This window comes from Gossypium arboreum, chromosome 2 (genome assembly GCF_025698485.1).
Source record: "Gossypium arboreum isolate Shixiya-1 chromosome 2, ASM2569848v2, whole genome shotgun sequence".
NCBI lineage: Eukaryota > Viridiplantae > Streptophyta > Magnoliopsida > Malvales > Malvaceae > Gossypium > Gossypium arboreum.
In genome coordinates, this window is record NC_069071.1 from 105,947,475 (window position 1) to 106,019,563 (window position 72,089).

At 32.5% G+C, this 72,089-nt stretch overlaps 2 protein-coding genes and 1 non-coding gene across 3 annotated transcripts in view; all 3 read right to left on the bottom strand.

The window, feature by feature from the left end:
• Positions 1-12,495: 12,495 nt before the first annotated feature.
• On the bottom strand, positions 12,496-14,600 carry LOC108487726 (uncharacterized). The gene is made up of 2 exons (XM_017792095.2): positions 14,224-14,600; positions 12,496-14,120 (listed from the first exon to the last, which is right to left on the bottom strand). The coding sequence occupies exons 1-2, from the start codon at positions 14,536-14,538 to the stop codon at positions 12,705-12,707; spliced, it is 1,731 nt and encodes a 576-aa protein (XP_017647584.1). The 5' UTR covers positions 14,539-14,600; the 3' UTR covers positions 12,496-12,704.
• Positions 14,601-38,099: 23,499 nt separating this feature from the next.
• LOC128289963 (small nucleolar RNA R71) lies at positions 38,100-38,206 on the bottom strand. The gene has a single exon (XR_008279603.1). It is a non-coding gene; the product is annotated as a small nucleolar RNA R71 (small nucleolar RNA).
• Positions 38,207-69,758: 31,552 nt separating this feature from the next.
• Positions 69,759-72,089, bottom strand: part of LOC108489649 (aspartate--tRNA ligase, chloroplastic/mitochondrial) — a 5,673-nt gene continuing 3,342 nt past the window's right edge. The window contains exons 9-15 of the mRNA XM_017794329.2: positions 71,936-72,089; positions 71,646-71,833; positions 71,475-71,546; positions 70,746-70,844; positions 70,557-70,637; positions 70,243-70,300; positions 69,759-70,159 (exon numbers count right to left, since the gene is read on the bottom strand). The exon at positions 71,936-72,089 is cut by the window's right edge and continues 42 nt beyond it. Coding sequence (XP_017649818.1) covers positions 69,987-70,159; positions 70,243-70,300; positions 70,557-70,637; positions 70,746-70,844; positions 71,475-71,546; positions 71,646-71,833; positions 71,936-72,089 — 825 coding nt within the window. The 3' untranslated portion in view covers positions 69,759-69,986. The remainder of the gene's footprint in view (positions 70,160-70,242; positions 70,301-70,556; positions 70,638-70,745; positions 70,845-71,474; positions 71,547-71,645; positions 71,834-71,935) is intronic.

The window sequence follows — 72,089 nt, forward strand, 5'->3', positions numbered from 1 at the left end:
TTCTTTTCGTTTTGATCAATGAATCTCTGGCTGATATACTTTTTTCGAAACTCGGTTTGGAAAAACTCCCAAGTTACTTGCTCTTTGGGCACAACAGAAATCAACGTATTCCACCAATAGTAGGCAGAATCACGTAGCAAGGAGATCATACACTTTAGGCATTCATCGGGTGTGCAAGATAGTTCATCAAGTACCGAATAGTGTTGTCCAACCAAAATTCACTTGCTCGGCATCGTCATTGTCTGTAGCTTTAAATTCAGAGCCCGTGTTTTGGATTCTATCAACTGGGGCTTATTTAACCTTATCTCGTCGATTCACGGAGGTATTGCGAGTCTGAGGGTTGTATTAGTTGGAAATGGGGTTGTGGAACAGTAGTATTAGTTCGAATGTATTGGTTGAACCAATCATTCATTACGCTATAAAAAGCCTGTCTAGCTTCGTCATTCTGATTACTAGCAATAGGTTGAGAGTCCACCGGCGCTGTCCCTTATGCGGGAGCAGGCGCTACACTCTCAAGATCATCAGCTACCGCTCGGTTGGGATCGGGATCCATTACTATAAACAAACACATTTTTAACTGTCAGAAATCACCACACTATCAAATAGACACATAATGGCATGTATAGCTAGACCCGAACGTATTACGGTAGTCCTAGAATCGACTAAACCGTAGCTCTGATTCCAATTAAATTGTAACGCCCCGCACCTGAGACCGTTTCCGGAGTCGAACACGAGGTGTTAACGAACTTAATTCATTTATTTACACAGTTCATTTTAAAATTTCCAGACAAGCTGGCTAACTGCGTCACTGTGACCTTAAAAATCATATCTCGAGTTCCAAAACTCAAAAACTGATTCCGTAAATTTTATCTGAAACTAGACTCATATATCCATCTACATATTTTTTTCTAGAATTTTTGGTCAGGCCAATTAGTACATTTTATTATTTAAAGTCTCCCCTGTTTCAGGATTCGACTACTCTGACCTTCATGCATTACGACTTATATATCTCCCTGTACAGGGCTTCAATACATATGTAGTTTGTTTCTAATGAAACTAGACTCAAAAACGAATCTGTACATATAAAGTATGACTTCTAATTATTTCTGGTTAATTTATGGTAAATTTCCAAAGTCAGAACAGGGGATCCAGTAACTGTTCTAGTCCTATTTCACGAAAACTTAAACATCTCACAAAATACGGCTCATATGGTCATTTCACTTCTTCCATATGAAAATAGACTCATCAAGGTTCGATTAAATAATTTATTCATTATTTAATTACATTCCTACTATTTTTAGTGAATTTTCAAACTCACATCACTGCTACTGTCAGCATCTATTTTAAGGTAAATTTCACCTATTTCATAGTTTCCATGATTCAACTAGCCATTTGACATACATAGCACCAAATATGATCGTGATTAACCATTCCAATGGCTAATTATTGCCAAGCATTTCCACACCTCTCAATAACCATATATATACAAAATGATTTTAATACTATGCTCAAAATATTTAAGCCATTTTCGCATGGCTATCCGAATATATACACATTACCAAAGGTACTTGATTAACAACAAAGGTTAGTCCTATACATGCCATTATCAACGTTTAACTAAAAGAGTACCAAAAGGGCTTAGATAGTGTGGACGACTTCGACTTCGACAATCCCGAGTCCGATAGCTGACGAACAAAAATCTATAAAATAGAGAATTAAAGAAACGGAATAAGCATTTAATGCTTAGTAAGTTTTGAGTATTTACGACTAAAGTATAGCGTTCATATGACTAAATGAATAATTTCATATATGCACATTCTCAAATTCATAATTTCTTCACGCTTCAACCAATATATTCATACACAGGTATCAAACCTAACTAGAGGCCTAAGCTCGTTAATCAATTGAGCGAGTACTATTTGAAAGGAATCAACCTTTCGATGTATATCTGAAACATACCTTATCGTTTGTATTTTATGAGCGTATTAATTGAAATTATTACAGCAAGATCGCCGCTTCCAAACCCAAGTATCTTGAATTTAGCGGGATATAGCAACTTCGCACAAATGCCTTGGTCTTAGCCGGATATAGTCACTAGCATGAATGCCTTCGGGACTTAGCCCGGATATAGTCACTAGCACAAATGCCTTCGGGACTTAGCCCGGGTATAGCAACTACTTGCACAAATGCCTTCGGGACTTAGCCCGGATATCATCCGAATAATCAAGCACATATAACAATAAATCATGACACATCCATATTTCATTATCATAACTAGAATTCAAACACAAGACGCTTATCAACCATTACCATTTTCGGCTCAATAGCCACATAAAAAGAGCATGATTTTGATTTGCTTTATAACATGATCTCTATACACATTCGGCTACCCATCATAGGTATAAACTAATCACCTCAATAGACAATTCAAGTAGAATCATTATATCACCGTTTATTTGTTATGCTTATATATCATGACTTAATCAAATCATAAACTAAGTTTCATTACTCGAAAACTTACCTCGGATGTTGTCAAACGATTTCAACGGCTATTCGATCACTTTTTCCTTTCCCTTATCCAACTTTGATCCTCTAAGCACTTGAGCTAAATCAAACAATTTACTTCCCAATCAAACACAATCACACGGCATCCATATACATTTTAGAACCATTCATATTTACTACTCATTTACAAACAAAATACTCATATCACATTTATAAAACTACAAGCCGAATATACCTATGTGTGACCATCCCAATTTAATCGATTTCTTGTTTTATGCACTACCACATATTCACACACACACACACACACATATATATATATATATATATATTATGCCATTTACTCATAAACCCCATTATGCCGAATATTCATTAACCAATAGTCACACACACTACTTATGTACAAAAATTTATCCACCCTAGCCTATAGTTCATTCGGCCATTCATCACTCAACCAAACAAAATTTCATAGCAAACTCCTATGACCAAGCACACACATATACTTACATCCCAATACTCATAACATTCAAAATCACATTTTAAGTAAATTATCTTAAACAATGCCGAATCCTTAAGTGATTAAACATCAAATTTTTACTCAATTCCCAAACATATAAACAACATTTATTCATGACATCAAGCATCTTCATTTCGGCTATTACACATATATACACTAGCAATCAAATACTAACATTTGCACTTCACCTTAATAGCTAGCTTAGCAAACCTTAATTTAACATATAATTGTTCATAACACAATTAAAGCATCCTCTCCATTCCATCAATTCAAAACACATACATTGCCCAATAATATCCAAAATCATATTCGGCCTTAGTACTCAACTTGCTAGCCGATTTTTCTCCATCTAGCAACTAATGCACATATGTGCTCATTTGTTAGACTCTACTTCACCTAACTACCAATTTTTTCTTTTCATCAAAATAACATGAACAACAACCATTTCTTGAACATTTTCTCTTAACCGATTACTCATGTTACCAACAAGATTCAAAATTTGGACATGGGCTAAGCAAGGAGCTTAATGACTAACTCAAAAAAATGCTACAAAAACAAGAATCATCCTTGAACTTACCTTGATTTAGCTAACCACCATAGCTGAATTTTTCCAAGCTTGTTCTCTCCTAGTCACGGCAATGAGGAGCAAAGAGGAGAACTTTGGTTTCTCGTCCCATTTACCACATGTTTTATTATTCTTAATTCCTTATTTTATTTTGTAAACTAATAATGCTAATAGAAAATACATATTATCATCAATGACCCATACCATGGCCGACCACTACTTATTATAAATGGAAATTTGACATGCAAACCCATCATTTTTATAACATGCATTAATAGGTCCTTATAGATTAACCTATCACCTTTTAAAAGTGTCACACATAAGTCCTATTAATTAAATTCACATGCAATCGACTAAATCGAAGCTTAAAACTTTCACACATTCATATTCCCATATTTTAGACAATAAATATCATATTCAAATACTTCGGTGACTCGGTTTAGCGGTCTCGAAACCACTTTCCGACTAGGGTCAATTTAGGGCTGTCACAAGTCACACCTATGTCTTTATCTTCTAAGAGTCATTCACTCTGATGCCCAAGGCAAGACATTTCCCCAATTTGACTTGATAGACAATATATTTGTCTTTCAATTGATGCTCATTTTCGATTAGACTAAGAAGATGTTTAGGTTTGTCAACTAATACAAGTTGTCTTTTCGTACTATGATTCGACCTTGTAATACTGCTTAGTATTAGTTTATAAATTAGACAACCAATGAATAACATTTGCTTCTATTTTGCTTTATGTGCAAAAACTATTTGAGGATAATAATACAAAGTATATTAATTAATGAATAATTTTATTAATCAATTTATTCGACAAATTACAAGTGTACTTAGACGAAAATACTACACTTAGGGCACTAGATCCAACATCATAGTTGTCTTACACAAGGCTAGAATGAAAGATTTTTGGCACCATTTAACTTGGTAGAATTTCACACGACAATAATGGATATGCATCCTAACAAGGCATTGGGTCCTGATAAGTTGAATTCGACTTTTTATCGGACGTGTTAGCTTCTTATTGGTGCAAACATTTTGTAACACCCCTCACCCGTATCCAACGCCGGGATAGAGTTCAAGGCGTTACTGGACTTAAACATTCACAACATGCAAAACCGGGCCACAAAATTATCACCAAAAATTAAAACATCTCGAACACATGCATATTGTCCCTTATATAGGTCTTCAAAACCTATAACATACATTGAGGTGGTTCGGGACTAAACCAAGAACTTTGAAAATCTTTGGGCAACTTAACTAAATTTTCTTGCTTCAAAGAGTCACACGCCCGTGTGGATTGGGCCGTGTGGTCACACACGTCCGTGTGGCTTGGGACACGCCCGTATCCTGTGCCCATGGAGCTCTTTGTCCATTTGGTCATGAACAAGTTAGGGTCACACGGCCAAGGCACACGCCTGTGTGCTTAAGCCGTGTGTCACACACGGCCTAGACACACGCCCGTGTATCTATCCATGTGGACAATTTCAAGGCTATTTTCTAAGCCAATTGTCACCCTTAATTACCTACACACACTTATACATTTCAAGCAATTGACATGGCATATTTGAGTAATTATATATATCCACAATCAAGACACAAGCAATGCATTCTCATAACAACACATAACATATTACCAACCATGCATGGTAAACAAGCATATGCACATCACCAATATCAGACATAACATGAATAGCTAGATTTATAAGTCAGAGTCATTAGCTCACTAAAGACCAATATATTTGGCCAAATTATAATAACACATGTTATAAAACCAGGTCCCTATACATGCCACTCACTTGATAATTCTAGCATATTTGTTTATACCCTCAAGGTGTTGGCTTGATAGTGTGATGCTGCCTCTGACGATCTCCAACCCCGAGCTAACCTGAAAACACTAAAAGAAATGAAAATGAGGAGGTAAGTTTTACGCTTAGTAAGATCACATGAAAATAATAAGCAATTTACTAACATGCTTTCCATAGTAAAACTATCCCAATTGTACATTTACACATGTTCTGGTTAAGCTATTTTCTTGAGTCATAGTCACTAAATCATTTATATCTGGAGCTACGAAACTTCAAATTAAGATCTGTAAATTTTTCCAGAAACTAGACTCTATATCTTTTCACCATAAAATTTTTAGAATTTTTGATCTAGCCAATAAGTACAGTTTATTATTTAAAGTATCCCCTATTTTGCTATTTGACAGCTTCGACCTTTCTTCACTAAAATTTAATTATCTCATAGTATGAGACTCGGATAATGTTCCTATCGCTTTCTCCTGAAATTAGACTCATTTAGTATTTCACTAATATGAATTTTAACTAATAATTATTTTTGTACAATTTCTAGTGGTTTTCCAAAGTTGAGACAGGGGAGTCTGGAATCACTCCGACTCTATCTCACAAGAATTCAAATATTTCATGATACAGAATTGTTTTGTTTCACCATTTCCTTTATGTGATTAAGATTTAATTTCATATTTTATTAAGCTTCTAAATAAATTTCTACTATTTTTAGTGGATTTTCAAAGTTGGACAAATGCTGCTATCCAAATCTATTTTGGTACATATAATGATCACTATCATAAGATCATTTCCAACTATCATGAACTTACCATTTCATGGATCCCTTACTCATTTTTCACAATGAAGCTCAATAATAATAATGATAACATTACTTAAATTTATTTTTCCACATTACGACTTACCAACTTGTTCATTCAAGGAACGACTTACGGATTTGAGTACATCATGATCTGAAGCCCGAAGTTTAGCTGAAGCACATAAGTGCTAAACGGAAGCCCGAAGGCTAACTAAAGCTCATCAGAGCTGAACTGAAACCCCAAAAGGGTTAACTGAAACTCATATGAGTTAACGAAAGCTCGTAAGAGCTAAACGGAAAGCAAACATGAGAATTCAAAAGAAATGCTGAATCTCGGTTTACTTGGGTAATTTACCGTCAATTGATCTTTTTCACTGAACGATCGTACTCATTTCCTGCGTTTCGTTCTTCCAAAATACTCAGTTCAATTTCGTAACTTTTGTATATAATTTACTTATTTTCAAAAATTAACATACATAAATATTAATCACTATTCATAAAATAATATTGAAATTTAAAAATTTAACCATACGAACTTACCTCGGATCTAGAAATGGCAATTTACCATTCTAGTCCAAAACCTTGTATTTTCCCGATTTAAGCCCAAATCTCGATTTCCTTGATCTATAATATCACATTTAGCCTACTAATGAGTCACACTATTCATATGGGTCTAAAAATCATATTTTTACAAATTTTCATTTTGACCCCTAAACTTTTGCATATTTGCACTTTTTCCCCAAGGTTCGGAAATTAAACTTCTTCCTATTTTCTTATGATAACATACTGATAATTTTTACCTTCTATGGAAACATCAAATTCTCACTCTAACATGTACTTATGAACATTAGGTATTTGTATCGATTATGTCGTTTTACTCGTTTTCACGCAAAATCGCTTAGCAAAAGTTGTTTAACACAATTTCAAGCTTCATATTCTACCATTAAACATCAAAATACATGCATATCATTCATGGGTAAATTTTTAAACATAAATCCTAATTCAAAATAATGGTAGAAATGAGCAAATCATGTTACCGGGATTTCAAAAATACATAGAACATTAAAAACGGAGCTCAGAATCACTTACTATTAAGCTTGAAAGCTTGGCCAAACCCTAACCATGGCTACTCTTGGTACATTCTGTTGTAGCAAGAAGAAAGCGACACATTTGGGGTTTAAAATTTGTCTTTTAATTCATTTTACCCCTAAATGACCAAAATGCCCTTTTTACTATTCTTTCAAATTTTACCCAACCAAGGCCATTTTTGTCCAACAAGTTATAAAATGGTTTAATTATCATTTAAAGACCTCCCATTTAAAATTTCATGACAATTAGACACCTCTAACATATAAAACTCAACTTTTACACTTTTTACAATTTAGTCCTTTTTACTAAATTGCATGCCCAAACATCGAAATTTTCGAATGAAATTTTCAAAAAATCATTCTTTGAAATCGTAGACCATAAAAGTACAATAAAAATGAAATTTTTCTCATCGGATTTGTGGTCCCGAAACCACTGTTCCGATGAAGCCCAAAATCGGAATGTTACACATTTTTTCACAGTGTTGTGGGTGGCATGAATGAGGTGAGTTCTCTGTAGAGCTTAATGATAATATAAATTTTCTTATATTGAAGAAAGACAAGCCTAATAGTATGAATGAGGATATATTGCTCATTGCAATATCTTATACAAGATTACGTCATGATCTAGTGTCATTTAATGCCTTTAGTGTAGTGATATTGTTTATGTACTTTATGTATATGTAATTTTCCAAAAAAATTGATTTAATAGATTCTATCATTATCATTAATATCTTTTCTATAATGTCCTCAAATGGTTTTTGCACACAAAAAATGAAAGCAAATATTAGCTTATTGATTATCTAGCATTTAACTAATACTAAGTTGTATTATGTGGTCGGATTGTAATACGAGAAGGCAACTTGTATTAGTAGATAATCTAGACAAGTTCGTAGTCTAATAGAAATTGAGCAAGTAAATTGAAATACTATTACACCATCTATCAAGTCGCAATTGGGAGATATCTTGTCTTGGGTATCGAAGTGGATGACTTTCAGAAGATAAAGACATGGATGTGACTGACTGCACTAATAATACATAGGACATGACTCGATGAGGATATATCCTAGATTAGTTTATTGATTTATTCACTTATGGTGTTCATAGTGTGATTTACATTAATCCTGAGTAAGTGATGGACTATGTGTATGTGACTCGTATACTTTGATGTATAAAAGTTTGAGTTCGATTGGTAATAGAGTCGAACGTTGGTACATTGGATATACGGCTTTTACATGACATAGGTTCACTTACAATAGTGGAATTCATAGTCCAATAAAGGGTAAATAATATCCTCTCATTGGTATTTCATGATATATGAAAAGTAACGTGACCGTGGGTCATTTGTCCAAAGACGAATAATTTAATTACTAATCGTTGGTAATTGACTTTTTATGTAGGAAGATGTAGTGATTACCATGATATAAAATATGATCATATTAGGATAATGAATTTTATCCCAAATAGATTAAGGATATCTTATGAGGGTAACACACATATGATAAGGTCCTCGGACAAGCACTTAATGTAGTAGTTTTCGTAATGATATATAATGGGGACAATTTAGTCATGGTACTTTAGTGGTATGACTCCATGACTAAATAATGTTGTAATTAATAGATGAAAAGATGAATCTTAATTACAAATTATTTGATCCCTAATTATATGTATCCAGTTGGTCCCTTCGCTAGCTTGGTACAACCTTGATTATTTACACTAATCAATGATATAAAAAATGTGAAATGATGAACTAGAGAAATAGACCGCATGTATCACTATCTGCGATGAATGTATTTTCTCGCTATGAAAAAGAGATGACTAGATAATTAAATTAATATCTTTGAATTATTATTTAATTAATTTGCAAGTAAATAATTGAAGTTTGGAGTTGAAATTAAATTAATTTTAGTGATCATAATTCCATGAGAGCAAGTTAATTAAATTAATATAATATATTCTAGTATGGTATAGTTATCATGACTTTAACGAAATTAGAATTGGGTTGGAAAAATAATATATTTAAGTTAACTAATTAATTAATTGAAATAAATAAATGATATTTTGGGTACAAGAAATATATACCCAAACTTCATTTATAAGGTTAGATAAATTATATGAGTTGGTTTAAACATGCTTCTTTGCCTGCGCTAGTTTATGCTAATTTTGAGATGCTTTTTGTTGAGATTGTTGGACAATAGGTTCAATGGTATGGGATAAGCCAATCAGATCGAGTCTTAGAGGTCTATATCTCGGTTGGTTATTATGTTTGTTGGCTTTTTGTCGCTTTAATTTAATTATGTTTCCTTAAAAAAATATGTTATTCTTTTGAACATTTATTTCATTATAGGTTTTTATCATATTTTCTCTTTTTGATACAATGATTAGAACTACCTATAACCCCTCTCCAGCCCTTAAATAGGAGGATAATGTGTTTCAACGCACTCGAACCTATGTTCTCCTGCACTGGCAACAATGCCGATGTCAATTGATAATGTTTGGTTTATGTTTATTATTATTGATTGAAATCGGCAAAAAAATTTACGCTAATTATTAAGTAATAAAGTTAAACTTTTGTACCAACAAGTGTTGGGTGCAATGGTAAGGCAGTTTGCATTTCCAAGGGAAGATGCAAGTTTGAACCTTGGAGACGACATTGTTGGGAGAGACAACTACAAACTCTAAACATGGAGTATAAAATAGACGTGGAGAATGCAAAAAAAGTTCAAAATTTGTTTTTTTATATAGAATATTGGGGGTGGGGGTGACAGGGTTTAAACTCGTGTCAAACAAATGTGTGACAAAAGTTTTAACCATCACTCTATACAAGTTAAACTTTAGTGTTTAATAATAAAAACTTAAAACGTATCTTTAGAATTTCGTGTATTCGTCTTGGTTTTGTGTTACATCATCATGTTGTGGTAGAGTTCAAAGGGATATTTCCATTAAGGTAATAAATATGGTACCTGTAAGCATATCATTTTTATCTTGGAACTAGTACATACCATTACCGGCATGTTTAGATGTACCGTTTTGAGTTTGTAGATGTTTTAAATATTTTTCATAGACAAGCAATCACTTGTAGTTTAATTTTTAATTTCTTGACAAATTATATACACATTTAAATATTTTTGATAGAAATATTTAGAGTATAATTTATAATTCATTAATAAATTATATATTATATATACATGCAAATATATCTTAATTGCATTCATATAAATATATTTATCATATTTATATATTGTTAATTAAATTGAATAATTAAATTTAGCTATTAATTTTAAATGTGATTATAGAAAATTAAAATGGTTAAGATAAAAAATTAAAATTAATTAAAAATATCAAAATTTTAAGCTAATTAGCATAAATTGATACCTATTGATACAAGTCGATATTAATGGAGACGAGTTGAAATGCACCAAAATATTAATAAATAAACTATTTAATACTAATTTAAGAACGAAATTACAATGTGCACTATTATGGTTTCGAAAGTTAATACATTTACAGGCTCACACTATGTTCCACCATATTATTAATAATGAAACGAAATTAGGTAAAAGAAAATTATGTATGGCACCATGTAAAAGTTAAAATTTAATAATAAACTACCTAATAATAATAAATTACCTTATCATTAAATATAAAATTTAAAATTAGTAATAACAAACTTTATTGTTAGTTTAGTGTTTCTATAAATTAAGTAACAACATTTAAATATCGTTATAATTAATAAATAGATAATTAAATTTGTTACTACTATTAAAATATTTAATAACAATTTATTTTATTATTATGTGCAAAATTCAAAATTTACATTTGTCATTGAAATTAGCACTTTAAAAATTAAACTTAGCTAATTATCTCTAAGTTTTTATATATGTTTCAATTTTAGTCAACAATATCTAATGTATTTGCAATATGGTTGCTAAAACCCATTTCACTTGTTGTGTACTACTAACATGGCATCTTAGAAGAACAATAATACAGGAGAAAATATATTTTGTGTTTGAATCAATTATGTCATCACATCTGAAACTGTTATTAATTTATGTGTGTAATTTTAATATCTAAAATATAATTTATATATTGATTAAATTTTATAAATAATTTATATTAATTTCTTAAAATATTAAAATTGATATTTCATATATTATAATATTAATGTATTTAATGTTGTCTTTACTTTACAATTTTATGTTTAAAATAAATATTTTTAACAGCACCGTAAACAATACATTTCGAAAAAATTTTAAAATTATTTGTTCATTTAAAGTATTTTTAAGGTTTTTGACAAAATTTTCTTTGTAGTAAACTATAAGATGAGGGCAAAAGATGGAAATTTCCACTAATTTTTGGAATATCCGCGGAAAGAATAGGCAAGCTAATTAATAGAGAAAATATTAAGTAATTATAAGGAAACTAAGAGTTAGATTTCAACTGTCTGACCTGTCAAAATTCCTATGTTTGGTATTTTGTTTGAATTAAATTATATACTAGTTTAGGATATGATGTTTTGGAAATCGTTATATTTTTGGAATTTTAATTTTATAAAAAATTATTTTAATTTTTATTAAATTTTTAGCCTTAAATTTGTATTATTTATCAAATCACTCTAAAATAAATAGAAAAATTAACGTTTCTTAACTTTGCTGACATGACATCCACATAGTAATTCACGTGTATGTTACGTCAATAAAATTAACAAACATTAATTTTTTTATCTATTTTGGGATGATTTGACAAATTACGTATTTTTAAAAGGCTAAAAATGCACAAAATTAACTGATTTTTATTATATAAAGTTGGAGGGATAAATAAATAAATTAGTATGCATTTTATTTATATGGAATTAGTCGGTACACATTGAAATATACAAGTAGATAGCCTTCCAAGAGATCATAATTAAGCTTTTGTATAGAAAGTATAGAAGATAGTTAAAAAACTTTCTGTTAATTTTTGAAAGGCGAAGAATTGTTAGAAGTCAACGGCTACTTTTGTATTTTAATAGCGCCATTTGTTTCCCGCTCTTTTTTTATTTTTCTTTATTATAAAGAATGGAAAAAAAGTAGGAAAGAAATTGGTGGAATTATAATACAAATATAAGTTTTATTCCGTTTTAAAAAGAAACTTGAAATTAATTTTGAAAGCCGAAGAACCATTGGAAGCCAACTGCTATTTCGTTATTTCTTTGCTTCTCCTTTTTCTTTCTTATTATTTTTAGCAGACAATTAACAGGCCTTATATTTATCATCATAAGTATCCGAATCTAACAGAAATAGGAACAGTCTTTGAACCAAATTCAAAAGATTACACATCAAGAACCAACTCAAAAGCCAAAATACATTATAATAGAGCCATAAAGAGAACTTAAACTGTGCCTACCATTCTTTCTTTTATTCAACACAAATAAATTAATTAACTAGAAAAGCCCACGACCAAATCCAGGAGAAGTTGGAGAAGTTGGAGCAAGAATATCGGATCCCTCAGGGTTCGGATTGATGTGTCCTTCAGCAGGAGGATTAGGATTGTAATTTGGAGTTGGAGCTATCATATTCGGATCAATGTATTCCCCACCCATCATGTTTGCATTGAATGCCATATTGTTGTTCATTGTCTCATAATTAGGAGTCCCTCCTTGGCTTGAACTCCCAATGAAAAACAATGATGGACTTCTATCCATCCCTTGGATTGAACTTCCAGTGAAAAACTGTTGTGGATTTGTATCCATTCCTTGGCTTGACTTCTCAGGGAAAAGCTGTCGTGGATTTCTATCCATCCCTTGGATTGAAGTCCTAGTGAAAAACTGTTGTGGATTTGTATCCATCCCTTGGATTGACCTCCCAGTGAAAAACCGTTGCGGATTTGTATCCATTCCTTGGCTTGACTTCTCAGGGAAAAGCTGTCGTGGATTTCTATCCATCCCTTGGATTGAGCTCTCGGTGAAAAATTGTTGCGGATTTGTATCCATTCCTTGGCTTGACTTCTCAGGGAAAAGCTGTTGTGGATTTGTATCCATCCTTTGGATTGAACTCCTAGTGAAAAACTGTTGTGGATTTGTATCCGTCCCTTGGATTGAACTCCCAGTGAAGAACTGTGGTGGGTGTTGTGGATTTGTATCCATTCCTTGGCTTGAACTCCTAGTGAAAAAATGTTGTGGATTTGTATCCATCCCTTGGATTGAACTCCCAGTGAAGAACTGTGGTGGATGTTGTGGATTCGTATCCATTCCTTGGCTTGACTTCTCATTGAAAAGTTGTGGATTTGTATCCATCCCTTGGATTGAACTCCCAGTGAATAACTGTGGTGGATGTTGTAGATTTGTATCCATCCCTTGGATTGAACTCCCAGTGAAGGGATTTGTATCCATCCCTTGGCTTGAACTTCTAGTGAAGAACTGTGGTGGATGTTGTGCGGGAGTGAAGAACTGTGGTGGATGTTGTGGATTTGTATCCATCCCTTGGCTTGAACTCCCAGTGAAAAACTGTTGTGGATTTGTATCCATTCCTTGACTTGAACTCCCAGGAAAAAACTGTTGTCGATTTGTATCCATTTCTTGACTTGAACTCCCAATGAAAAACTGTTTTGAATTTGTGTTCGTTCCTTGGCTTGAACTCCCAGGGAAAAGCTGCTGGCAATTTGTATTCTGAATGATAAGTTGCTCAGCTTCCCTTTGCACGATCTTTTTCAACTCTGCCATGGCTGATCTCAGAAACTGGAGTTGTGGGAGGCTAAGTTCTTCAATGGGGGACTCCCACCAGTTTTGCTCTTGGCTTGCTTTCCTCATTTTGTCAAGCTCTTCGCCACGCTTTTTCTGGGCTTCTATTTGGCTCATCATCTGATAGAAATGACTCATGCACACATAATATTTATGTAATATTGTTCATTCTACAATAGAAAAAAAAAAAAAAGGAAGAAGAAAAAGAAAATGGGTACCAAACCTCAGTAAGCTGCGCGTTGAGCCGAAGGATAATAGCATTACGATGAGCCTCAATGAGCTGCCAAGTTGGAGAAGTATCCTTTGTGTTGTGGACGTAACGGTTGAGAATGTTTTCAACATCAGGGTGGCCAAAAGAGAATACCTTATTGCCAGGTGAAAATACTATAATGGCGATTTCAACACCACAAAGAGTACAAAGTTCACTAGCCTTTTTGAAAAGACCAGACCGACGTTTTGAGAAGGTTACTTGGAGATTGCTCTCATCTTTTATTTTCGCCATCTCAATCTTTTGGCGGCCTAAGGTTTTCTTCACCATCTCTAAAACCAACAAACAACAAAAGACAAAAGGGGAGGGAGGAGGGAGGGGGATATTTTGGAATGGGCAAGATAATTAATAGAGGAAAAATTTCAGTATTTATAAGGAAACTAGGAATTAGTTCTTTAAAAAATTTGAGCTGTCCAGAATCACTAAATTAAGTTAATATTGTATTGTATTTTTAAAAATTAAATTATATACTAAATAGGATGTTTGGCAACGAAAAATCATTTTTATTTATAAGATTTAATCCTGCAAACACTACATATTTCTTTTTCTAAATATTTCATATTTTAATTAAATATTTACACAACCAAAACTTTTATTTTGTTATAATTATAATATTAGGGAAGAAGATGGTGGATATTTAGTGTTCGCATTGGACAATTTTATCACTTCAATAGACCAAAACTAATTAATTTAAAATTTTGAAATTGTCCTTGCATTTAGTAAATTTAAGTTAAAAATTTATTATTACTATTATCTTGAAACTACAATATTCCATCTAACTATAAACTCAATATGGAGATACCAAATGATGCATCAATGCCTCTTTCGTTCATAATTAATCTTTTATATAGAAAGTGTTTAAGATAGTTAAAACATTGCTGTTTCAAAAAGAAACTTTTAACTAATTTTTGAAAGGCCAAAAACCGTTGGAAGCCAACGGCTACTTATGAATTTTGGCGGCACTATTTCTTTCTCTCTCTCTCTTTAAAGTTTTCGAAAGGTTTTTCGCGCTCTTTTTAATATATATATATATATATATATTCTTTCTTATCATAAAGTTATAAATACATATGAAAGAAATTGTTTGAGATTTTATATGAGACTTGTATGTAAAAACCAATTAATTTATTAATGCCTTCTCCCATAGCTGATAATTAACCTTTCATATAGAAAGTTTACAGGATATATAGCTAAACCTTTCCATTTGAAGTGAAACTTCTATTTAATTTTTGAAGAAGAGCAGGATATAATGGTTTCATGCTACAATGAGCAGGCGGTAGTTGCTAATTAGTGTATTAGGAATCTAATTCAAGAGTAGAATACCAAAGTTAACCATTTTCTTATATTGAAGGGGCACTTACATAAATTATAAATGAGCTGTAAACTTTGTAGGAATGGATGGAGCAAATGAACTCAACAGGATTTAATTCAGAAGCCGACACAAGAACAGTAAGTTGAAGATTTGGGCAGTTTGGAATTGAAGTTAATAAGGTTTCCTCTCCTGTTTAACCTTAATGAATTAACATGAAAATAGAATGATTAAATATACCGGTTTGCTATAAATTGCTTAACAACATTTGGATATGTTTCTGAATCATTTCCAAGGAGGCATATGGTAAAATGAAGTTCTAGATTTGCCTCCAAAGGGGAGGATTTGGAGCATCCAGGAAACATGAACCGTTTAAGAAATTAAGAGAGGCGTTTTCGCAAATATATGTGGTAAAAAATGGAAGCTTTGTTGGATCAAATGTATACAAATCATCGGCTGGCACTTTCCTTTTTCTGAATAAATGATTTCTAATCTGCCTCCTTTTAACAGTTGATGATAAGGAGAAAAGAGGTTTTTATCTTATTTTCATATATGTCAAAAGTAAAAAGAAAAATAGTAAAATAGGTTAACTGGTCAATTATTTAATTAAACAAATATACAGTATGTTAGAATCGACCCGATTAAGTAACAAGTAAAAAAAATTAGCAGAATAAATTAAGAAATTGAACATACAAATTTAACGTGAAAAAATTCCCTCCAAAGAGGATAAAAATTATCACGGGCAAAGATAATTTTACTATAATGGCAAAAGAACGAAGAGTACAAAAGATGGTGATAAAAACTAATTCTCGAAAACCCAAAAACAAAGAACCCTCAAAACGTAAACGCAAAATTCTCTAAATGTGTTATGAGTTCTAATCTCTAATGGATGTCTTTTTTAAGGTTGTAAAAGAACATATTTATAGGCTAAATTAGTAGGTCAAATAAACTACGCTAATAAATGCTAAATATATTATACTAATAAATACTAAATCTTCTAGAAAGAAAATATATTTTGTTTAACTTGACTTGCAAACAATCTCTTAGAATTTGGATCACACAACTCTAACAATCTACACCTTGACACAAATTCTTACAATGCCATCTTTGTCAAAGCCCGCCACGGGCCTATCTTGAACTATGCAGAGAATTAATTGAGTCGAATCTATGCTTAGAAGCTGGAAGACTTCTAGCCTTCAACTTGTGCATTGCCTGGGTTTGATTTTCACTAACACAGTGCCCTAACTTTTCAAAACCTGTATCCAAAAGAGAAGCTCTCTTCAACGAAACGGTCATACCTTTTTCCCTCCTATGACCAAGTTGCCTCCACTCTAAACGAGTTGACTTCGACTCCGTAACGGATGAGGGACATCCGATTTCACCTGTCACTATAAAACCTTTCAGAATATAAAAACTACTGGTTCTTTTACCTTTTAACAAAACAAGAGCTCCACGAGATACTTTAATGTTTCTCGACTCGATGTTGATTTTGTATCCTTTCAAGTCTAAAATACTCAAGGAGATGAGATTCTTTCGTAAATCAGGTACATACATGACATTTGAGAGTGTCCTAATCGTCCCATCTGGTATCTTAATTTTAACAGTGCCAATACCAATTACCTTACTAGATGAATTGTTTCCTATGTGCACAACTTCACCTTCAACCGAACAGTATGTGGAGAACCATTCTCTATTGGGACACATGTGGAAAGAACATCCCGAATCTAGAATCCACTCAGACGTGAGCTTAGATTTATCGCTCGTTGACACTAATAAGAAATCATCACCGCTTTCATTGGCCAAATTAGCACCAACTACATCTTATTCGTTACTCTCAGCTGCTCTTTTATTTCGCAGTTTATAACAATCTGCTTTGACGTGACCTAACTTTTTACAATATCGACACCTTTTGTCTCGTTTCTTTGATGCTTCCAAAACGGAAGCTTGCCTATCTGCCTTGTTATCCAAACCAAACTCATTGTCGAGTTTGTCTATACTCAACAAATGACCCTTCACATATTCGAACAAGAGTTTGTCTCTGCCATAAATTAGGGTCTCCTTGAAAGACTTGTATGGATGGGGTAAATAGCACAATAATAGTATAGCCTGATCTTCATCATCAATATGAACCTCAACGTTCTTTAAATCATTTAAAATAGTAATGAATTGACTGATGTGATATCTAAGAAGCTCATATTTGTTCATGTAAAACGTAAATAGACGTTGTTTCAACACTAAATGGTTAGCCAGAGACTTAGTCACATAAAGAGTTTCTAACATTTTCCACAAGGTAGATGAGACCTTCTCCATCAATACCTCCTGCAATATCGTATTTGCGAGACACAACTGGATTGCAGACAAGGCCTTTTCATCAAGCTCTTCCTATTCTGTTTGATTTAGATTCTCAGGCTTTTTCTCGGTAACAACCTTTTTCAATCCAGTTTGAACGAGAATTGCCATCATCCGAACTTGCCACAGATTGAAATTTGTCTCACCATCGAACTTCTCAATTTCAAACCTTGTTGCTGCCATATATGAATGGGCTGATCTATGAAAATTAAACTAGTTCTGATACCACTTGTTAGGATTGACTTGATTAAGCAATAAGTAAAAAAAATAACGGAATAAATTAAGAAATTGAACACACAAATTTAACATGGAAAAATCCCTCCAAAGAGGATAAAAAACCACGGGCAAAGATAATTTTACGGTAATGGCAAAAGAATAAAGAGTACAAAAAATGGAGATAAAAACTAAACCCCGAAAACCCAAAAACAAAGAACCCTCAAAATGTAAACACGAAATTCTCTAAATGTGTTATTAGTTCTAATATCTAATGGGTGTCTTTTCTAAGGTTGTAAAAGAACCTATTTATAGGCTAAATTAGTAGGTCAAATAAACTATGCTAATAAATGCTAAATATCTTATACTAATAAATACTAAATCTTCTAGAAAGAAAATATATTTTGTTTAACTTGACTTGCAAGCAATCTCTTAAAATTTGGGTCACACAACTCTAACATAGTACTTGGAAAAAGTTGAAGGCATGAGATGGAGTCCTCAGAAGATGTTGGTAAAATACAATGATTTTAGAGGATGTCGCCAGCAACGACTAACCATTTTAGATGTTGCCGTCATGTGCTGGCGACTTTAGTCAGTAGGTAGCAACTTTGATACAGAGATTTCGAGTTCCACTGGTTATTAGAAGTTTCACTAGCTAATTGGTTGATTGGAAAATTTGGGGCAAAATTCGGTACAAAGATTAAACATAGATATTCCTGAGTGATTGGGAAATTCATAGCAGGATTCTCACATTTGAAATGAAAATTGTCTTTGTAAAGTTTGAAGATTTAATTTGCTTAGATAACAGTTTCATTCAACTTCGGAAGGAATTATCATAACTTTTTTGAAAAGAAAAACCACTTTGTAGTAAAAATTTAGATACAATTGGCATACCAATAGGATTATATGTATGTTTGAATAGAGATTTTACATGTTATATAACGAGATCTAGCATTTGTTATAGATTCTCTGGTTATTTAACAAGATCTAGCTTTGTTGCTGATTCTCAGGTTATATGTAACATAGGTTTAGCTCGGACGAGAAACTTAATTCACCCGTGTATCCAAGTCCATTTTACTAGAGTTTCATTGAACAATATTCATTTTAATTGAAATGAGTAACTTGAAAAGGTATTGACAATGAAATGATATATATATTTATAATTTGATATGTGGCATGTGATTATCTTAATGTTAGTGATATTATTCATGATATGTAAGCATGTCTAACCTATTTTATTATTAATGTTGTCAAGTGCTTAGTTATACCAATATATGCCAAGGATAGACAAATTGAATGCCTAAATGATTGGTAGTTATTATAATTTAAATGATCAAGGTAAACATAGTAATTTCAATTGAACTTATTAAGTATTGTTATGCTTAGTTTAGTTGTTTTCCTTCCCTTATAGATCATCAGCTTGTGAAACTTGTCGACTGGATCAGTGTGAAGCACACACTATCAAAATATAATAGAATTACTTTCTTTTGAGTCCAAATTTTGTGGCATGTATATAGGGGCACCTTAGTGTGCAAATGGTCATTTCAGATAGTTGGTTATGTGGCAATTATGGTATGGTTGAACTTGTGTAGTACAATTTCCTTGTAACTTGGTAGATGTATGGAATTGTTAGTATGAGTGATGATATAATCTTGTATGATTTTGTATGTGAAAGATTAAAAAAATGAGGTAATTAGTGTAACTAAGTTGATGAATGGTTGGTATTGGTATAATTGAATGTTATGCTTGAAGCATAATTGGTGTATGTTTTTGGTTTTGGCTTATACGAAGGTCATATAGGTTCTTGGTGTTCAAAAATGTATAGGTAAGCATGTGTTGAACTTGAATGACATAGTCGATATGTTTAGGTTAGCAAATGGATTGATTGAACCTAAATGATGATCATGTATTGAATGTCATGTTAAATGGTTGAATTCAAATGTTATGAACTTGTTTTAGCTTTTTTTTTATATATGTTTTGGTATAGGTGGTGTAACGCCCTAAATAATTTATCTCTATTTCTGTAAATATTTAACACAAATATGTATCTTCTTCAGTGGTTAAATGTTCAGGTGTGTGTATGAGGTCCTGGGTTCAAGTCCCAGATTGATTAATTTTGTGATTTTTGGAATCAAGCCTTATCTTATTCAGTGGGTTTATATTAAATTATCTGTAAATTCACATTAGAATGAGCCTTCTGGTTCGAGTGGTAAGGGAATCAATGTGTTGGAGGTCTTGTGTTCAAGTCCCTGCGTTAGTGAGGGTGTTAATTTTTTCTCTGTTATCTGATAGAATTTCGGTTGAACTAAAAGTCTGAGGAGGTTGAGTAGTGGATTAGTGGAAGATAATTAAGGGATTATGAGCATATCTTCTTTTCTTTTCTTTTTTCAAATTTTAATTGTTTTCTTCCTCTTCCAAAGAATTAACGTCATTTTTGCTCTCTCTACTTTTCTGTCAATTTTATTTCTGTTCTTCCTTTCTCTAGTGTAAGTCCTGTTCCCTTTGTTCCCTTCAACTTTCTTGTTCGTTAAATATTGTTCTTCACGTAATTTCAGTTAGCCTCTCAATCCTCTTTGTTGTAGTATAGTATGATTAATGTAGAATCTAAACTCTGTGATCTGTTGTGTAGGTGAAGGTGGCGAATCTGTAGTTTTCGCTCCTTTGGGTTAACTTTCGTCTATGGTCGTTTTACGGTGGTAAGTGTGGAACGTCGCTCAACTTAGTATTGATTGTTTTTGTAAATCGATTGTTAATAGGACTTTGAAATGTTATCTTTAGGTTTTGGTCTGCTCGAGATTGCTGTAGCATTTAAACCGAAATAGGTGTGTTTTCAAAACGTGAAAAACTGAGTTTCGACGAAAGCTGAAAAACTACACTGTCGATACCACACGGGCGTATGGTCACCCGTGTGGTGGCTTGAGTGTGGCCATGTGGACCACACGGGCTAGGCCAAGTTGGGCGTGTAGGCTATACGGGCGAGGCCAATCTAGGTGTGTTGGCTACATGGGCAAACCATAAAGGCAAATCACACGGGCATATGGGCCAATTTTTCTAAAATTCTCCCTAGGGTCGCACGGTTGCTTCGATCTACTGTGGGCCTACTGTAGGGTCGGTAAGGGCTAATTAAACCTTAATTTGTATGCTATGATATTCTGATAGACTAATCTAAGTAGGATACTAAATGTATGCCTGACTGTACTGCTATACGTATATATGATATCTGTATATATGCATGTTGAGTATGTTAAATCTGTTATATCTATATTTGATTTCTACATCTGTTATTGGGGGTGAGATTTGTATATGAGGAGGAAGTATTTTGTTCGGCGTTAATCACTTATATTCTAGCAGCTTGGCTGCTTATATTCTGATATGTCTCTTAATGGCACAATGTGGTGTGTAGGGATGGGTGGGTGTTTTAAACCCCACATGGTGTGATGGGATGGTCGAAGATGGTGTGTAGAGGATGGAGGTAGGATTTATGCATATCTGCTTCTATAATCTAAATTTGAATCTGGATCTAAATTTGAATCTGAAACTGTATCTGTTTCTGACTGTGTATATAATTCTGTATGTTTGTATGCTTAATCTTGATGGGTTACACACTGGGTTTTCGTAAACTCACATCTGTTAACTATTTTGCAAGGTAATCCACAGGCTTAGGTGGAACGATGCCGCAGAGACTCAACGGTGACTACATATCCGTAAACTATTTAAACTTAGCAATCTATGGTTTTATTCTTGATTTTTGGTTTTCATTTGAGAGTTTGTAATTTTTGGGACTCTTTGGATTCTATGGTTTTAAACTGTTGATTTTTGGTTTGTTGATATTCTGCATGCTTGATAAAATTATTTTATGAAATTGACAGTTTTTACGTAAAAAGAGGTTTTCCTAAGAACACGAGTCTAACTTTTAAAATGTATCGATTTTGTTAGACTTCCGCTAAAAAGGAAGTTTTGGCAAATAAACTAATTAATCAACGTTTTCAAAAATGGATATGAAGTAATGAGTTCAATAACAAAAATGATTTTACATAAGTAAACCCATTCTCTGTGACATCTCCGGATTAGGCCATAACGTCTAAGTCGGGTTTGGGGTGTTATAGGTGGAATTGATATATGAATGAATGCAATGAAATGTTTTGGTTGGAAATGATTTAATAGGTACCAAATGTGCATTTTGTCAAAAACAAGGGCAACGTTGCAACCACAAACCCCCAATGTTGTGGCATAGGCTAATAGTAAGTGATGTAGTGACATCATGATGCCTGAACTTGCAAGGTGACTTACTGAGTTGGCGATATCACGATGAAAAAAACCATGAAGTCACGATGTCAGACCAAGATTTTGAAAACTTTACAATTTGGTCCTAAATCATCCTCAGGTCAAAAAAAGAGCTTTTTGCTCATATGGGACTTAGAAATGATTATTTAGCTTAACATGAATGTGGTTTACACTTAATTACATGTATGAATGATCAAATAGTGTATAATTATTTGTAGTTGCTCTGACAAAAAATGTAGCATATTGTAGCTTGGACTCGATGATCAGGTTGGGCAAAAGGTGTTACAGAGAGAGAGAGAGAGTGGAGGGGTGAGTGAGCGAGTGAGCAAGTGACTGAAAGTGAGAGATATTTTGGAGCAGGAAAGGTAAATAATAGTAGAGAATATTAAGACTTTCTAAGTAACTAAGAATTAGCTTTTTAATAGTTTTAGTTATCCCAAGTTACTATGCTAGGTTACTTTTGTATTGTATTTTGCTTTAATTAAATAAGGTTAAATCGCTATTTGGGGCTTGACATTATTCTCACATAGGGGCCCAAATGTGGGAACAATTGCCAAATTTAGCGCCTAACTTTGTGGTTTTAATTTCTTTGGAATTAACTGTGCAAAAATTAAAAATTGTAATGCTGCTTAGTACTCATTGATAAGTTACGCATTCGATTTTCCAATGATTTCATATTTTGAATAAATATGTAAAAGACAAATAATTGAACCAAAAGTTTTATTTTTTATAGTTACAAATTTAGGGGAGATGATTGGATTTTTAGGGAACATTAGTGTTAGCATTGAACAACTTTATCACTTCAACTGTGACTATATCACTCAAAATAAATTAATTTAATTACTTGAAATCGTCCTTTCAATTAGTAAACTTTTGTTATATATCTTAACATATGCAAAAATAAAATTTCTTATCTTGAGACTATAACATCCTATCTAAAGATAAACATTGCATGTAAAATACCTATTATTGATGCATAAATGCATCTTCCGAGAAGTCATAATTAATATTTTGAATAGAATGTTTACATAATAAAAAAACTTTCCCTTTTTAAAAGAAATCACACTTAAATTTGAAAGGAAAATAATTGTTAATAGAGAACAATTACTTACGAATATTGGCAACACCATTTTATCTTGCCCAATTAATTTTTTTCCTTTTACCTTTCTTATTATGAAGTTTTAAATACAAAAAGAAAAAAGCATGAAAGAAATTACTTGAATGGATTAAATGAAATTCTAATGTAAAGCATATATATATAATACAAATTTATGCATAAATGAAGCCTCCGAGTGCTCAAAATTAACCTTTCATAGTGTAGAACATATTAAATACTTTCAGTTTTGAATTGGGGACTTGTATTCTAAATTATATGCTACTCAACTTCCTTTTCAACGTTCTTTTACAACTCTCCCTTGGTAGATCTTTGTTTCTTGAGTTGTAGGAGGCTAAGATAGCCTCCTTCAACGAGGGGCTCTTACTAGTTTGCTCTTGACTTCCATTTTTCTTTTTGTCAAGCTTTCACCATTCCTTTTTGAGAATTCTATTTGGCGAGTCATCTGAAACAAATGTGACATAGTACTAATATAATATTGTTTATTCTAAAATAAAATAAAAATAAAAATAAAATGGCTACCAAACCTTAGTAAGTTGCATGTTGAGCTGTAGGAAAATAACATCACAGAGAGCCAAATTGAGTTTCCAAGTGGAAAAAATATCATGTGTATTGTCAATATGGTAATGATTTTTAATGTCTTCTACATCAAGGTGGCCAAAAGAGAATACATTTTTGGCAAGTGAGAAGACTACAATGGTTATATCACCAACACAAAGAGTAGATAATTCACTAGCCTTTTTGAAAAGACTGCACCGACATTATGAAAAGATTAATATGAGGTTTCTATCATTATGGACACCCTTTTTCGCCTAAGTCCAATTGGAGGCTCATTTGTTCTCTTTAAATTTTTGTTTTCTCTTGGGCCTGCTCGAAGCCCACCCGATTTTGGTAAATTGGAGACATTTGTTTTTCTTTTCTTTTCATTCATTTTTAGGCGTATCAAGGGCCCAAATTATTATTATTATCATTACTACTACTATTAAATATTATTATTATCTTTTGTTACAAATAAACAAGACTGGAAAACAATATATATACATGAAATGAAATGAAATGAAAGAAAAAAAGAGAGGCTTTTCAATTTTTTTTTTGAAAAAACAACAAGCAGCATGCTATTTCTTTTTCTTTTATTTTTTCCATAGACATGTCATGAGGGATTAGGTTTTGGGCTTCGATGAAGGGGACGTCACCGGACCGTCTGTCCTCCGCCCCTAGGAGCCCCAAAAATTCCATTTTTTTCCTTTCTCCTTTCTAAAATAAAGGTTTTTTTTTTAATATCTTGATCTTGGGAAAAGTTTTGGTTTTTTTAAAAAAAGAAAAATTTTAGATTTTTAAAAATAAAAAAATATTTTTAGTCATTTTAAAGGAAAGTTTTGTTATGAATATCTTACTAAGTGGATGTCCATCATGATCAAGATAAAGTTTTAATGTACTTTAAATTCTAATAGTTATTAGAATTAGATCTCTACTTATTTTATACTTCTTATGCCTATAAATAGAGACTCTGATGAAGCATTGTAACCACCCTTTTTGATCAATAAAGTACATTCTCTATTGCTTTCATATTTTCTTTGTTCTTTATTTTCTTCATCTCTCATTATTTTATAACACGCTATCAGCACGATTTTGCTTAAAGTGATAGTTCCTTTTATCAACGATCAAATTTATCTTTCATGATTTTCAATATCCTTGATGACAAGATGCAAAGTTTTTACAGGAAGTTTCTTTTACTTACTATTTCATATTTGATTATTATTTTTCATTCTTCTTTCATTATACGTTATCATTATTTTTAATAACTTATTTTACTTTTTGTTCTTAAGGATGGTGAAAGATTTTATACCATTATCTATATGAAATCGAGAAGATGTTTATAATCACTACTTCTCATCCATGGTAACGATGTTGAAAGATTCAATCTCATAATGAATCATGGTGATGACGATGGTGTTAAAGATCTTCAAGTATATTTTACTATATTTTATTTATTATATCATGTTTATTATAATTGGAGACTAATCATGACAACATTAATAGATAGATTATGATTTAAAATCCATGCATGTTTGCGATGGTGATTATGAAATAAAGAATCTATTGGGATGTTTATAAGTTCGTCATACTAGATTTGTTGCATTCCCCAAAGTGAATGTAAACATGAAGAAAATAAAAGATATACTAATGGACCACTAAAAGTGGGAACATAGTAATAAATAATAGAACAATAAGAGTTATCAAGATAACTCTTCAAAGGGTAAAGATAACTTATGTTATCAATGTGATATGAAATATTATTGGTCACATATGATATTCTGCTTTTGTTAATATTCTTTGAGGAATGATATGAGAATGTAGTAATAAATTCTATCATTATAGATAGAAAATATTTATCTTATTGGTACTAAAACAAATAAATATTATTTCAATATTTGATAGTACAAAATTAGTCGAAAGCTCTAGAAGAGCTAATATATTAATATCTTGTGATGATTAATCCATTGGTTTTAAAATATATTTATAAAGGATCTTATATTGAGATTTTGAATGAGGAAAATATTATATTTCATATGAATCACTATTGCTATAAATATCTATTTTGAAAGGATGAAAAAGTGAGGATTGAGTTATTTATTACTCTTGTTATTAAATTGAATTGATTGTGATTATCTTTGTGATCTTCTTTTATTATCATCCCCATTAAGGGGTTGAAAGCAAAATATTTGACTGTGAAAGATCTCTTTATAAGCAATGAAATATGATAATTCTATCTAAAGCTCGTTATGGTTGGATGCACCTGAAGTTGCAAATTTTTTTAGATATTTGAAGATTTTGGCATATTCCATGAAGCAAATATTGCATATAATTATTTGGAAATTATATTTATTGGCTTGGTGGCATTTTAGACTTCACATTAATTTAGACATTTTTAGTAGTAAATGTCACAATAGTTCTTATATGTGGATACAAATTAAAAGGAATAATAATAATAAAATTATCAATTTGTTACAATTTAGTACAATTAAAACACATGTTAAAGTAAACTAGAAGTTTACTAATACAAACGCGTTTACTGCTTGGGGTGACCAGTTAGACTATCCTAGATCGTATATGGTGCGAAAATTAATTGAGATATCTTATGGACATACATTAAAGAACCAGAAGATTCTTTAATTTAAAAGAATTCTCATATGTTGCTTGTTCTCAATGAAAATTGATTATTAGAAACTCACTAGTTAAAGTTTAGACTTAATGTCTTGCATTTCTGAAACAAATATGGGCCCATTCATCCACCATGTGGATAGTTTTGATATTATATGATTTTGGTAGATGCATCTACAAAATAATCACATATGTGTTATCAACTCGCAACCTGTCGTTTGCGAGATTTCTTGTTTAAATGATTAATTTCAGATTATGCAGTTAAAACAATTCATCTTGCTAATGTTGGTGAGTTTACATTCCAAGTTTTCAATGATTATTGCATGTCAATTGGGATAAAAGTTGAACATCCTATAACTCATGTCCACACACAAAATGATTTAGCTGAATTGTGTATCAAATGCCTCCAACTAATAGCTAAACCATTACTTATAAGAACAAAACTTTCTATTTCAGCATGACATTCATGCTTGTATTGATTTACATGTTGTACGCATCAAGCCAATAAATTATAAATACTCCCTATTACAATTGATTTTTGGTCAAGAGCCAAATATTTCCCATCTTACAATTTTTAGATGTGTGGTATATGTTCCAACTGCTCCACCACAACGCACAGGTCATAATAAGAGATTAGGAATGTATATTTATATGAGTCTCCTTATAATATTTTTGAACAATTAATTCGAGATTTAATTGTAACATGAGTTTTCAGTTTTCCCAACATTAGAGGGAGAGAAACAATAACTTGTAATGAGTTAGAGGGAGAGTAATTGAACTAGAATGAGAATAACTTGTAAGGATAACTCGTTACAAGTTAGCTGTTAGATGTATTTACAACCTTAATGAGAATAACCAAGTGTTATATACCATCTAATACTTTAATTTGAATCAAAGTCCCAGTAGGACAACCAGTTAGAATAAATAATAGATTGATCGGTTCTAAAGATGAAAATTATTCTAGATGGTCATATAGTGGAAGCGGGTGCTCCAGAAGAGATTCAATTACCTGAAACTAAATTTTAAAATAATAAAAATAAGAGATCTCGATAAGTTATGTCAATTCAAGAAAATGTGAAACTAAATAATAAAAATGGTCGACAATGATTTTGCATGCAATGTTATTATTGAAATAATGAAATAAAAGGAGGATCTTGAATAAATCTATTGAGAAATATAGATATGGAATAAATTGATCAAAATAGAAAGATGCAACTCAAGTACAATTAAATTTGTGGAGTTTTTAGACCAGTAGTCCAAATATCTAAAGGTATAAAGCCGGTGAGGGTGCAATTGAAGTAGTTTTGCAAAAGCAGAATAAAAATATGAAGTTTTTCACTGAGTCCTAGCATTGATTATGAAAAGTTATAATATTCTTTTGTGGTGGACGCAATAACCTTTAGATATATTAGTAAATTGACAATTCGTAAAATATTTAACTTGCGTTTAATGGTTATTGTTACAACCTTTTATGAATCACTATATAGTAAAGCTTATATTACAATCCTTGAAGGATTTAGGATGCTAGAAGCATATTGAAATTCTCGAGAAATTATTCATTTATATGAATTGAAATAATTTGAATATATGTGGTAAATTTGATTTAGTGAATAATAGTTGAATGAGGATTATAAAATGATTCAATACTTATTTGTGTTTTTTTAAAAGAATCATGATTAAAGTTTGTTATGATTATTATTGAATCTCCTGAAGAGATCAAAATATATTTCCCCAAAATTTCCTCACTCATGACTTTTAAAAGAATGATAATATAAATGCTTAGCAAATACATTCAAATAGTCATTTGAAAAACTAGTATTCAAGATTGAATACGTAGAATGTGAGAAAGTATGTGATGTTTTCATGAGGGGAGTAAATACGCATTGCACTCATTTTCCCTTAATCGAGATTTTGTCCCATTAGGTTTTCCTAGTAAGGTTTTTAATAAGGCAGCATATTATGCATATTATAGATTGTGTACTCTTTTTCCTTCATTAGGTTTTTATCTGACAGGACTTTTCCTAATAAGGTTTTAACGAGGCACATTATCTATCAATGAATATCTAAGGGGGAGTGCTATGAATATCTTATTAAGTTGATATCCATCATAATCAAGATAAAGTTTTAATGTACTTTAAATTCTAATAGTTATGAGAATTAGATCTCTACTTCTTTTATATTTCTTATGCCCATAAATAAAGACTCTGATGAAGCATTGTAACCACCCTTTTGAGCAATAAAGTACATTCTCTATTATTTTCATATTTTCTTTATTCTTTATTCTCTTCATCTCTCATTATTTTATAACAAGTTTAAAATTTTAAAATAAAGTTTTGATTTCTTTTCAAATATTTCAAAATAAAACCTTTGATCTTTAAGAAAAGTAGTGATTTTTAAAGAAAAAAAGGGAAAGTTTAGGTTTTTAAAAAGAAAAATTAGTCCTTTTAAAGGAAAATTTTAAAATTTTAAAACAAAGTTTTGATCTTTTTCAACTATTTTAAAATAAAGCTTTGATTTTTAAGAAGTGATATTTTTAAAGAAAACTTTGATTTTGTAAAAAAAAAAAAATCTGGCCACCGTATGCAACGGCTCCACTGCCGGAAGCCGGAGAGCCATTGGACTCGAGCCACAGCCAATATAGAAGGATGAAGAGGAGGAAGAGTTTTTTTTTTTTAATAAGGTTAAAATGAAAGAATGAATAGATTTCTCCTACTTATAGGTGTCAAAATGGATAATTTATTCTCATCCCCTTACATTTTAATTTTACAAAAAAATATCCTATTTTTTGCAGTGCCACCCTCACTCTCTGTCCTATTTACACTGGTAACCCTTTTGTTTATTCAAACCTTTGATTTAATCCGAAATTTCAAAATTAAAAGCAAATTAATTGTTACATCAGTTCCCTATCTTCTACATTTTTTATCTTTTAGTCCTAAAATCAAATTATATCATTTTATTTCCATCTTTAATAAATTATTTACACTTATATCTTCTCTTTCATTTGCATTTATACCTTATATATTTAATGTCAATTATGCACTTTATTTTAATGTTTTATATTTATTCACACTTGTATAATTTTTACTTATTCTTATTTCATCTTTATTTATTTTCATGTCTATTTATATTTATGTTTTTTACACATTCTCCTTACTTACATTTTAATATTATTTATTTATGTTACTTTGATTCTTTTATTGTATTGCTAATAAGGTGTATTATTGTTATTATTATCATCATCATGTCAAGGTCTTATTTATTTCATTTATTTAAGTTTTCTTTTATTATTACCCTTTTTGAAAGAGTTTTAACTTTTCATTAATTTTAGCCAATTTAATTAATTTTCCTATTTTGTTACTATTCGCTTTTAAAAGAGAGAACTTTAGGTCATTTTTCATCCTATAAATGTTGACATGAAGTTAGTTAAGTAGGTGTTACATTTTAATGAAACCATAATGTTTTTTACATGTGAATTTAGGTTAGTCTTTAAGATCTTATCTACCATTTCTCCTAGAAAATTATAAATAATATGTAGGATTTTTTAGGTTTTAAACTAATTTTAAATATTGTATAGGATTCCTCTTTAGAATATTAAATTAATGTGTAAATATTCTTTATAACTTTGTTCAAGATTAAAATTAATGATTTTTGTAGGTGAATTGTAAATCATGAGTAGGTCTTTCTAAGTATTTTATTTTAGAAACTTTTAAGAAAACTAATAAATGTTATTTAAGATATATTATTTTAGGATTTAGGAATTTAAACCTTAAATCAAGAATTTTAAAGTAAGATAAATCCTAAATCCGACATAGGATACTTTCATAAGATTTTGATAGGTTCAACGTTATTAATTAAATCTTTTAAAAATATATAATAGATTGAATAAGTTGTAGATGGATTTTAATATTTCTCTTAATTCATTGATAATTTCTAGGTTTTTTTTTTTAGAATTCTAAGATAGAATTAATTTTAGGAATTGAAGGTATTTTACTAGAATTATTTAGGTATCCTTTAGGGTTCCCGTTAAAAGTAAAATCTCTAATTTAAGTTTCAAATTAGATAAGTTTGATGAGCACATCTTAATTGAGTAACAAGTAAACCGGAGGCATTTTCTTTTGATATTTTATTTAAGATTTCTATAGGATTTTAGCCTAGGTTAAGACATTAATATGCTTAACTAAAAAAAACCTAGTTCCCAAGACCCCGTAGGACTATCCCCGGATAGGCGTTGTAAGGGTGTTATAACCTTCCCCACACATAATCGTACACCCAAACTCGAAATCTGGTGATGAGATCGTGTCTAGACTTTTTGGATTTTTCGTAATATTAATTTTAGACTTTTAGACGATAGGTGGCTAACCAACCTAGCCCTAATTGGTTAGTGGCAACTTTACGTTAATTTAGGCCCTCCGTGTCTAGCTTTGCTTACTAAGCCCCTGTACTCTTATGTAGGCAACATTATGACAATCATCTTTTATTTTTACTATTTTAATCTATTGGCATCCTAAGCTTTTCCTCACCACCTCTAAAACTAACAAACAATAAGAGAGAGAAAGAGGAGTGAGAGAGAGAGGTATCTTGGAATCGGCAAGATTATTAAGAGGAGAAAATATTAGATTTTATGGGTTGCTAAGAATTAGCTTGGATCGTGTTATGGTAGGGCCTTGTATGGTTTTGTTTTGTTAATTGGATTGTGGTTGACTTGTTTAGTGTGATGAATAAAGCTCAGTTTGAATTTTTTTTTTTTTGAAAAAGGGAATTAGCTTTTTAACAAATTGAGTTATCCAAATTCACTATGTTAGGTTATGTAACACCCTACACCCAGCCTGGTCGCCAAACCCGAATATCAAGATTCCACACCACCGTCTCATGTCATAACCAAAAAGTAAAAGCTCAGTCCAGCAAAATATTCATTAGTTTGCTATTCGCATCGGTCTTAAGTCAATTATACTAGCTAGTTATCATTATCACGTGCTAAACTTACATTAAATAGTCTTATGAACATATTAAAACATGCATAAGGTCCATTCAGTAAAATTCTCAAACTAGATCCGTAGGTATCGATACTGACATTAATGTATCAATATTTTCTTTAAGTGGTATCAATACCACCTGGTAAAACGATACCAAATTTGCATTCTATTTCTCGATTAAAAATCGAAGTCTCAAAAATTATTAGTACCTGTCGTAAAGTATCAATAAATTTACCCCGAGTATCAATACTCGAGAAAGTGTATCAATACCAAATCTCTATTCTGACTTCCTACATATTTCAAAACATAGATGTATCAATTTTAAAACCCGATTATCAATACCTCTGCTCCAGACCTAAAAAATGCAGCGTACATATGCAATTAATCCATACTAGTTTCTAAACATTATACATCAATTACTTCAACAAATAATAATTCAACGACCCAATTAATAGTTCAAGATTGAAAATTTGTGTTCAAACAGGTAACGTTAATCCGTCCTCATGTTCATGAACTCGAGTATAATAATAACATGTAATCCTGATAAACTGAACCAAAAACCAACAAAATGTCTAGAAGTTAACATGGCTCTAAACAAGTCTACCACATTGCATTTTTCCCCAAAACATAAATAAATATATAACACCTACAAAGTAATGCAAAAGTCCTGCTTGGATCACCTTCCGAAACCATATCACTTACACTGACGCACAATTAATCTACAATGGTTAAAGAAAGGGGTGGGTGAACTTAACAAGCTCAGTGAATGCCTAGAACAACTACCATGCAAAATGTTCATCAACCAATAAGGGAAACAACCATATAGCATAACCTTAACGGGTCAAAATTTAATGTCATAATATACTTACTCGTGCATTATTATTAGTTCTTTTATATGGTAAACATATTCACTTTTAAGCATATATCCTGTTACACATATAATCACCTAACAATTGGTGTAAGTACTGTAGTTTTTTAGTTGTTAAGGTTTAGTTAGGTCTTCGCTCACAAATCATGTTTTATCGTGCTACAACCTTGTTATTAATCGTATTGGTTTTCTAGGTGAAGTTCGCGAAACGTCTAATACCCTGACAATTTAGAATCTATTGGTAGGCTGTTGTTTCTCGAGGGTTAGTGCTCGATTTGATGTTTAAGATCAAATCTTGGTGTAGGATTGTGTTGATAGTGTTTTTGACCGGGTTAAGGACTTGGAATCTTAGTTTCATTAAATCTCACGTTTTAAGTGTCGATTTTAGGTAGTGGAATTCGCGTTGTTGGATTCGCATAAAAACGATCAGGTGTGTAAGGAAAAACCCAAAAAAACAGAGAATGACGTAATGCTAAAAAGTGTACTATCGACACCATACAACTGTGTGACAGATCGTGTGGGGCATATAGGCTGGGCCAGTTAGGCTGTTTAGGCCAAACGAGCATGTGTTAGGCTATGTGGACCGCATAAGCTGGGCTAATTGGGCCATGTGAGCCAAATTTTTGAAACTTTTTACATAAGGTCGTAATTATTTATGATTCGTATCCAGCCATAGTGTAGGGTCCGTTCTATATAAAAATGACTATAAAACATGAAATTTGCTATACTGATTTTCTATGTGATATGATTGTTGTATGTGTTTTAATTATTAGCATGTCTAACATGCGAAATTCGTAAATTCTGAAATCTGGTAATTCTGATAGCATGTTTGATGTGAAAGGCATGCATGACATATATGCATTTATTATCTGTCTGTATTTGCATGAGCATTGGGGTAGGAAAGTGATTTGATGAAGGAAGTGTTGGTAGTTTATTGATCTGCCTTCTATAGTGGTTTAAACCACATATATATGTTTTGGTGGCTTGATCACACGTATCTGATATGGCAATTTCACTGCATTATTTTGAAAAGTAACATACGCTCACTTCTAGGTGTGTGGGGTTGGATGGGTACTCGTTACCCTATTTGGTGTGTAGGCATGAAAGAAGATGGTGTGTAGTGAATGGGGGTAGGATCTTTATTTTTTTCTGAATCTGAATATGTATTTAAAATTGCATCTGTTTTTATATACAAAAGTGCTTCTAATTATGTATCTGAACTACAACTATATATATTTCTGTATTTTGTATGTAATTGATTTGTTTGTTAGGTTGAGTTATACACTAAGCTCGTAAGCTCATCCTTTTGTTTTTCACTTCCCAAGTAATCAACAAACCTAGGAGTGGACGGCGCGTGTAAACTCGGAATATTCTGGTTTAAAATGGTTAAACTAAGGACTTTTTGTTAAGTTTAGACTGTTTAAGACTTTTGGACTGTGTTTTGTTTTTGGACTCTATTTTTTGTTTTTAAATTGCTTTATGGGGTTTAGTAATTATTATATTTCTAGCTGCAAAATTATTTGTTTAATAAATCAAGTCATAGTTTTCAAAATAATGCAACTTAGAAAATTCCATTATAAAATGAGACGTTCAAATAATTTTTTTCCATAAAAAATGAATGGTTTTAACAGGAATTTTCCTTATAAACTGGAAGATGAATTATCGAAGTTAACATAGTTTTCTACACAAATTCTATTTAAATTTTTGGGTTTTGAAATAAGTTAATGAATTCCTCAAATTTGATCATAACGTCTACATCAGGTATGGGGGTTTTACAATATCGCTAAAAAATTAATTTAATTTTTGAAATATTCATTGCAATTAGTAATTTTTTATAGATATTAAAATATGCAAAAAAAAAAAACCTTATCTTGAGACTACAACATCCTATCTAAAGATAAAAATTATATGTAAAATAACTATTATTGATGCATAAATGTGTCTTTCGTGACATCATAATTAATCTTTTGTAGAGAATGTTTGCATAATTGTTATAACCTTTCCCTTTTGAAAAAAATCTTTAGCAAATTTTTAAAGGGAAAGAATTGTTGGTAGTGAACAATTACTTAAAAAAATTTTAAGCTCCATTTTTCTCTTGCTCATTTTAATCTTCCCCATTTTCTCCTATTTACTATAAATTTATAAATACAAGAGAAAAATAGTATGAAACAAATTTCTTGACTAATTGAGTTGAGTCGTTAGTTGAGCCGAAGGGCAATAGCATTATGGTTACCTAATTGAGCTTTCAAGTGGCAAAAATACCGTGTGTATTGTCACTAAGGTAATGTTTTTTAATGTATCCAACATGAGGGTGGCTAAAACAAATTACATTATTGGCAAGTGAGAAGGCTACAATGGATATATGAACTACACAAAGATGGGACAATTCACTTGACTTTTTGAAAAGACCATACCGATGTTTTAAAAATATTAGTGTAAGATTACTATCGTCTTTTATTTTCACAATCTTAATCTTTTGGCAACTTGAGTATTTCCTCACCGTATGTAAAACAAAAAAACAACAAGAGAGAGAGAGGTATTAGGGTTTAGAAATAGTGATTGAAAATAAGAGGTATTTTGCAATAGGTAAGGTTAATAAAAGAAGAAAATATTAAGACTTTCTAAGTAACTAAGATCTCACTTTTTAACAGTTTTAGTTATTCCGATTCACTATGCTAGGTTAATTTTGTATTGTTTTTTGTTTGAATTAAACAATGTTAAATTGCTATTTGGAGCCTGGAATTGTTCCCACGTCGGAGCCTAAATTTTAAACTTCTCAGGGAAATATTAGGACAAACTAGAAAAGAAAGTTAAGGGCCAAATGTGGGAAAAATTGCCAAATTTAGCATCAACCTTTGTGGTTTTTATTTATTTGGAATTAACAGTGCAAAAACTAAGAAAATGTAATGTTGCTTAGTACTGATTGATACGTTACACTTTTCCAATAATTTCATATTTCAAATAAATATGTACAAGTCAGATAATTGAATCAAAACATTTATTTTTTATAGTTACAAATTTAGGGGAGAACATTGGATACATGAGACTTCCTACTACTGAAGCATAAGGAACTTTTCTAATGTTCTCTCTTTCTACCGTTGTCTTAGGATAGTCCTCTAAATAGAGATGAAATCTCGATACAGAGGGTTGATTTCCCACCTTCAAATCGGTCATTACATAACACCCCAATACCTTGTCTATGTATGAAGCCTAAGACAATGCTATCACTTTGTTCTTTCAATCCTTTAATATTCGAATACCTAGAACAAAATTAGCTTCTCTCTAGTCCTTGATGCTAAACTGTTGGATTAACCACAGTTTAAGCGATGAAAATATCCCAACATCATTCCCAATAAGTAGAATATCATTGACATATAGATTGAGAAAGACCACCTCTCCATCCCCTAAACGTTTATAAACACAAGGTTCATGTACATTTTGCTCAAATCCAAAAGTCTTGATTGCTTGATCAAATCATTAATTCCATGAGTGGGTGATAAACCTCAAAAGTAACATATTTTAATCCAATGCTTGGCATATTTTTGGATGATTATCATAAGATTTAGTGGATTTGATGCTCCTAATCCTTTAATTTCATGTTTTATATCCAGATGAGCTTAGGAAAGCGAAAAGTGCAAGAAAAAGGCCAAAAACAGACAAAATAGGTTTCTTTCAGTGCTTCACACGCCTGTGTAAGACACACGGGTAGTCCACACGCCCGCGTAAGACAAACAGGTAGGCCACATGCCCGTGTGTCATGGCCGTGTCCACTTAAAACCATGTTAGAATTACACACAGCTTGAGCACCATCATACGGGCGTGCCACACGGCCGTGTCCCTGTCGAGACCTATTTTAATTCTACTCGAAAAAAGATAATTTTGGGCTATTTTGGGCATTCCAAAGTCTATTTAAACACACGAGAAAAGGATCAAAGGGGAGACGGAGAGTAAAAGGTAGAAAATACTCGAAGACAGCCATTGGAATCAGCTCGAAAGTAGGATTTACCTCAAGACTGAAGATCTCCATTCAATTTCTACCGAAGTTTTTGGGTTTCTTTATGTTTTGTTGTTTTCCCAATTTTGAGATGTTTTCCCCCATCGTTATGAACTAAATTCACTAAATACCTAGGGAAGATGAAACCTAAGATGAATCTTATTATCTTTTGAATTATATGATAAATGCTTGTTCTTATTCTTAATTATGAGTTTTAATCATTGCTTTAATATTTCAAGATATTAATTCAAGTTTTGATGTACTTATTCAGTGGAGCAAAAGTCCCTGTTTAAGAGAAGATCTTCCATAATTAAGTGGAGTTGATTGCAATCCTAGAGATAGGACGACATAAATCTACCGGATTAGAGTCAAATCTAATAAGGGCATCTATAGATCGAGTTAATGTGACAAAAGGGGGTTTAATTAGAAAGAGATTTCAATTAATCAACCTAGAGTCAGTTGTTTTTAGTCTCTAGATAGATATTAACATAAGCTAAGGATTTTTACGGATTAAATCAAGTGAATAAATCGTCTAATTTAGAAGTAATAAGTGAAGTCTAGGTGGATTCTTCCTTGGGTATTGTCTTCTCCAACGGTTTTCCAAAAGTATTTTTCAACTTTTATCTTTGTCGTGTTCTTAGTTAATTAGATAGTTAATCTTAGTTTAAAAATCTCTTTAATTCTTAGGCTAGATAATAAAAAGATAGTAATTACTAGTACTTTTAGTCCTTATAGATACGATATTTCCAGTCTCACCATAACTATACTACTGTTCGATAGGTGCGCTTGCCTTATTCGATTTTTTAGTCAGTTTAGCGACCATCAAGTTTTTGGCGCCGTTGCCGGGGACTAAGATATTAGGAACACTTGAATTTTATTACTTTAGCCATTTTTTTATTTTTATTTCAAATTACTTTTTGTTTTAATTTAATTTTTACTTCTCTTCTAATCTCCCTGTTATTTGCTTATGGTTGGAATCTGTAGTATATGACTAGAAGGAACCTGTCAGGACCTTTGCTATTAAACAGTGAGATAGAAAGCACAGCTCGCAAAAATTGAAGAGAAATAAGGCGAAGCCTACAGTATATAGAGGAAGAGCAAGAGGATGTGACCAATATACCCAAAAAGATGACGGACAATCGGAATAATCCGCTACCTCCTATAGTCATTGCAAATCCAGTAAATCAGAATCCTACCCCTCATACTATGTATGATTATGCTAAGCTTACTTTAATAGGAACTGAATCGAGTATTGTTAGACCTACTATTTCCGCAAATAATTTTGAACTGAAACCTAACACGATTCAAATGATACAACAGTTTGTTCAGTTTGATGGTTTGCAGGACGAGGATCCAAACATTCATTTAGCAAATTTTCTGGAATTTTATGACACGTTTAAGATCAATGGTGTTTCTGACGATGCCATTCACCTTCAGTTGTTTCCCTTTTCATTATGGAATAAGTCTAAACAGTGGTTGAACTTGTTACCACAAGGGTCAATCACTATTTGGAAAAAATGACTGAAAAATTTTTGTTTAAATATTTTCTGCCTGCCAAAACAGCTAAATTGAGGAATGATATCTCCTCTTTTGTGCAGGTGGATTTAGAAACACTTTATGGTGCATAGAAGAGATATAAGGATTTATTGAGAATGTGCCCTCACTATGGTTTACCTTTATGGTTACAGGTTCAGACCTTCTACAATAGTGTGAACCCCTCAACTAGGCAAATGGTCGATGTAGCTGCCGATGGAACCATAAATAACAAAAAACCTGAGGAGGCTTATGAGTTTATAGAGGAGATGCCACTGAATAACTATCAGTGGCAAGTCATAAGAACAAAGCCAACGAAATCAGTAGGTGTTTTCAACCTAGATGCAGTCACCATGTTATCAAACCAGGTAGAACTCTTGAATAAAAAGATTGACGGTCTATGTGTTTCTACGCAGGTACATCCGGTGATGCAGTGTGACACGAGTGGAGGTGGAATGGGCAATTCAGAATATTTACCCTTCGGCCCCAGCATGGAGAACAAGTAAATAAATTATATGGGTAATAATCTCGTAGATGCCTACATATGCAAAATTTTTGAAGGAGCTTCTAACAAATAAAAAGAAGTTTGAAGAGTTGTTTACAGTAGAACTCAACGAGGAGTGCTCAGCCATACTCCAAAATAAACTGCCAACCAAACTGAAAGATTCAGGAAGTTTTACTTTTCACTGCTTAATTTGTAGTCTAAATGTTGAGAAGGCACTAGCTAATTTAGGTGCTAGCATTAATTTGATACCTTACAAAATGTCCAAGCAACTTGGCCTTGGGGAACCAAAACCTACTAGGATGAGTATTCAACTAGCTGATAGATCTGTTAAATATCCTAGGAGTATTATTGAAGATGTACTCGTAAAAGTTGATAAATTCATATTCCTTGTTGATTTTGTTGTGCTTGACATGGATGAGGATGTTGAAGTGCCTTTAATTTTAGGTCACCCATTTTTAGTGACTACTATGGCTGCTATTGATGTGGGTGACGGTAAACTTGTGCTTAGGGTAGGTGACGAAGAGATTATTTTTAAAATTTATGATGCCATGAGATTTTCTAGAGAATAAGATGACTCCTGCTATTTTATTGATTCTATTGATCATGCAACTCAAGATTCTTTATAGGAAATCGTTCATAAGGACACATTGGAATTGTGTCTTGCACAAGGAGAGGAGGTAAATGACAATGATTCTGTGTTAGGTAAGACAAAAGCTAAATTAAATTCTAATGAGTCTTTACTAAAATAGAAGAATTATAAGTGTATTGAGGTAAACAATGAATTTACATTAAAACCCTCTGTTGAAGAACCTCCTAAATTAGAATTGAAGCAATTACCAAATCACCTAGAATATGCGTTTCTTGGAAATAATTCCACATTACTAGTGATAATTGCTTCAGATTTACAGCCAACCGAAAAGGACGAGTTACTTCAAGTGTTGAAGGAGCATAAAAGCGCTATTGCTTGGAAGATTTCTGACATAAGAGGGATTAGTCCTTCTTTTTGCACACATAAAATTCTAATGGAAGATCAATATAAACCTTGTGCGCAAGCTCAAATACAACTGAATCGTAACATGAAAGAAGTCATAAAAGCTGAGGTAATTAAACTTCTAGATGCTAGAGTTATTTATCCTATCTCTGATAGTTCTTAGGTGAGTCCTGTGCAGGTTGTCTCTAAGAAAGGAGGCATGACTGTTGTGGCAAATGAGAAGAATGAATTGATCCCAACACGAACAGTCACGGGATAGAGAGTTTGCATTGACTTAGGATGTTGAACGATGCCATGAGAAAAGATCATTTTCCCTTACCATTCATTGATTAGATGTTGGAAATATTATCTGGGCATATGTATTATTTCTTCCTAGATGGACTCACCGGTTACTTCCAAATCCTAATAGCTCCTGAGGACCAAGAGAAAACGACATTTACATGTCCATACGGTACGTTTGCTTATCGACTAATGCCTTTTGGATTATGTAATACTCCTACTACTTTTCAGCGATGCATGTTGGCCATTTTTGATGAACTCGTAGAAGATATTATAGAGGTATTTATGGATGACTTTTCAGTACTCAGTAACTCTTTCCATCTTTTCCTTAAAAATTTAAAAAGAGTTCTAATGAGATGTGAGGAAACGAACCTTGTACTGAATTGGGAAAAATGTCACTTCATTGTTCATGAAGGGATTGTATTAGGCCACAAAATTTCTAGCAAAGGGATCGAGGTTGACAAAGCAAAAATTGAAACTATTGAGAAATTACCTCCCCCTAGTTCAGTTAAGGCTATTCGAATTTTTTTATGACATGCTGGATTTTATAGAAGATTTATTAAGGATTTTTCTAAAATAGCTAAGCCTTTAACGAATTTACTAGAAAAATATGTGCCTTTCGATTTCAATCAGAAATGTTTAGAAGTATTTAATACTCTTAAGGATAAATTAATTAATGCTCTGATTGTAGTTGCACCTAATTTGAATTTACCCTTTGAACTAATATGTGATGCGAGTGATTTTGCAGTAGGTGCGATTCTTGGACAGTAAAGAAACAAACATTTTCAACCGATCTATTATGCTAGCAAAACATTGACAGCCGCATAAGAAAATTATATGACGACTGAGAAAGAATTATTGGCTGTGGTTTTTGCATTCGATAAATTTAGACCATATTTAATATTATTTAAAGTGGTCGTTTACACTGACCATTCAGCTTTTCGATACCTCCTTACTAAGACAGATGCAAAACCTCGACTAATAAGATGAATTTCATTGTTGCAGGAATTCGATTTAGAAATTCAAGATAAGAAGGGAGCAGAAAATCTTGCAGCAGATCATCTGTCTAGATTAGAAAATCCACATCTTAAAGAGCTTGATGAACATGAGATAAATGACTCATTTCCTGAAGAGCAACTCCTAGTTATAACTGACTCTGAGGTACCTTGGTTTGCAAATATTACGAATTATTTAGTTGCTAACGTTACACCAAAAGGGTTGACACATCAGTAAAAGAAGCAAATCTTCACTAATGTAAAAAACTACTTTTGGGAAGATCCTTTTCTTTTCCGTATATGTGCAGATCAAGTCATTAGAAGATGAGTTACAAAGTCAGAAGTAATTAAAATCTTGGAACATTGCCACTTAGGACCGACTGGAGGACATTACAATGGGACTAGGATTGCACATAAAATGCTTGAATCAGGTTTTTATTGGCCCACACTATTCAAAGACGCCAACAGGTATGTTGTTTCTTGTTATAAATGCCAACGAACAGGCAATATCTACAAACATAATGAAATGCCTCAAACGTATATGCTTTCATGTGAAATATTTGATGTATGGGGTATTGATTTTATGGGTCCATTCCCTAGCTCATTTGGGAAAAAATACATCTTAGTAGCCATTGATTATATGTCCAAATGGGTGGAAGCGCAAGCTTTACCTACATGATGCTAGAGTGGTGGTGAGGTTCCTTAAAAAACTCTTCTCTCGATTTGGAACAACTAGAGCAATTATCAGTGATAGGGGTACTCATTTTTTAATGCTCAATTTGATAAAACCCTTAAGAAATATGGAGTTTACCATAGAACAGCTACCCCTTACCATCCTAAAACTAGTGGACAAGTCGAAGTAGCAAACCGAGAGCTTAAATGTATCCTAGAAAAGACTATAGAGTCAAATAGGAAGGATTGGGCAATGAAAGTAAATGATGCTTTATGGGCCTAAAGAACTGCTTTTAAGACCCCCATAGGAACATCTCCTTACAAGTGATTTATCGTTTATGGAAAAGTTGTCATTTACCGTTTGAACTAGAACACAAGGGATTCTGGGCTATAAAGTTTCTAAACTTTGATCTCAAACTTGCAGGTGAGAAAAGGTTGATGCAGATGAACGAACTAAATGAGTGGTGAGCTAATGCATATGAGAAATCATGATTATACAAGGAAGCAACAAAATGTCGCCATGATGCTCGTTTAAAGCAACACAAGCAATTTGAAGCTGGAGATCTTGTCCTGCTATACAACTCAAGGCTCAAATTGTTTCCTGGGAAGCTAGAATCACGATGGTCAGGTCCATTCGAAGTCCACACCGTTTTTCCATATGGCACAGTAGAGGTAAGTCATCTAACCTACGGCACTTTCAAGGTAAACAAACATCGTCTTAAACTTTATAACGGTGAGGATTTTAAAGATAATAGAGAGGATCTATGGCTCCGCGAACCTGCCTAAATATGCCCACAAGGTAAAGTCAAGCTTAGACTTTAAATAAGCGCTCCTATGGAGGCAACCCGAGCACTAACCCCGCTAAATAAGTTTATTTTTCTTTCATTTTCATAGTTTAAATGTAGGTATTTTTGACACACACGGCCGTACATACGGGGGTGTCCATGACCATGTTAAAACAGGACACACATTTTTCCAAGTCAAAGTGACACACGAGCTATAATAACTAGCCACAGTCATGCGATACGGTCGTGCGAACCACACAGTCATGAAACATAGGCATGTCTCAGACCGTGGTGAAACTGCACTTCAATTTCCCAAAAATTGGCAGAGGCATGGAATGCGTTAAATCACCATGGCCGTACGATACGGTCGTGTAACCCACACGGTCATAAAACACGGGCGGATCCCATGGCCGTGCCCAAAAGCCGTGGGCAATCCTGACTACAGAACACGAGCATAGAGAGTATGACACGGGCATGGGAGAAGCGAACGAAAGAGCACGCGGCCGTGCGATATGGCCATGTATGCCACACGGCCTGGGTCCACAGGTGTGTCTAAAGGCCGTGTGCGGTATTAACTTAAATTTCACCAAAACACGGGCTAGGAGTGAGGCACACGGGCGTGGTCCACGGCCGTGTGGCCCAACACGGGGTCTACACGACCATGGCCCCCTCATTTTCAACCCAAGCCCTAAATCCTTCCTATTTAAACCCCACTATTCACCCTTTCACCCCTTTTACTATTCACATCGCCTAGCCGCAGCAGTCAACACCACTACTCTGGCCACCATTTTCCGACGAGCCACCATATTAAAACTACCATTCCTTTCCCTCTTCCTCTACCTTTCTTTCCCTTTCCCCAAACCCATCTGGCCAAGGCTCCTTCTCTAGCACCACCCGTATACACCTCTAACAACCGACTCCCTATTCTGTTGTATCAACCATTTGCTACCACTGCACAGCCACAGCCCTTATCACTATTGGTTAAACTTGTTTCTTATTTCTCTTACTTTCTTTTACAGTTATTATTCTTCTTTTTCTTCTCTATTATCATTATTTGTTTATTCTTACTTATTATTTTTTTGCGACTATTTGGCTTCTGATCATTGTTATTTCTTAACGTTTATTATCTAGTTTTCATTCTTTGATGATATTAATTTCTTCATTCATACAGTTCTAGTCACTAGTATTCTCCTACTTACTCATATAGGATTTATTTTGACATTCCCATGAAGTCTTTTAAATTTCGTGTCTCATATATTAGTTTTCTACGTTTTACCTGTAAATCTTATTATGTATATTATTCTTACTAGTATTTTTCATTCGGTTATTATTTTCATACTTCCCTTTTGTCATTAATAATTACATGCATTCTATTTATTTTAATTTCCTTCACATCCTATTCAATCTGATTTGGAGTTACACCTAGATATCTACTTTGTTGCCTATGGATGATTTGTCAAAATTGATTTTCTTGCTCCCTTCTACAGGATTATTATGTCAAATACACGCGAAAAAACTAAAGCCGCAGTCACCGCTTCTAAAAAGTGAAAGGGTCCAGGAGCGACATCCTCAAGTGCGGCCACTGAGATATGCCATCCCTTTCTATAGTTCCCATCAGGACCTCAGGAGGACCTTTTCCAGATTCTTCGTACAAGACCCCTTGGTGTGGGTCGATGCATCGGCTGGGCTGCATTGGAGCAGGTCCACCTGGCTGACTCAGTTCGGGCCCTTCTCACTACCGCTCCATGAGACCGTTTCTTCGACATCATAGAGCCGACTTATTTGGAGCTCACTCTGGAGCTATGCTCAACATTCCTCCTCCAGATAGTCATGGCAGAGTTTGACGACCCAGGCACTATTCAGTTCCAACTTGGCAGTCTAGTGCGTCAACTAAGTGTTGGGATTTATGGCCGCCTTAGGACTTTATATCGACAAATTTATAGAGGCTGACAATTTTCCCTATCTTCATTGTCAGATTCATTATTCACCCTCATCCTGTTGGAAAGGTCTCTCACCTACAGTAGGAGCCTGTGATCCCAATCGTTCGAAGGCATCAACTCTCTCCCTAGCCCTATGATACGTTCACGCACTACTTGCTCACACTTTAATAGGGTAGCGAGAGAGCACTGACATCTTTAATACTCACGACGCATACCTCTTATGGAGCATGAGGCAAGGGTATGTTTTCAATCTTGCATACTTCATCGCCCTCGCCTTTTTCCATCAGACCGAACGACACAAAAAGGGATTCATCTGTATCGGCCCTTACGTGACTCGTTTAGCTCGACACTTTGGGCTCCTGAACATACTGGCGCAATCCTCATCACTCACACTCATCGGTCAGATGTCCCCATAGGGCATCTCAAGTATGCTCCACGTGAGGATGATAAAGCGTCGTCGTGGGTTTGATCCTCCTCAATATCGATTAGCACGAGCCACCGATTAGGATGAACCCGAGGATATTACTGACGATATTCCTTCCTTTCATGAGAACCTACCTTCTTAGCCACCGCCGAGCCACAGACCAGTTCATGCGACTGTTTCATTGATAGAAATTTCTGACCACCTGACTCAATTCAAGTAATATAGCACTCAGCAGTTCAACAGCTCTGCTCAGTGATTCGAAAGTATAGAGACGACTCTGTAGCAGATTTTCTAGCATTTCCACATTTCGCCTCCAACACCACCACTTCATAATCCAGCTGCCGATGAGGACTTTTGAGTCCTTTTATTTTCACTTTGTTTTTCCTTTCCTTTTATTTTTATTTTTATTTTTATTTTTATTTTTCATTTTCTAAAAGACTTTTATTAGTATATTTTGAACCCCTTAATTATATGACTGTTCCTTTATAAGTAACCATAACAACCCCATCGATATAACGCCCTAAAACATTACTGGTGCTACTCAAGAATATCGTAGTTTCTAAAGGTTCAGTCGATTGGTGCTACTCAGGAATATACAAAAAATCCTCTTGGGAAAGATAATCCATGACTGCCATGTTCTGCTCAACCACGACCATAGCCACCATGACACCGACCACCATGATAACCTCTTCGCTTGGCGCTGTGATTGTGAAACTCAACCTCTACCACCACCGGAGTATCCTACCCCACCTTCACCTTACCTAATTACGCATGCACTTCATTTCCAATGTCTATAAATCCGCTTTCGATATTCCTCGGAATACATCCAAATTCAAGGCAGTTTCGCTTCTCCCCTTCTTTTATGATATTATGCTTATATTGTTATTATCTATCTTTGTACATTGAGGGCAATGTATATCTTAAGTGCGGGGAGGTTATTTATAAGATTATCAAAAAGTCCTTGAATTATATGTTGTTCTCAAATAATTTTCTCATATTACTATTAGAATGAATTTTTATTGATTTATGATTTTTATTGATATGTTTTGGATTAAAACATAGGTAATTGTGCATTGATTATTTAAACTTTTGGACAATAGAGAATCAAACATGATAAGTTGAATTTTTTAAAATTAAAATTGTTAGGTTTTTTCCCTGAAATGAGGTATTATCTTGAAGTTCTAAATTTACAGGATTGACATAAAAAAAACCCATAATTTTTGGGAGATTTTTTAGCCTTTTAGAGCATATATCTTTCTTCCTCACTTTTATTGATGGTTATGAATGAGTCAATTGATAAACCGTAATTTATACATGTTTTTATCCCATGCTTAGCACATTTATGGATGGTTTCTCCTTAGAATTGGTAAATTTGATGCTCCTAATTCTTTAATTTCATGTTTTATACTTAGGTGAGCATAGGAGAGTAAAAAGAGCGAGAAACGGGCTGGAAACAGAGAAAATAGTCCCATATGGGAAATCAACATGGCCTGGACTTCCTCACAAGGGCATGTCACACGGCCGTGTCCCTTTGGCAGGATCGAAGCACGACTTACATGGGTACACTACACGCCCGTGCCTATTCAACAGCCTTGACCACTGGTTGGAGTAATCGCACACGGGCGTGTCCCTACCGAGCCCAAGTATAACCCTATTCGGAAAAGGCCAATTTTGAGGGTTCTTAGGCATTCTAAAGCCTATTTAAACACCTAATAAGGCACTTAGGAGGGGGGACGCAGAGTAGGAGGCAAGGAATTACTCAAGGGAAGTCGATTGGTCCATCTTAGAAGCCGAATTCATCATCAAGATTGAAGATCTCCCTTCAAATTCCATTCAAGGGTTTTGGGTTTTCTTTATGTTTTGTATTCATTATTCTTCTGAGATGTTTTCTTCTATAATTATGAACTAAACCCCCTAAATACCTAAGGGGAATAAAACCTAAGACGGGTCTTGTTATTATTATTTGAATTGTATGATAAATATTTGACTTGGTCTTAATTATGTGCTCTTAATTCTTGTTTTAATATTCCAGGATATTGATTCGAGTTAATGCTCTTATTTAGAGGAGGAATAGACCCTGTCTAAGAGTAAATTTGTCATAATTAAGCAGAGTTGATTGCACGCCTAGAGATAGGGTGATAAGATTTTGCCGAATTAGGGTGAAACCTAATAAGGGGATCCATAGATCGAGTTACTGCAATACTAGGTGCTAATTAGAAAGAGATTTCAATTAATCAACCTAGGTTTAGATGTTATTAGTTTCGAGAGAGATAATAATATAACTTAGGGATTTCTACGGATCAAGTCAAATGAATAAATCGTCTGATTCAGAGTCAAATAACAAGTGAAGTCTAGGTGGATTTTTCCTTGGGTATTGTCTTAATCAATCGAATTTTCCCAAAAGCTTTTCCCCAATTTTTCTCTGTGCACTCTTAGTTTAGTTAATTAATTTAGATAAACAAATCCCTTAATTTTTAGGCTAGATAATAAAAAGAAAGTAATTACTAGTACTCCTGGTTCTTTTGGGTTCGACAATCTGGTCTTTCTAAAGCTATACTACTGTTCGATAGGTACACTTTCCTTCATCGTGATAATAGTTAGTTTCAAGAATGCTTAATTATAAATTTTTAAAACCTGTCGCGAATATCACGTATCATCAATACTGATTTGTTATTCTAGAACTTGCATCGATTATACATGTCAAGACCACACCTTAGATTTGATATACTAAGATGATGAAGGCACTTAGGTTTTAACCCACTTACTCCATAAAAAGTCTACCCACGTAATTAACCTTTAGTGAACCCCTTTGAGCGTTGAACATCATTTCTTGATTTCCCTTTAATGATAACCCACAACTTAACCCTTTTTGATTCGTTAAGAATTTCTCCCTTTTTATTGACTCCCTTTTTATCGAGATTTGATTTGATTAGTTACCTAACTATGTTCATTCATTTCAGTTGCTGAATTATTTCTTATTATGTACTTTCTTTTCTTGTTCTTAAAAAAAACATATATTTATATATTCATTTAATTACATATTGTTATTCTTTCATAACAAGCTTGGATAAGTTAAAGTTACTATTTTAAGAAAAAGCTCACTTCATTAGTTTTAGATAGTTTTAATTTTGACACTTGTTTGTAATTCAGTAATTAGCTTTATTTTTCTAAGTTTGGTAATCTATTAAATTGATCTCGATCTAACCCTCTTTTTCAGCATTTATCCACACCTTTAACCCAAGTCCCATTACAACCCTGCTAAAGAGCTTTTGAGTTGTGTATCATCTCATTTACAGTGGTGGAGATTTGATTTTCATGCAAGCCTATGGTAATAACTTTTCACGTTTAACATTGAGTACTTAATTGTTGAACCTTAAACACTTGGAGTAATTTGAGTGAATCTTTAGTGAAGATGTCAACTCTTGTCGATTTGGAATTAAAGGTAATTATTTAGATAAAGGGAAATACCTATGATTTTATGATTAAAATGCTCAACTTGGATTGTTTGAAACTTTGATATTCTTTTACTTGAATTCTCAATGTATGATTATTTGTGGATTATTTCAAAAAATTATTTGATAAGAATTATAAGTTGAGAAGAATTAAATTTAATTGTGAGTTGAGGATTTTGCTTAAGGACAAGCAAATGCTTAAGTGTGGGGATATTTGATAAACCTCAAAAGTAACATATTTTAATCACATGCTTGGCATATTTTTGGATGATTTATCATAAGATTTAGTGGATTTGATTCTCCCCATCCTTTAATTTCATGTTTTATATCCAGATGAGCATAAGAAAGCGAAAAGTGCAAGAAAAATGCCAAAACGAACAAAATGGGTTTATTTCAGTGCTTCACACTGCCTAGACACTTCCACACGGGTAATCCACACGCCCGTGTGAGACATACGGGTAGGCCACACGCTTGTGTGTCATGGTCGTGTTGACTTAAAACCATGTCAGAATTACACACGGCCTGAGCACCATCACACGGGCATGCCACACGACCGTGTCCCTATTGAGACCTTTTTTAATTCTACTCGAAAAGAGCTAATTTTGGGCTATTTTAGGCATTCCAAAGTCTATTTAAACACACGAGAAGAGGATTAAAGAGGAGACCGAGAGTAAAAGGCAGAAAATACTCGAAGGCAACCATTGGAATCAGCTCAAAAGCAGGATTTACCTCATGACTGAAGATCTCCAATCAATTTCTACCGAAGTTTTGGGGTTTCTTTATGTTTTGTTGTTTCCCAATTTTGAGATGTTTTCCCCCATCGTTATGAACTAAATTTCCTAAATACCTAGGGAAGATGAAACCTAAGATGAATCTTATTATCTTTTGAATTATATGATAAATGCTTGTTCTTATTCTTAATTATGAGCTTTAATCATTGTTTTAATATTTCAGGATATTAATTCAGGTTTTTATCTATTTATTTAGTGGAGCAAAAGTCCCTGTTTAAGAGAAGATCTTCCATAATTAAGTCGAGTTGATTGCAATCCTAGAGATAAGACGACATAAATCTGTCGAATTAGAGTCAAATCTAATAAGGGCATCCATAGATCGAGTTAATGTGACAAAAGGGGTTTTAATTAGAAAGAGATTTCAATTAATCAACCTAGAGCCAGTTGTTTTCAGCCTCTAGAGAGATATTAACATGCACTAGGTAAGGTCCCAAGAAAGGGAGGTGAGTCGTATTTGACCGCTTAAAAACCAAGTTTTTTCTTGCCAGATCCAATCCTAAACATACACCTTCTTATTACCATATTTATCTTTAATTAATCAATTGTGGATCATCTTATACATATATATATATCATAATTACATTATTAACAATTACAAAATAGATATATAATGAGATGGGTAATAAAATAAATTTGTTAACAAAGTTTTCCATTGTTCCATTTTTAGAAAAAAAATGAAAAAAAATTACATAATTTTTCACCATAAGGCACTCCTTGTGTCTTCAACCATTGTCGCTCTATCTTCTTTTCGTCACAGTCTCTTTTTTGAAAAAAATTATTTTTATGTCCTATTTCTGTTTTCGGCTCACAAGAATTCTATATAAAAATAATAATTCTACGTGCAGATGATAGTCTATGGTCTATTTTCTAAGAACCACAATCTTGGTAAAAGATAATAATTATATAAAATATATATATAATAATGCATTCATTCACATGTATTCCCCTAAACATGTGAATAATTACAAGAATGCCACATCTTATCAAATATTAGTCAAACAAGATGAAGATAGAGATTTGGTCTCGGTTTACACCATAAACATAGCACAAACTAGCTCTAATACTAATTGTTAAAAAAAAATAGTTTGAAAATAGTTTTCTTGCATAGTAGAAAATTAAAATTTGAAAACCAACTCGGTTTGTGATATTTATAACAATAAACCCTAACTGAATTCATACATGTGTTTTCGTCTTAGCTAATGTTCGTTGTTTCTGGCTTTCAACCAAATGATATTCTCTGCTATTCTCGTACCACGAACTACTTCAAATGTGGGTGAAAATTAAAATTCTCTCTTCTTTAATAGAAATCAATAGAATTGTTATTCTGAAAAAATATGCTTAATAGTTGAGAATAAATTCTTTCTATTTTTCGACAGAGTAACAGTCTCTCAAAGTTATACCAATAGCTCTATCGGTGCCACCTATTTATAAGGAGAGAATGTAGAACCCTTGTTGAATTGTAAAGGTTTATTTCAAATAGAAAAAACAACTTCTTAGTCCGACTAGAAGAGGGAGAGGGGCTGGTAGGATGTGCTTCCCCTCATATGCATTATAATAGCGAATCGGGCCTCTATCACTGATCTGTCGTAATACGGTGTAGTAAATTAATCTAGTTTTTGCACTTGAGGAGCTTGAATACAAGAACTTTTATTATGTTTTATTCAAGTTTTTATAGTTTAGTTTACATTCAATAAAAAGTGAATTTTGAGTATTTTATTGACTTTAGAAGCCAAATGAGGCCTGAAGGTGAGCTAGTGTGCAAGAGACCATGCAAGGGCATAGGAACTCAAAACTTGTCATTGTGTTGTAACACGAGGAGTTTGAGGTCGCAACATAGGGAGCTAAATGCAAGAATTGCCATATTGCATTTAGTGTCGCGACACACCCCTAAAGCCATCCTTGAACTAAACATACTCTAAACTTTATTCTTGATTTATTTTTCATGCATATATTTATCATCAAGTTTACTATGTTTATGGATTCGATGATAAAATAATCCTCTTATGGGGGATTAGCAAGTGGTTGTGTGATGGATTAATTGTTATGTAGGGTTTTCTTAGCGGATCAGTTGTTCAGGAGCCAAAGAACTTAAACCCTAGGCTTGATGACCATAGGAAGTCATTTAGGTAGGAATTAACCCCAGTTTGGTATGGCCTATCTGTGAACACCTTAGCCCTGAACCGGTCTGGACTGTGAGGTCGAGAGATAAGTAGTTCTTGTCAACTCGTTAGTTTAGTGGAAGATCCAGAGATCTTACTAGGGTAACGACTAGTTGATTGAATAGAAACCGAAAATAGGAATTAGTTATAATCACCAAAGCAAGCTAATCAACCATGTATTTGTTTGATTGAGTTTAGAAATTAGTTTTCCGAAGTCTCTTTTATTCATGCAACTTTTAATTATTTATTTATTAAAATCCTAAAAATCTTTCCTTTATGTTTTATCATAATATAATTTATTTAAACTACTAATTAATTCTATTTGCGTTTAGGTTAGCTTTAACTTAGTACCCACCTCCTTTGGGTACGATCCTTGGAATACTTACCTAATTCGTTGTAAAACTATATTACAACTTGGCTCGTATACTTGTAGAAACCGCCTCAAATCTATATCTTTATTTGTAGTAATCACACTCTGGACGTTAGTACGTCTGGAGGTAGTCAATCACATCTGGTCCAATTATGAGTACTTGCTAAGCCTTTTGACCTAGTATTCTATAATATAATCCAACCCGATTCAGTTTTTCTATTTTCCAAAATAAACTTTAATAATCTATATTAAACAATTTTCTCATTCCTATTTTACCCCCAATAAAATTTTGACAATTTTACACCCGATCAAATTTTGAAAATTTTACCTCTTATAAAATTTTGAGAAAATATGTTCAATATTTCACAACTCAACATGTTCACTATGACCGAATGGCTTGATTTCATTTCTAGGCTTCAAAAAAACTCAAAAATATAAACTCATTCTTCCGATCATTTTTAAGTAATCTATATAGAATTGCAAATAGATCATTTCCATTTTTAGAAACCTGCATTCATTCTAAATGATTCTGTTTTTCCATTTCGAAAAAAACCATAATCGTTCATGAATGTTTTCCATTTCTCTTTTCATATTCATTCTGTTCATTTCTATTCAAACTCGCAATTTATTTCTGGTTTCAATGAGCTAGCGGAGAGATAGATTAGACATATGTAATTAGGGTTCAAATGATTTAAAATTAAGTTCTATTTTTTTCCTATTAATTATAAACTCATTTAGTCACAGAGTCATTCCACTACGGTATCGTGACTGAGCTTTCCCTAACGATATACCATTACGAAAGAAACTACTCAGTGCTCGTCCAATGACCTTTTCATAAGTGTGTTACCCTCATAGGATATCCTTGATCTCTGTGGGATAATATTTTTGTTTTGATGATTGTACCCAAGGGAGGACGAACTAAACCAAAAATATATTTCTACAATAATAAGTCTAAATAGCAATAATTAAAATATATATTACAATGAACAATTAATAGAGAGAATCAAACATAAAATAAATTAACTAACTAAATAACCAGAAATAATTAAACAACCAAATTAGAATAATAGATAGAAGATTAACTTGCTCCAGTGGTCATAATTAACTTCAGAATTAGGTTTTAGGTAGAATTAACTATTAAATAACCGGTATTACCTCTCACCCTCTACTAATTAATTAGTTGGCAAGTACTCACTTATCTATTGATCTCACTTTCCCTACCGGGATAAACTATGATTTACTCGGTAAACTTATCTCTTGACCTTATTTATCATAGTTTACTTCCTAGAGTTGTCACTCCTACGATTTAAGCACACATAATTTATTACTAATTAATTCATCTCAGGAAACCTAATCCATCCGTTAACTACTCTCACACCCACTCGTTAATCTTCCTAAAGATTTAGCCTCTAATTGATCTATATGTCATAACTCATAAATTTAATTTTAACATGCAAAAGAACACAACTAAATTAATTAAGAGAAGGGTAAGAATTTGCTCAATCAATGGAATTGGATGCGCTTGAAGTTGTATAATCTCGTAATCGTTAACTTGATCTTTGATGTTTGAATATGAAAAATAAAATAAAACTGAATACTTTAACAGAAATGACTTAGGTTCATTTGAACCTAGTCTAAAAGAACAAGGAATTTTTGGAAACGAAAAAAAATGTAATAAAAACCTAAATCCACTACTGCTCCTAATCAGTCTCCTTTAGCTTAGGAATAGCCTTCCTATTTATAGAGACATCTAGAAACCCTAACTAGGTCAATAGGAAGTCCTAATCTCAAAATATATCAATTTTACGGATGATTTTAACCATCTTAATACATGCTCTCCACGTTTAGCCTTGTGTCACGACATGACATCGACAAGTGGCAATTGGTCTTCCAGTTTCACGTGTTGCATCTCGGGAACTTGTGCTCCACTTAGGTGTCATCGATGAAGCTCTTGGGCTACTAAATAATCATCCTGCACACTCAATTGAACACATTAGAACAACCTAAATAGGTCAATTTATGTGTAAAAACTCTTATTTTTATACTTAAGCTCCTAGTGTTGAAAATAACATAATTAATCTTGAAATGCCTAGAACACAAGCCCCAAAAGTGTCAAAATGTACCAAAACTACCACCTCATTTAGTGGCAGGTCATTCCCATATTGGGGTTTGATCATTTATTTAACCTAGTTAGTTACTGAACTTGACAATTTTTCATATATTGGTGCTTGAACTTTGAAATTATTCCTACATTAGAGCCTAAACTTTAGGCTTTTCAGGGAAATATCAAGACTAGCTCGTACAGAAAAAAATTAAGGTCAAAATGTAGGAACTTTTGCCAAGTTCACTGCCTAACTTTATTAAAAAAAAAAGTTCAGGGCCAAATAGTGATTTAACTTAATTAAATTATAAACTAGTTTAAGGTGTTTTGGCAACCCATAGTGGTTTTATTTATATGGAACTAATAGTGCAAACTGTAACGCCCCAATTTTCGGGAATTCTGTGAATGTTGGCAAAATTTCATGCTTTGATTTTGTCATTTATGAGTGAAATTATGAAATAGGACCTATGTGAAAATGTTTGAAAATGCTATAGGCTAATTTGTAGTGACCAAATAAATAGTAGTGCAAAATAGGAGGATTTGCATGTCAAACCGCCCATTTTACAAGAAGAGGCCGCCCATCATGTTGTTGAAGACAATATGTGCACTTGATATCCATAATTTATGGTACAAATTGATAAAAAATTGATAATGAGTTAGGTAAATGTTCCATGATGGGCATGATAAGCATTATGGACATTTTTTTTATTGACATTATGGCATAGGTATGGCACAAATAATATAAGGTATTTTGTGTCATAAAATGTTGGGTAATAAAATAACAAAAGGATGAAAAGAACAAATTTTTGTCCATCTTTGTTCATCATAGCCGAAAGTTAGAGAAGAGAAAGGAGAGGAGAAAGCTCTTGAGTATTCGGTCACTAGGAGGAGGAAAATTGAAGGTAAGTTCTTGGTACCTTGCTTCTATTTTGAGGTTCATGAGTTCTTCTTGATTCTACCTTAACTCTTGAAGCATATTTTGGTTTTTAGTTGTGTCGTGAGCATTTAGTCATGAATTAAAATGAAGGAAATGGTTGTTGTTTCATGTTCTTTTGATGAAAAATGGAAGATAGGTGAAGTTGAGCCAAACAAATGAGCATGCATGTGCCTTAGATGCTAAAGGGAAAAATCGGCTAACATGTTGTTCTTTAAAATGATGAAATGGAGATTATACTTAAGTAAAATCATAGATATGTGATGATTGATTGGTGATATACATGTTTAAATAACATGCATGCAAGGTATGTGTGAAAGAGTGATTTGGTAATAAATCTGCTTGGGACAGCAGCAGTAACGTGACTTTGGAAAATCACCATAAATTGTGGGAGATGAATTAGAAGCTGAATAAATTATGTAATTAAAGCTTATTGAGTCTAGTTTCAAATGAAATAAACAAGAACATATTTTTAATTCTGTACAATGAGAAATTTGATTCATAATAAAGAGTGGTCAGATTAGTCAAACAGTGAAACATGGGAAACTTTGAGAAAAATCTGGTATTGATTGGCTAAACCAAAAATTTTTAAAATTTTATGAATAGAAGATATATGAGTCTATTTTCATGGAAAATTAACGGCACTTGATTTGGAGTTTCATAGCTCCAGTTATAAATGATTTAGTGACTGTTGCTCAGGAAGACAGCTTGCAGTGAAATTATGATTATGTGGTAAACACTGACAAAAATTTGTTAATGAATTGCTTATTGATTTCTTATAAGCTTAATCTGATCTGTAGGTGTGGTTGGCCGAATATTGTAAGGGGTTAATACGTAGTTCGTATTTGAATAGTTAGATTAACGTGTTAGTAATCCAATTGTAGGCGGTTCGTGTGTGGATCTCGTCAGCATATCGTCGCAAACAGGTGTGTATCTAACACCCTCTTATAGACTAGATCGGCAAAAGCCGAAAAGCTGGTATTTTGAGATCTTTCGAGTGTGCTAATACTCATGAGATTAATAGTTTGATGTATATGGTAAATTAAAGTGATAAGACTGCAGAGCGCGCGATTCCGTGCATTTCGATGTTTTTGGGCTTAATGGGCCAAAAATGGGATAATGGGCCAACGGGCCCAAGTTGGTAAAAAAATGCAGTAAGTGTTTCTGATCATACAGAAATGGCTATGTTATGTATGAAAACCTTAAGAATAGTGAATTTACTTGAACACCCCTATGTATGCAAAATTACCGTTATACCCCTAGGGTTATTTTTTTCTGAAAAGCATGATGTTCTGTTTCTGTATACGTATGCCATGACATATTATTTCTGTTACATGGGGACATGGGTTATATTATGGAGGAAGCATCCTGGTGGCTATGCCACAAATATCTGATCTGGTGGCTCTGCCACATATATCTGTTCTGGTGGCTCTGCCACGATTATCTGTATTTGGTGACTCTGTCACATTATTCTGCTCGCGACCATGCTGCAAATTCTATGGTGTGTAGCGGTTGGGTGGGTCGAGTTGTCTCTCCACACGGTGTAAGGTTGGTACGGGGGTGTATACGGTTGGATATGGTTGGGTTTCTGCATAAACATGTAATATCTGTTCTGTTTTGTTATGGGCCTATGGGCTTTATTCTGAATTGCTCGGGCTAAGGCCAACTTATTCTATTTCGTGGTTTGAGCTGATATAGGCTATGGTTGGGTTAATTTACACACCGAGTTTCACCAAACTCACCCCTTTTATTTTCATCCACGCAGGTAATCCCCAACCATAGTGGGCTTGGAGCTGTGAGGGAATTTAGAGTGGCCACCCGTTCTGAAAGTTTGATTTTCTTCTAGTGAACTAGACATCCTTTTATTTACGTTTGAAGTTTTGGGTTTTTAAATGTAATAAGGCCACTTAATTATTTTTGATGGTTTTAATATGTATTACTAAGATAGGTATTACTTATTTTAACTGTTGAAACTGGATAGCTTTAGGGCGCGTTTTCAAAAACAACAATTGATTTCAAAATAACACGACAACAAGCAAAGCTTCCGCAATGAAAGTATTTTCCAAAATTAATCACTTTTCTTAAAAATGACGTAATCAAATCGGTTTCCTAGAAATATCCATGACGTTAAGGTGTGGCAATGGCGGTATGCATGTCTAGGATTGGATCCGAAGGGAGCTTGGTACTTAAGCAGTCCGATGGACTCACCACCTCTTTTCCGGTTTCCTACCTGGTGCACAGCTTCCATTCACTTTAACCTATAATGAAATTATCTTTTAAAACACTAAGTAAGTTTTTCTAGATCAACAATATAAAATGTTTTGAAAGCTTCGATGTGGCATGTCGGATCCGGTCATAATGTCTGGGCCGGGTTTAGGGTGTTACACAAACACTAAAAATTTAATGCTACTTAGCACTCATTGATGCGGTGCACATTCATTTTTCCATTAATTTCTTTTTTGGTCTAAATATGTACAAGTCAGATAAATGAACCAAAATTTTTATTATTTATAGTTATAAATTTAGGGGAAAATATTGGAGTTTTAAGGATCTTTAGTGTCAATATTGGATAACATTATCACTTCAACTGTGATATACTGCTCAAAACAAATTAATTTAACTGCTTGCAATCATCCTTTCAATTAGTAAATTTTAGTTACTGGTCTTAACATATGCAAAAAAAAAAAAAAATCTTATCTTGAGACTACAATATCCTTTCTATAGATAAAATTTGTATGTAAAATAACTATTATTGATGCATAAATACGTGAGAGGTCATAATTAATCTTGTGTAGAATATTTGCATAATAGATAAAACCTTTTCATTTTGAAAAGAAACTATTAACTAATTTTTCAAAGGAAAAGAACAGTTTGCAGCGAACGACTACTTACAAATTTTGGCAACGTCGTTTTTCTCTTACTCATTTTAAGTTTTTTTTCTTTTTTTTTTCTATCTTATTATAAAGTTATAAATACAAGATAAAAAAAAGTATGAAAGAAGTTGCTTGAATTGGTTAAACATAATTGTAATATAAAGCATATAAATAATTGTTGATACATAATACAACAAGGGAGCAGGGCAAGGAGGAGGCCACAGTGGCATTATGGAGGTCGGTTTACCTATAAAGGCCGAGAGCTAGAGCAAGGAAAATGGGACAAACTTATTGAGAGAGCAAATGTTTAGAGTAACCTTAGGATGTTCAAGGGTCGATCCCCTATTGTTAGTAAACTACATGTTGAGCCAACGAACAGAATTATGAGCATAATTAAGCTGCCAAGTTGCAGAAGTATCATGTGTTTTGTTACTAAGATAATGATTAATTTTTTTTTCAACATCAGGGTGGCCAAAAGATAATACATTATTAGCAAGTGAGAAGATTACAAAGGCAATATCAATAACATAAAGAGCGAAAAGTTCACTAGCCTTTTTTAAAAGACTAGACTGACCTAATTACTACGTGACTACTATCATCTTTTATTTTCACCATCTTAATCTTTTGGCAACCTAATTTTTTCTTCACTGTAACAACTCAATTTTAGATGGTGTTGGAGAATGCGGTTTTGAAATTTCAACTGAAAATATATTATTGGACGGTCTGGAAATTAAATCGAGAAAATCATTTAATAAATTTCAAAGACTAAATTATAAAAATCCAATCGCTATAGAAATTTTAATTTGGAAAATGTTTAAGGACCCAATTAGCAATTAACCTAGGACCAAATGGTTAATTTAACCATTATTGTTAGATGAATTAGTATATTTTGATGTCATCAACTTATCATTCTTTAAGTTAGTTTAATTAGCAAGTTAAGCAAAATTAATGGTTAAAATTTAAGTTAATTAGGTTTAATGGCATTTCTAATCTAAGTATATATTATAAGTTAGTGGAGAGAAGAATGAAAGTTATCATCTTCTCCAAACTTGTGTCATCAAAGTAGGAAGAAAAAGAAAGAAATTCCCTTTTTGATTTCTTTACAAATTGGTCCAAAATCCCTAAGGTACTTAAGTCTTTTGTTTGAAAGTTTTATGTTTTCATGATTATCTAAGCTTGATTAAGCTTTCCCATGCCTTAGATTTTTTTCAATTGTTAAATGTTTATCGAATTTTAATTAATGGGTATTTGATGAAATTGAGTTTGGTTTTGATGAGAATTTGAAGTATGAGTTTTGAGCATGTTAGAACTAACACCACGTTTGATTGAGGTGAATGGAATAAAACTGTAATGGAATTGAGATGTAATAGAATAGAGCTGTAATGGAATAAAGTTGTAATCAATAATTCAATTGTTTGGTTCAATGGAATAGAGTTGTAATAGTTTTCTTGTAATTGGTTGAATGAAATAGATGTAATGACCCACTAGTCACGAGTATCGAAAAGTGTATTTTTGGGTCTCCGTTTTCGAAAAACGAATTAGTAAATATTTATTAAAAATATTTATGAAGTTAGTTGTGTGGTTAATTAGGTTTGGATAGATGAATTTGTTTAAATTAGGAGTAATTGGGTATAAGGATTAGATTAAATACAGAGTAAAAGTTGAATTATAGAATAGAGAAAATTCAAGGGACTAAATAAGCAATTAAATCTTAAATTGACATGTGTGTGGTAAAAATAATTTCCATGTGTATAAATAATATACATATATTAGTAATTATTATATATTTACTTATAATTTAAGTAAATATTATTTTTTATTATTATATTATTTATTATATTAATTAAATAAAGTAAATAAATTAAATTAAATTATGACAATTGTGTGGTAATAATAATGTAAATGTGTAAAATTTTATATACATACATTTGTAATACATATATATTACTTATTATTTAAGAAAATATTAAAATATTATATTATTATTATAATTAAAATAAAGAAACAAAAGAATGAAAAAGGAAACAGAATAGCAAAACGAAAACAGGGGAAAGAAAGGAGAAAAAGAAAGAAAGAAAGAAAGAAAAGAAAAAGGGAAATTAGGGTTTTAAAGGTTCCAAGTTCAAGTGGCAAGTCAATGTAATCTCTTTTCTTATAATTTTTGATGTTTTTGAATCCTAGAACAAAATACTACTTGATATAAGTGGAAAATTTGAAAGTTAATTGATTTTTAGATGTGGTTTATATTGAATTAATTGAAGAATTTGGGTCAGAATTGATAGAATTTTAAGTTAGAATTGAGAAAAGGATTGAATTGTAAGTTAAATCATAAGTTTTATGTAGTAAGGACTAAATTGAAAGAAATTAAAAATTAAGGATTCATGGTGAAATTAGAGAATTGAAATTAGATTTTAAGTGATAGTTGAATGAAAAATAAAGAGTAAAATTATGAATAAAATAAGGTTAGATTTGAATAGGGATTTAATTGGAATTTAGGCAAAAGTTGTGTATAAATTGAAATGTTCAATATGAAATTGTAGTGTATTGATAAATTTTAATTGTTTTAATTCCGTAGCTAACATTGTGCCGGAGACCTCGGCTAAGAAAGTAAAAGAGAAAGTCGATGAGGAGTGATTCAGAAATTACGGTTTGTATTTCTATAATCTGAATTTAATATTTAATTGTTGAATTATTACTTAATATGTATGGTAAGTGCATTGAGGTTATATTGATTTTATGATACTGAATTGAATTGAATGGAATTGATTTCATGTACATATGTGGATATTTGAATTGGAATGAATATTGTTTGAAATTGAAAAGTGAATTTAATTATTAATTGTTGTATTTTGATTAAATATTATGGTAAGTAATTTAGGTGAGAATTATTTGTATTGTGTTTTACAATTGAAATGGATTGATTGGGAATGTGATCAAATAGATATGAATATGTGATTATAGTTGAATTTGAATTATGAATTTATGTGATTAATTAAAATGTGTATTGATTGGAAACTGAAAAGTGAATTGAATACCCCATTAACTGTATCGGGCTGAGTCTGATATAGTTGGTATGCCATAGGATTGGAAGTGTTCAAGGTTACTTTGACTTCGAGTCGATGAGACACTGGGTGTCATTATATTACTTCGGATAGATTCGATGAGGTACTGGGTACTAACTTACTTCGGCATGGCCGATGAGATACTGGGTGTCAACTTATTACTTCAAACTATCTGATGAGGCACTGGGTGTCATATTGGTGTGTTTGGTTGGACCCGTGTATTCGTCAAAGTCTGAGTTTTGTTAATAGGGGTAAACAAATGATTTGGCCAATTGGTTGACAATGAATAATATTGAATATGGATTGGAATGGACAATGAAATGAAATATGCAATTGAAATGCATGGAATTGCATGAATGAGGGATTCATGAAATGGATATTGGTTTGAAATTGAATGGTTTATCCTATTGAGAAAAACTATTGAATAGCAATTATGAAATTGAAGTAGTATGATATGAGAATTGAAAGTGTTGTGAATGATACATTTATGAAATTGATTATTTGTTGAATGATTTTGTTTATGTGTGTTTATATAAATAAATATTATAATTTTTTGTTTAATAAATATTTGGATTATAGAAATACCACTAAGTTTATACTCAGCGTACAGTTTGTTTTCTATGCACAAGTTAGATTAAAGTCAGATTGTCAAATCAGCATCTAAAACCAATCCCGAACTCAAAGTGGTGAATTACTTTTCTTTTTGGTAAATGGCATTTACCTAGGTTGTTTGTGTATGTCATTTTGAGAAATGGTTTTAAACGATGTTATAATATGATAATGTTTAAAACATATGAACTAATGTGTTATGTATTATTGCTATCAAATGATATGTTTTGGTTCAAATAAGTATGAATATAGAATTAGTTATTGGAATACTATTAGATTGATTTAGATAATACAGTTAGAGTATCTATGAATGTATATTGGTTAGTTTATTAGGTTGATGATTGAATATGATTTAGGAATATTTATATATGTTTTGGGCCTCGAGGGCTCATTAAAGGGACGTTATAATTAAAATGCAATATGTATGCTAAATAATTATGTGATTGCCCGTATTTGTTCTAAACTTTTCGGTAATGCCTCATAACCCTGTTCCGGCGACGGATAAGGGTTAGAGAGTGTTACAATAGATGTTGTAATAGCATAAAGAAAAAGGCTTAAATGATCAGAATACCCTTAACACGATTTTTTTAGGTAGATGATTATTGTTATTGTTTAAATTTTAATAAAATTATTATTAAATATAATTTAATAAAAATAAATAATTTAATCATATTTTAACATAATTATTATTAAATATAATTTAATAAAATAATATATAATTTAATCATATTTCAATATATTTATATAAATATTTATTTTTATCAAACTTTATAATTATAGACGTATTAAATTATATTAAAACAAGATTATTTGTGACAAATTTTCTCTCTTTTTTTTCCCATTTTCTTCTCCCTCTACCTCTATCTCATGAGTCCTCTTTTTCTACAAACTTGCAACTTGCAGCCATTAGACATTGTTTCCTACTGTCACCGATGGTCGAATGTTGGCCCAAAATTCACCGTCATTTTCCATTTTTTGATATGTTATTTTTTTTCTATTATCTTTCTTCACCCTAAGTTTTTAAGTCTGAAAACCCACTGAAAATACTCAAATTCATAACCATATTTTATGGCCAAACAAACATGAACCATTAAGGAGAAAAATGAACTTTGTAGGAAAATGAAGAATAGAAATGGAGAAGAGATCGCTAGCTTTGTTGGTCATCAATTTCAATTCAACGAAAACTGGTGAATAAGGAATTGCCTTGATATAGCCAATCTCAAAGCAGGTTTGTTTAGATTTCTCTTTCTAAACTAAATCCAAGCTCTTATATCCTCTCTTCTTTTAAACTATTTTCTTTTATTATTATTTTCTTTTTAATTTGCGGGTTGTTGCAAGATATGCTGAGTTGGGCAAAATGGGAATATTTTTTTTGTTGCATTCCTAGAAGCACCGAATAGTCATTTGGAGGGTGAAGCTATGAATGGCTATTCAACGTTTTTATTGAATTGGGCTGTAATCACCTATTCGTCTGAATAAAATTACCAACAACCAAACTACTGAATGGAGGGACCGCATCGAATATGGCTTGAATGACATTGCCATTCATATGAACCAAACATGCTCTAAGTTCAAAAGTAGAGAAAAGTGTTGGAATTTATTGGAAATTAACTAATTTTAATAGTTAATTTTGTGAAATTAGGGACTAAATTGAATAAATCAAAAGTTGTTAAAAATTTATACTATAGATTAAAAGTTCAAAGTCCATAATGAAAAAAATATGTAATTAGATTTTGATCAAATGTTGAATATCAAAAAATATGAACAATTTGGATACAAGGACTAAAATGAATAAAATGTAAACTATGTTTAACAATGTACTTTTCATGTGATTGAGTGGAAACTAATATTGTTTCTATATTTGAATTATCATATGTAGCTAAAGACAACGTCGAGTCGTCTTGAGAGAAAGGAAAGGCAAAAGTTGTAGACGAGCAACTAATATGGTTTGTGCTTCTATGATTTGAATTCAATACATATAGATATATTCACATGACTAGTTGCACACTAGCTTGATTAAGGTAATGTACCTACTTGTCTCATGAAATTGGTAAGTATTACTTGGTTGGTAACCTGTGAAACATGTAGTGATATGTATGTGATGATATGAAATTATATGAATTGAATTGGGTTGAGCATGATATAAATTGGTGTTATATGAAACTATTATAAGTGATCATGAATATGTATTTGTGTTTGGAACATTGGTTACCCTATTAACGATCTCGGGCAGAGTTAGGTATAGTTGGCATGCCATAGGATTGGATTAGTGTACGGGATTTTACTTCGGTTTATACTGATGAGGCATGAAGTGCATATTATACTTCAGACATTCTGATAAGGTGCAGAGCATACATTACTTCAAGTTATACTGATAACGCATGGAGCACATATTATACTTTGGACGTATTGATGAGGCACTGTGTGCCAGATATATTGGTGTGACGGTTGGATGATTCGTGTATCCGTCTTGAAATGTGGATCATAAAGCATATAACTTGCTAAGTGATATTTGATATGAAATGCTAATAGTAAATGGTGTAACTTGAATTTCAGTGTTAAAGTAACAAAAGATAGAATGTTAAAAATCATGCGAACCGATTTAAAAGAGCCTTGAAGGTCGATACAGAAATAAATGAATCGGTGTATTCAAAATGGAAATGAGAAAATGAAATGAAGTTTGTGACAATATGATACATATGTAAATGTGATTTGATGATAGAAGATATTATATGTGTAACACCCCTAATCTTTATCTGTCGCCGGAACAGGGTTACAGAGCATTACTGGACTTTTCAAATCAAATACGAACATTTCATAACAGTTAACATACATATCAAAAATTAATCATAATCACTCATATTGTCCCTTATATGAGCCCTCGAGGCCCAAAATACACATTAGAAATAAATTGGGACTAAACCGAAAACTCAGAGAATTTTTCAGAAAATATCAAAAATTTTCAAAGGAGCAGGGGACTCACGCCCATGTGGCCAGGCCGTATGGCTCACACAAGCCGTGTGGGCATTCGAAATTGAGGCACATGGCCATGTCCCAGCCAGTTTCCAAATTAAGGTGCTTACTGAATTGGGTCACACAACCAAGACACACACAAGTATTCTAAGCCGTGTAAGTATATTGACTTGTATTTTTAAGGTGCAAGGGTCACACGACCAAGCCACACCCCTGTGTGCTAGGCCGTGTGAAAAATCCTGGGTATTCTGTTTTGCAATTTAATAGATGCAGGGGACACACGGCCAAATCACACGCCCATGTGCTAGGTCGTGTGTCACACATGGCTGAGACACACACCCGTATGGACAAAAATAGGTCATTTCAAAGCCACATTTCTCACCCTTTTAGGTATCATTCAAAACACAACATTTTAACACATCAAAGAACCATATCAAAGCAATCAAAGCAAGCCAAAGTCATGTTTTATACCCAATATGTATCATATGTACTCTAAATACTCAAACTTACCTATTTAATCCACTTAATAAACTCACTAACGTTTACTACTAATTACATACCTACAAGCTTATATCATTCACAGCCACATCACCAATTTACTTCATTTTCAAATCAACATATATATTTTAAGTTGGTTGTATAAGCAAAACATCATTCATAACATCTATACATATCAACTTTAATCTAATCCACATCAATCCCTATACGTGTCATATAAATCATGTTAAACACTTCAAAAACTACCGGAATAAGCTAGATAGTTTGACTTGATGTACCGATCTGATCTTCCGACCTCATGAAAATTCTACAACATTAAACCATACAAGTAAGCTTAATGAAGTTTAGTAAGTTCGATGGGTTAAACATAAATCTTACCAAACCTACTATAACAAATCAATTAAATAAATTCATTCAATGTAAACTCCTTGCCAATCACAACTTCAATCGATGAATACACTTATTTTAGATCAATACTAATAACAAACAATATGTCTTTCAATTTCAATTTCATAAGTTACTTACCAAATCTTCCCAAATTGAAGAACGGCTTACGGATAAGAGTACATCGTTTTCAAAATCCCAAATGTTGAATAGAAGCTTATGAGAGCTAAACAGAAACCAATAAGGGTTGAACGAAAACTCATAAGAGCTGAACAGAAACCCTTAAGGGTTAAACAGAAGCTCAAAAGAGCTGAACAAAAACTCATATGAGTTAAACAGAAGCTCATAAGAGCTAAACGGAAAGTAAACACGAGAGTTCACAACAGATGCTAAACCTCGAGTACTTGAGTAATTTGCTACCATTTTCCTCCAATGTCATCAATTCACAGAATGCCAAATGTACTGAAATCTCGCGTTCCATTTAATTCGAATATTCAATTCAAATTTTATAACTTTAACAATATTTCATTTTCAACAATAGAATAAATACATAATACCATTCATCAATATAAAAGTTTAACCGTGCGAACTTACCTGGGTTAAATTGTAATATTTATAGTAGTTCAGGGATTATTCCGCTAATTTTCCTTTTTCATGAGTATGTACAAGATCTTGATCTAATATAAAATTACTCAAGATCTTGATCTAATATAAAATTACTCATTCATTAGCATATATTTCAATTCTAATTCATTTCACAATTAATACCCTTTAATTTTTAAATTTACACAATTACCCTAAACTTTCACAACTTTTGCAATTTAGCCCTTAACTAATTAATCTATCAAATTAACTAATTTTTCTCAATTAATAATTTATCTAAATATTCTAGGATATCACATAGCACTTGATAAAACATAAATTTAATACCAAACCCTAATTCTTTAATTCTTCACAATTTGATCCTAAAATCAATATTCAACAAAAATCACTTTATAAAATAATCATACAACAAAATTAAATCTCTAAATCCATGTTATTCATCTAAAAATCTAATACTCGTCAATGGTAACTTCCAAAATTCTTAATAAAATCAAAAATTAATGTAAAACTTAGTTGAACCTAATTGTAACAATCTTAAAAACACAAAAATTACAAGAAAAAAGGCAAGAATTAAACTCACATGGAGATAATATATGAAAACAAGCTTTAAGAACTCTTCAATGGTGTTTTGGACAGAAAATTGGAGAAGAAATTGTCTAGAAACTATTAAAATCCAATTTGATTATTTTAATTTCATTTTATTTACAATTTTGCCCTTAAATTACATTATTTTATTATTTTTCTTTGCTTATGCCGCCTTAGCCATCTCATTTAGGCTTAATTACTCTTTAATTCCTCCCTCATTTACCATTTAAGCCATTTAATCACTATTTCTTGTAATTCACAAGTTTTGCACCTTTTTTCAATTTAGTCCTTTTTAATTAATTAACTATCAAAACATTAAGTTTTTCTAACGAAACTTTAATACTACTTAATAACACTCCTTAAATATTTATAAAAATATTTACAACTCGGTTTATAGAATTGAGGTCTCGATTCCTTATTTTCTAAACCACTTAACCTAAGAAATCTTTATAAAACACAAATTATTAATTCAAAAATCTTTCTAAAACCACATTTGACTCGGAAATACTAAATAATAAAATTTACTAGCTTACTCATCGGATTTGGTGGCCTCGAACCATTGTTTCCGACACCACTAAAAATCAAGTTGTTACAATATGTTCATATATGATATGCTAAATGAAATATGGTATGAGGATTGATACAAGAGACAAGAAATGTAATTTTGTTTCAATTGATAACTAGATCACATTTTGACTATAATTTACATCTTATTTCTATTTGTATTATTGATTTAAATCATGTTATGACCATTAAGCTCTATTGTTAAGCATAGGGTTTGTTTACTCCCTTATGTAGGTGTCGTAGATCTTAAGGTCGCAAAGTGATCAGTAGTATCTAGATTCTACCCTCTTGCTCGGCAAGTTTGTACAGTTTTGTTATGTTAATAGCATGTGGCACGTACCTAAAGTTTTGGGTTAGATTTTAAGCTCAGTGTGTCATTTGGTATATATATGATGGAAATGTTAGAATTTATAAAATAAATCTACAATATAACTTAATAAACCAGGACCTGTCATGTCAAATCATTAAGAATAAATCAAGAACAAAACTAGATGCGGAAGCATACCTGAATCCATGGATTCCTTGAAATTTTCTGGAACTTGGGGATTTGATCTTCCAAATTATCACACAAGAAATTCAGAGAATATCTACTCTCTCTTTCCTAATAATGGGATATTAGAAAAGATATCTTGTGTATAATTTGGGGACCATAACCCTAATATTTATAACCTTAGCATATTAGTTCTAATCAAATTCTAATTAGCCCATTATTAATTAGAATTTGATTAGAAGAGTATCTACACATATTTGACCCATACTTTATTTAATAATTAAAAGCCCAATAAAATTCTAACCAAATTAGATCACTTTTAATTTGGGCTAACCTATCATGATAGTAAATAATAACATGTAATTATCCTTATTATATATGTGGTGTCCAAATTTTCCAACAGGAAAAGGTTTACATTTTAAGCATGACCATATGTGTTTGATGACATGTATAAACATCTAGAAAGTTAATGTTTACTTGCCCAATAGGCCATGTTATACTTATGATTGAGTTATTTCTTGCTTGCCAAGTAAATGGATGTGTTACATGCCTGAGATTATATATTGATAAGTGTTTGATATGTCAAGGATGGTAGTTTAGCTTTTGAAGTAATGCCTAAATTGCAATGTTGCTAAGTTTTGGGTCACATAAACCATTTGATATTTGTACTTGGCCGATTAGAGATGAACGATTCAAATTTTGAGGGAAACTACCCTCAAGGTTACGATACTGGTTTCATGACATTAAGTTTTTGTTTTTACAGTCGCATTTCTCCCCTACTGAGATCGTGACATTGAGCCTATCGGCTTTTATGGTCACAACGTTCCTATGCTAAAGTCGCAACGTTAACCTCCTGACTCAAAGGTCATGACTCACTTCGATTGAAGATGTCATGGTTCTACCCTCAGTTTCGCGACATGCATTTTCTTCATGTCGCGACATTACATCTATATTTTGAAAATTTTACGTTCCAGTCTCTCATTTATCACCGATGTTTCAAAAAAGTTTCCATAAGCTCGTTTATAACCCATATTTGATTGAATAATGTATTTAATTAAGTTTTGGAATCTAATAACTTGTATGACTTGTTTATATGTAAATGAAATCGTATTTGTTTTAGCAACGAATATGGCACCTCACATTCAGATCCGGCAATCGTGTCGAGTGTGGGGTGTTACATTTAGCCATCTCAAAAACCAATAAACAATAAGAGAGAGAGAGAGAGAGAGAGAGAGAGAGAGAGAGAGAGAGATTAGTAGTAAGTAACTAAGAATTAGTTTTTTAAAAGTTTGAGTTGTCAAATTTCACTATGTTACGCAAAATCTATATTGTATTTTGTTTGATTTAAGCTGGGTTAAATCTCTACTTGGGGCCTAAACTTGGCAACAACTCTCACATTGGTGCCTAAACTTTTTTCGTCCTTGTTAGTCCTTAAGCTTTATATTTATTCCCATATTGGGGCCTAATCATTTTTTAACCTAGTTGTTCCCTAAACTTGACAATTTTTCCTATATTGGTGCCTAAACTTTAGGCTTTTTAGGGAAATATCAAGACTAAATCAGATAGGAAAAAAAATTGAGGCCCAAATGTAAAAATGATTGTCAAGTTCAATGCCTAATTTTATCAAAAAAAAAAAAGTTTAGACCCCAAACAATGATTAAACCTAATTAAATTATATACTAATTTAAGGTGTCTTGAAAACCATAATAGTTTTTATTTATATGGAATTAACAGTGCAAACACTAAAAATTGTAATGCTACATAGTACTCATTGATGTGTTACACATTCTTTTTTCCATTAATTTCACTTTTGGTTTAAATGTGTACAAGTTGGATAAATGGACCAGAACTTTTACTATTTATAGTTACAAATTTAGGGGAGAAATTGGATTTTTAGAGATATTCAGTGTGAGCATTGGATAGCTTTATCACTTCAACTTTGGCTATATCGCCCAAAACAAATCAATTTGATTGCCTGCACTCATCCTTGCAATTAGTAAATTTTAGTTATTGATCTTAACATATGCAAAATATTATATATTATGATGTTGAGATTATAACATTCTTTCTAATGATAAACTCTATATGTTAAATACTTTTTATTGACGCATAAATGCATCTTTAGAGAGATCATAATTAATATTTTGTAAAGATTATTTTCATAAAAGTTAAAACTTTTTTGTTTTGAAAAGAAATTGTAAATTTAAATTAAACTCTACTTCAAATTTCTCCCAAACTCACAATTTCAATATTAAAATAAACCTTCATCTTCTTTTTCATTAAAACAAATCCCCATTTTCAATATTAAGAACTCAAAATAAGATAGAACAAAAATGGCAAAAAAGAAAACCCACTTTCTCCGCTTTTAGACATTACAGGTTTTTATCGAAATTAATGGATAAAACAATGTGCAACACATCAATGATTTTTAGTTAATGTTAACTTCAAATATTTTATTTAATTAAAAATTCTTCAAACTTTTTTTTTTTTTAAACAACCTTAATAACTCTAGTGGCAACAGAAAACTTTGACCAAAAAATATTTAGATGCCAAAATGTTAAAATTTACATAATTTGGGTACCAATTTTTCATAGTAAAATGACTTTTTGGGATCTGATGCGACATTGAAAACAATAACCGAACTTGCTAGCATACCATAAACAGTCCAATAGTTTATTTAGGTAAAAAGAATCAAATCATTCCTAAACTCAGCCATCTGTAAAGCACAGTTAAAATATAAAACAGGGGAAGAAGGGGGAAGGGGGACGATTGCTGTATGTTTTCTAACTTTAGAGGGGCATAAACCATGGTGATTAAGAAAAGGCTAATTAATGGCCAGCCTCGTTGGGTTCGCATAGAGACAGGAAAATCAAGAAGAAACTACGGGGCTTGCTGCAGTGACAGATCTTTCAACTGTTGGATATCCACTTTTGATGGTGCTCGAGTGAGAGCACACTGAGCAGTACTCGTCTTTGGGAAAGCAATGACATCTCTGATTGAATTTGCATCCGCTAACAACATAACCAATCTATCCAAACCATATGCGATTCCCCCTGTGAATAGGTAAAATAGATAAGTAACAACTTTATTCCAGGTAGGAAAATGACAATTGTTTCGTGGCCTAGGCATGTCATACCATGTGGAGGAGCACCCATGTCTAAAGCTTCCAGAAGATACCCAAACTTATCTTCAGCCTGTAAATAACATAAAACCCACATTTCTTTTTATTTGGACTGTAAAAGAACTGAGACCTCAGACATATTAATCTGAGCTTTTCTATGATCTAAAAGCATTCTGGTTTTTTACGTTCTTTTAGGCCACAGGCCATCACATTGACACTAGTTAGAAAACAGAACAAATTTGTGTAACAGACACAAGACTTGCCCAGTCACATGACGCTAACAATAACCGTTGGTTTACAAATTGTTGAATAACTTAAGGTTTTCTCACCTGTTCAGGAGAGATGCCAATAGTTTCCAATACTTTCTGTTGGATCTCACGTTTATAAATTCTTAAACTTCCTCCACCAATCTGAAAATGCAAGAGGCAATAATAATTCATTCAGTTACACCATCTATAAGAGATAGACAACCAAATCTTTACCCTTTAAAGTTTCTAAAAAGCACATAATATAAATACCTCAACTCCATTATAGACCATGTCATAAGCTAAGGCACGTGCAGAAGAAATATCTCCCATGTCTTCAGGGTTTGGTGCAGTAAATGGATGGTGCAAGGGCTACAATATGAGTAAATTTTCATCAAAAGGCAGTTGCAAACGGAAAATATTGTATTCAACATAACTGAAACTTCCATATATATAAAAATATTAATTTAACAATCTAAAACTTCCATATAAATTACATTAGCAAGCTAAAGCTTTCACCAAACTATGTTGTGGATGTAAAAACAAAAAGAAACTATAAAACCTACATTTTGAAGTATCGACTTGTATTTTGATACAACAGAGAGAACTTATAATACTATCGAAAACTAAATCTTAAAATGCAGCTACTCTATTAATTCCTCAAAAATGACAATCACACTGATATAATAGCAAACTAACATAAGAATAAATTATAAGATATAAAAAGGATATACAAGGGGGCATATCATAAAAATGCCAATTCTTTCTTAAGAATATATAGGGTTCATTTTTGGCAAACCAGCGGTGGAGTTTTTCAACTCCACAAGCAAAGTTCACAAGGTGCCACATGTCCAACCCAAAGGACATGCGCCACCCTTTTAACCTTAATTGAGGAGTCTAAAAACTCCATTAGGAGTGTATCAAATGAAAAACTTGTCATGCATATGATATATATCAATTATTTCAATAAAATCACCAACAACATAAGAGAATGATACAGACCTCAAGCCTCTGTTCTGAATCATTCCACTCAAACATTGGGAAATCAGTCACCCACAAAATTGAATGCCTAGACTGCATTTCAGAATTGAAGCAAATGCTTAATTTTAGAGAAAATAATAAGAGAAGCAACAACCATGTATATTTCAGATAGAAGACTGATCAGGAACTTACATGGTCAACCAAGCCCAGTTCGTGGGCTAAGAATACCCTAAGTCGATCTAAGGTTCTATTAACTGATGTCTGATGGCCCACTGCAAACAAGATCAGATCACCTGGTCCTGCAGAGCATTTTCTCAAGAAATCTTTTCTGTTTGTTGGACCCAAACTGGATACTAGTGCTGGAATTCCTTCGATCTCCCCTAAAAGAATAATAAAACCGTCATGCCGAGATTTACAAATAGCAAATCAACTTTTCAAAGGAAGGGGAGGATCTGAACTAGGTATGGAATATTTTTAATTACCATCATCCAAGACCTTAAGGAAAGGTAAACCCTTTGCTCCAGACTTGATTGCCTCATTATAAATATCACCTTTCTTAAGAGCTGTGTTTGAAAATCTTTTAGCACCTGAAGGCACACATATTGTTTTTATAATCCCCCCATTTTTTAATGTATC

What these genes read in the sequence shown, in the direction of transcription:
- LOC108487726 (XM_017792095.2), bottom strand. Translation starts at nt 14,538, where the DNA reads ATGGTGAAGAAAACCTTAGGCCGCCAAAAGATTGAGATGGCGAAAATA. An exon ending in TCAACGCGCAGCTTACTGAG is followed by an intron (nt 14,121 to 14,223) that starts GTTTGGTACCCA and finishes CATTTCTATCAG; the next exon opens with ATGATGAGCCAAATAGAAGC.